Source organism: Carassius carassius, chromosome 12 (genome assembly GCF_963082965.1).
Source record: "Carassius carassius chromosome 12, fCarCar2.1, whole genome shotgun sequence".
NCBI lineage: Eukaryota > Metazoa > Chordata > Actinopteri > Cypriniformes > Cyprinidae > Carassius > Carassius carassius.
This window is the reverse complement of record NC_081766.1, coordinates 18,454,373-18,526,461: the sequence shown is the minus strand read 5'-3', so window position 1 is coordinate 18,526,461 and position 72,089 is coordinate 18,454,373. Positions and strand designations below refer to the sequence as shown.

Here is a 72,089-nt window from a genome sequence, read left to right as displayed (position 1 = left end):
AGCCTCACCTCGGCTAGACCTTCTGATATGTGCCGCTGGCTCAGATGTCTCTTTAGTGGTTAAACATAAAATATAATTCGTTTTGGGTAAATCTAACATGTTATCTTTGGTCTGTATTCAATATATCTATATGTTAAAATGAAAATAAAAAAAGCAAATGTGTATAATATTTTGTTTCATTGTAATGGCTGTATATATATATAAATACACATATCCCTGAACTAAGTACATTTCTGCAGCTGTTATTGTTTAAATGAAAACGAAAGGAGGCAGTGGTATTTGATATCCTATTTCGTTTTATTGTAAATATACAGAGAGGAAAATTGCAATAGCCATGGTCAGCTGACTGAAGTTATCAAGTACGCTACTGTTGGCAGATTTACCGGATTTGCGTCGTCGCGGACATCACACTCCCGAGTCGAATGAGTCTGAACTACCGAGGATGCATGTCCAAAATCAGCGTACTTTGTATTGAGAGACGCGCGCAGACCTACGTCACCAGTCTACCCAGTACTTTACACCGTGGTGGAAACGCAGAAAAGCAACAGGTCTGGGGGGAAAAAGTTCCTGGGAAAAAAAGTTCCTGGTACTAATGTTCCGGGTAATTTCGGTGGAAACGCGGCATTAGTCAAATAATGAGAAAGAACCAAATTGCCTATCACCGCTGTGCTGATGGTACCCAGATTTAGCCTTATCTCCAAAGCCCCTTTCACACTGCACGTCGGACCCGGCATATTGCCGGAACATTGCCGGGTCGCCTTCTGTGTGAAAGCAAACGCGTCCCGGGATAGATTCCGGCATTGAACCTGGGTCGGGGACCTAGTAACATTGCCGGGTTCAATCCCGGGACGAGCGCTGTGTGAACAAAAGCCAGATCTAATGCCGTGTCAAAGTGATGATGCACGTTATCACGCGACTCTTTTACCGGCTGTTTTGAAGGAAGATGAACGTTCGTGACAAAAAAATATGGGCAAACTGTAATGAAGCAGAGATCAGTTTGTTCCTCACTTTCCACGCTGACGCCGAGATTGTTCAGTGAAAGTATAACGTGCCTAACTTTTTTGACTCGTACATTACACATCAACGCCCTGATGTCACGTGTCATTACGGAATCTTTATGGCAGGGGTGTGATTCTTCTGGAAAAATCCGGAAATCCGGCTTTTCCGACCTGAAAATGATGCTCTCGTAAATCATGCAAAAAAAAAAAGTGTTGGGGGGGGGGGGGGTATGGGGTTCGGGTATTGGTAAACATAATGACCGCTCACCGCTGTTAGGGCTGTGACTGTTGCCGTGACAACCGCGTCACCGCGGTGGTCAGTTGCTACCGCGGTTGTCTAATGCCACCGGCGGTAGTGCACGTGACATCACAAACATAATACAAAGTTTTGTATATAAGTGTAATAACTGTAATAGTTGCAAATTCTAAGTCTATGGTAATTAACAAATTACCTCAAACACAGCGTTTCCTTTAGATTGGCAGATTTGAGCACGGGAAAATCTAGTTTATACATTCAGCAAATTAATTTAGTGTTGGGCGATGGATCTTGTTGGGAAAGCAAATACCACATCGCCGATCTGGAGTCATCTGCATTCATGTCACCCATCAGCGTTTGCACAAGTTCTCGTGATCGCAAACGCTGGCTGGTCAGGTTTGGTGAGGCTTTCTCCAAACTGGCCAAATACAAACGAGACAGCGATGAATAAACGATGGTAACAAGAAATATGGCAACGATTCCTATTTCAAAGAGAGCGCGGACAGATGAGGAGTTACTGAGCTTGCTTGGTGGCGGAAAAGTTAACCGGATGCAACACAACCGCGTTGCGACAGGTTTAGTCTGTCTAGTATCTATACAGGACATTTGAACTGTGTCAGTAGCCTACATCAAAGACCGCACAGGGATTTATCATGTTGTGCTGCATCCAGTGTAGCATCACTGATTATAATGAGTATTTTGTTGCGCTGCATTGCTCGCGTCCGTTAGACAGGGTGTATTTAACTTTCTTATTTAGGCTACTTTCTTGTAGCCTAAATAAACATTATTTCTTTTTATTTTAGTGTTTTGCAGGCGGCGTTCACTGACAGAAGTGCTCAAATAAACACGAACTGACGAGTTAAATAGGATGTGTTAGATGAGTGAGACAGTGCTGGGCTGATTTCTAGACGTGCATACATATAAATATATCCTGTATATAATATATATAAAATATATTACATGCATGCACAGTTTAAGTCAGCTTTAATCACCTTTTTTGGTAATTCTATGAATTAACTGACCACGAAACTGCTTGCATATAGTTTATTTCGCAGTTTGATATGAAAGGATGTACACAAAGGAAGCACGCACCGCCTTTGAGCACAGGACCGTCCACGCTCGCTTAACTTGCACCCGATAATAAAGTGAAGTGGAGCGCGTGTCTGAAACGTTTCCTGTTCAGTCATTCTGCGAGTCTGCGACTGAATAAATTCACTTCTTGTCATGAGAAAAAGTGACAGAAGCAGCAGTTGTGAGTGGGTGGCCATCCCCGCCCCTACGTAAAATAATTTGAATACACTAAACTGGGAAAAAATTATCGCCTTGGTTAATGAGCAAATTTTGACACTAATATATATATATATATAATTTTTTTTTTTTTTTTTTCTCCCCAAACACCGCGCCACCGGCGGTTGTTGGTCCATGACTACCGCGGTGTTAAAAATCAACCACCGTCACAGCCCTAACCGCTGTCAATGTTTTTTGTGTGTCTGATTCATGTCGTCATGTCACTCCGCAAGTAGTCCAATCATTTGTCACAATTGAAGTTCAAAGTGTACGCGCACCATTATGAATGTGCACACACCCAACCATCTACTCACGTGAACAGCTTCAGTTGACTGACGAAGACAGTGAACACGGATGATTCATGTAAGCAAATCCAATAGTCTTTCATTTTTATATGCAGGTCTAGTAAAATTTAACCAATCTATTGATCACTTTTGTCATGCTACATTAATGTTAAACGATTCTGGGCTAACTTAGCAAAGTAACACCATGTTGGTTATTGCTTACTTCTAACTAGAAAGTTTAGCAGCTTCTACAAGGCTCGAAATTGCCAACATTTTTGTCGCATATGCTCCTGAAATTTAATCTGTGTGACCTAAAAATATATTTGGGAGTAACGTTATATGCGCGGAGCATATGAACATATCTGTCCACTAATGACACGTCCGATTTGCGAACTAATGACTACTTTGAACCGATTCACTTTAATGAATGCTTAAATCTGATCTGGGTCGAGTTTCCTGATAACGATGTATCTTCGCTCTGAAGAGCGCTCTCTACGTGCAAGGTTATAAACGCTCTCCGCAAATCCACGCGCTTTTCCCAAAAACTTTACTTGACATGAACACGTTCTACGTGCTACTAAAGAGTCGCTGTTCATTCGCGAAATTCGTGTTGAAATATAACCTATGGAATCGTATTCTGAATGTTCAACCTAATAATCTTCATCTGTTGTGGATTAGCAATCATAGAAGTCTATAATAAAGCACTGATAAAATGGCTGAACAAAAACACAAGAAAAGAAACCTTTCAAAAATATATAGGGAAATAAAGATGTTATGTTTAATAGATGTAAAGGACACCATAGAAATGAGGACAAGAAATGCCCAATAAATGGCTAGTTTTCGTGCATGTCAGCAGCAAATCATTGACAGATTTTTTGGAATTCATCCCTATTTTGCCCAGTCTTTGAAGCATATGTACCATTACTCCATTTATGATGTGTTTTTTGTTCAATCATTTAATTTAGATGTGCATTTAATTTTTTCTTCCCTTTTTAAATAATTTATAAATTCATTTAAACAAAAAACAAGTACAATATTTTTAATTTATTATACTATATAAATTGTCACTATAGGTGTGTGTGGTTTGGGGGGGGGGGTAGGTTGGGGCTCTAACGATTAATTTTTTCAGACCGATTCGATTTCGATTATCTCCCCATTAATTGACTACTAACAATTTATACATGTTGATTTACATATCTGAATGAAAATATAACATTGCAATATATGTTTATTGCTCTTAAAATTACAAAATAAAAGACTGACTAAGAATGCATTACTTTGCACTTATAGAGATAGAGATGGCATTCAATAAAACCTTGAAGCCTTGAAAACACATAGCTTACTGAATAAAACAAGCTTACTGAACACATAGGGCCTAGCTTACTGAAAAAAAGTTCTTCTTTCAGATGAAAATAACAACAACTTGATGTCTAGCATTCAATAAAAAAGTTCACCCAAAATACGTGTTTAGAGCAATTGAAAGAATACAGTAACCAATGTAAACTTTAGGGCTTTAAGCTAATACAGAGAGTGCTTTTCCAAAAAATAAAAATTAACAGTGGGAGCCAGCAGCCTGTCATGTAGAAAAAAAATCTCTGAATGCTCCACGTAAAACTTTGGCGTTCCGCCCTTTTTCTATCGTGTCTAATGATTTTGGTTAATATGCACGAGGGATAGAGAGAGAGCGAGCGAGAGAGAGAGAGCAAGACAGCGCTCGTGTAGTTTGAAGACTGTGAGTGCGCGAGTGCGCGTGAAACTTTGGTGTTTTTCTATCGTGTTTAATGATTTTGATTAATATGCACGAGGGAGAGAGAGAGCAAGAAGCGCTAGTGTAGTTTTGAAGACTGTAAGTGCACGCGCGCAGCCGGGGCTCTCTCTCGTACGCGCCCTGTCAGGCGCAGCAGTCATTCTATTCTACATCACTCACTGATCAAATAAGTCTTTGACAGCCGCCAAAAAAAAAGATCAATGCAGAAAAACCCCTGGATTGGTTATATAACGTTGGACAGAATGTTGATCCGGCCATCGCGTATATTCAGCGCACATAAGGTTAACGTTTTGCAAGCGTTTTTTAGAGAAATATAAACAGGTCGACGAATCGATGCGCATATTTTGCGTCGGCGTATTTTTTGCATCGAAGTCATCGATGACCTCGACGCGTTGTCCCAGCCCTAGTGCTAAAACATTAGCCACTTTTAAATCTAGACTCAAAACTCATCTGTTTAGCTGTGCATTTATTGAATGAGCACTGTGTGATGTCTGAACTGATTGCACTGTATTTTATGCAACCTGAAATAATTGCACGGTCTTAAATTAATTTTAAATACATTATTTAATCATTTTCAAAGTTTTTAAATTCCTTGTTTGATTTTCTTGATTATTTTATTCTTTTATTTAAAGTACTTTGAATGTGCTATATAAATAAACTTGCCTTGTCTTACTACTACTAATAAATATGAATAAATCTTTATTTTTAAAGGGAGAAAAATTCATTTTTCTTTTTTAATTTTAACAGTAAACCTCTGTTGTGCTGCACTTTGTTAAAAAGTGTTTTTCATTTGATTAGGATAAATAATTTTTATGTCTATCTTCTATCTGATTACCAGCAAAATTAAGAATATTTTATATGGCCCTATTATTGTTTAAAAAAGGACCTTATACAAAAAAAGAAAAGGTTTAAAATTGAGGCCTGTGGCTCTTTTTATAAATTCACCATTTGTAAAATATTTACTGTATCTTTTAGGAATATCAATAGCATTTGTATTAAAACTATACTCACTGAACATAATAAAATTATTTTCTTTTTTTTTTTTTTATCAAGAATTGAGCTTGTGAATCGAAATCAAGTAGAGACATCTGAATCGATACCCAGCCCTACTAGTAAAGCTTCCCCCGTACTATACTGGTGTCATGGTTGTGATGATTGTGCTATAAAGCATTTAACTGTTTTCTTCTAGAGGAACAGTGAAGTTTCATAACTTCTTGCCCCAGCTGACCCTCCTGCAGGTCCTCAGCTGGCACGCAGACAAGTGCCGGAGGCAGACTGTGTGACAGCAGGTCTGGAAGTGAAGGTCAAAGTTCTCTTCCTTTTTTTTCTTTCTTTTTTTTTCTTTCCTCCACTCTCTTCCAAATCTGCCTTCTCTGACTGTCTGTTACTTTTAGCACACACAAGCTCTTGCTTTCATCTGTGCACTAAAATGCTGCCATTGAACCAGTCCTTCTAACGGTAACCACTTTTAATTTGGGGTGAAATGAGTGAGAGCACACAGCTCTCCCCAAGCAACAGTTTTTTAACCCCGTATGGGTGAGCTTGCACGATTAAGCAAGCAAGAAAGAAAAAAATTTATCCACTTATTACATTAGCATTGTGGAAAGAAAAAAAACAGGTCACACAAATGGAACAGCTTTATGAAAGGGCTCGAAATAACTTTTTTTACTTGGTAGCTCTGGTTCTCCCAACTTCAAAAATTTAGGAGCACACACCAAAAATTTTGGAGCATTGCAACTACAAATGATAAATTAACATATTTTATACTTTGTTAACTTTTAATGCAGATTTGCTGAAAGGGCTGAATAAAAGAGAAAATGAAAAGAACACTGACAGATTTCTTTTGTAAACAGCCTAAAGTTAAGCTCTTCTTTGGCAAGGGTTAGAAGATGGTGTATAAATCCTACATTCAGCCAATTGCACTGAACAGCTGGCAGCTAGGGGTGCGCGATATTGATAAAAAATGATCTCTATATTCTGGGATTTTATCGATAACAGTAATTTGAGTGTTACTGTGCTGATATCTTGATGGCTACAGTGGACTGCTGACTCCTAAAGTTTTTTTTTTATATTCATATTCTGTGTGGTGGTCAGTTCACAGCAATGACAGAAATTAATCTTTTCCAATAAGTTTAAATAGATTTTTACCTTGTATGGTCATTCTTGCATTAAAGCCATTTTTTCTAAAAGTGTGCATTATCATTTAAGCCAAATTCTTATATTTAATCATCAATAATACGTCATTTGGGATGTTGATTAAGCAAATGAAAATATCAGTCAACAAATTTCCTCTTTGCAATGCAGAGGAAACACAGAAGCTGCATCTGAAATGGTATTTGGATGCATTTACACACTGATTAATGCAGTAAATGAATGCATTTAACCTGCAGTTCCACATGCATAAATATTTTAATATTGTAAGCCTAAAATGTTGAATACTGATATCTGAAATATTTGAAACTTTAAATGTGAAATGAAAACCACCAGCAGGTGGCAGCAAGTCACTGTTAATAAGTGAGTAATTTCGATTATACCAAATCATTTAACGAATGATTCATTCAGGAACGAAACAGCCTCATGTTGCTCAGAAAGGCAAAACAGTGCTGTGACTGTGTTTGGAAATATTTTTGTTGGCGAAATAGAGCAAAAACAGGCAATATGGTGTCTAAAATGTAAGACTCTTAATATTAACAACTTGTTTATTGAACGGTTGTATAAAATGTCACATTTGTAATCATGCTGATTTTTGGAGGATAAATCGGCACTCTTCTTGTGATTATTAACTATATGAAATTATATAAAGGCCCTTATAAGGAATTATAAAATTCTGCCTATAAAAACTGACCAGCTATTTCACTTAAAAGCTTCGTTACAAAGTTTCAATCCACAAACAGATGTACATCATCCTCAGATATAAGGTATATCATTTCACTTTAACAAGTAATCTGAATGGCCTATATACCCGTATTTTTTGGACTATAAGTCGCACCTGAGTATAAGTCGCATCAGTCCAAAACCACGCCATGGCGAGGGAAAAAACATATATAAGTCGCACTAGACTATAAGTCGCATTTATTTAGAACCAAAAACCAAGAGAAAACATTACCGTCTACAGCCGCGAGAGGGCGCTCTATGCTGCTCAGTGTAGGCTACAGGAGCAATGAGCAGCATAGAGTGCCCTCTCGTGGCTGTAGACGGTAATGTTTTCTCTTGGTTCATGTCTCTTAGTTCATTTCAGGTCAAATTAATTTTGATAAGTCGCACCTGACTATAAGTCCCAGGACCAGCCAAACTATGAAAAAGTCCGGAAAATACGGTATGTGCACTATATTAAACGAGCCCTCACTAACGGAGTTTAATGCCACAGTTGTGTTAGAATGCATCTCATTCTTGTTTCTGTGGCGTTGCGTCGGACTCATCATGAGGCGCATGGTCCGGAGCGCTGTATGACTGATGCAGCTGTTCAATTCAACTTAACTCCAAATATATGAACTTAACTGTTTTGAATACTTTTATATTTAGCATGTTTGATTATGTCCAATATTAGTGTTAAACTGTTGGACTTTAAATCTACTATTGATTTTCACCATTGACAAATTTTACAGAACATTTATAGACCTATTACCTCAGTGCGTATGCGGCATATTTGTCACAGGATGCGCGATATGACAGTTGCGTCCAACTATATATGAACTAGCTGTTTTAAATACAATATCTTTATATTTAACGTTAGTTAAATCAGTCAGTATGTTTTAAAGTATATTTTTTTTATTTGTTGATTCCATAGGCTCTCTCTCATGCACATGCACGATTTAAAGCACCAAATAGTTATGCTATGACAAGAACAAAGAGTCTCTCTCTTGCTCCTCACATGCACGATATCGTGTATCGTCGGTCTCACCGGCTGACGATATGACGATTTGAAAAATGACCATATCACCCAACACTAGTATGCGTGCACTCTTTAGGTGTGTTTTGTTTGGATTTTACAATATATATGATTGTCAAACCGCACACCGTAAAACAACAATAACTGCATCCCACAGGCTTTACAGTGAATGCAGTGCATAGAACAATTTTTATAGCGGAGCCACTCTTAGTCCTTCAACCACACTCTCCGAAAACTGTGCGTCGCCTTATTTGGCTGGTGGAACAACATTCATCACATGATCGCTGTCACCAGCACCATTATTTGTAACTTTGGGTGGTTCACATAAGAAATCTGTCAGTGTTGTTTTTTTTTTTTTCAGCCCTTCCCATTCCCCGCGGTAGTTTGCTCCCTGTCACCTGACAGCGGAAAGCAGTGACTGGGTGATTGACTGCTAATATTAACCAATCTAAAATCTACATTAAAGTTAATGTAAAGATGAAGTTTAATCGGTTATGTAGCCTAACGCTTGATAGAACCGCAGACAGGTCACCGTATCAACACTCAGAAGGCACATACTCTGAATGTTTTTAGAGAATTTAAAATGGGTCACACAACAACAATTATATGCACTTGCACAAATGCTCTCAAATATATTTTGAGGTGGCACAGATTAATTTTTCGGGAACATGTGCAACCAAATTGGTCGCAATTTCGAGCCTTGTTCATGGCCCTAACCCCCACTCACTCTCCAGCTACCCACCCATCGGATCCTGTGTCACCCTCACAGTGTCTTTGTGCTCAGTTGCTTGCCACAGATACATCCTCTCCAGACCCCCGCCCATGCATATAATGTGGAGGAGCACTGATATAAATTATGCCAAGCTCCAATAAGAGTCTCTAGTGGGGGTTGTTGAAGAGGGGTATGAATAAAAGGAATGCTGCTGGAGAGCATTTGTGCAAGGAGCTTGTTTTGAGTGCAGCTACTCCTTTTCGCTATGATGCACACCTCATGTATGTTAAGCTTAAATCCAAGAGACAAACCACAGGTGGCCGTAGACCTGCCTTCTCTAAAAAGGGTTTTAAAGTTCCCTGTGAAATGGGAAAATTGGGGAGGTAGGATTGGTTAATCAGTGACTTGCTTGCCGAGTGCATTAAAGAGACTTTCGGTGTTAATGACTACAATCATGTACACTTGGTGGGCCTTTTTTTCTGTGCTAGTATCACTGTGCATTGCTCTTTTGGCAAGGCCACCTTGGTTGATTTGGTTTCAGGAAAAAAACCAATGCGGGTTGTGCTCTGACACAGATGGCTGAAAACCGGCTCTGACTGCTTTTATGTTTATCGCTCTCATCAAAAGAAGATTGTTGAGCGATGAATGAAAGAGTGCGAACTTGGTCACCTTTATAAACATAAGCTTTAATTGTTGGCATCGTTTGTTTTGTGACACCTGTTACAAGGTAGTAAACTACCTTTTTTGTTTCTTTCAGTTAAGCAGATCTCCAATATATGATTCTACATTAAGACTCCAGTGACCTTTAATGTAACATTCATGCAAGATGCAAAGGATGTCAGTGGGACCTATAATGTTCATCAAATATGTATTCATAGTATAAGGTTTTATCAAACATTAATGCCAGTTTTGTTTATTCCATGAATACCACATGCTGCTCTATATTTTTTTGAGGAGCATCGACAAACTCAGTGAGCAACTCATGTAGCCGATGTGACATCAGTTAGTAGTGTGACTGATTGGCTTTCTCACATATTGTGTAACTTAACTGTTATGAAAGTGATTTTGAAAAAAGATAGTGAGTTGCATTAATCCTTCCAGTCGCACATAGCCGGCAAAAGACGACTACGTCTACACTATACTAGTTAGAAGCATTTTCATCTTGTGTATCTCTTGCAGGGCAATTTGATCATGAATGAGACCTTTCTCATGTAGTCATGGTCTCAGTTATTACATCTGCATGCACTTTAAAGTTTTCAAAGTAAAGCAGAATTTTGTTTCATTAAAAAGTAGTGCTGGGTTATATACCGGTTCAAATAGTAAACCTGTTTGAATTGTGCACATGGTATGAATATTTCAAAAACTAGCATACCGTTACAAGTAGCAAAGCAACGAATTGAGAGGGGATCCCTGTTATCTGCATACACTTCTGACTAATGGTTGGAAAACTTTTATTAACACACAACAAATTTTTTAACTAGGAAAATGAACCAACTGTAAATGGGTATTAACAGAAGCCAGAGATGCTGAAGACTGACATAAAGAGGAAAAATTAAGGTAATTCAAAATGAATGAAGATGTAACATCAGTAGACTTATGAATAGGGGTGTAACGGTTCACAAAATTCACGGTTCGGTTCGATACAATACACTGGTGTCACGGTTCGGTACGGTTCAGTACGTTTTAGATACAGCAAAAAGAAAAAATTGGCAGATAAATTTTCTTGATTGTTAGTTTTAATAAATAAAACATTTTTTAAAAAAGTATGTTTTTTTTTTTTTATACATTGAACAATGATGGAGCTATTCTTTACCCATCTTCTATGGTGTTTTCTTAGCAGCATACTGTATAAAACAAAAACAGCTCCTTATAAAAAAAAATGAAAATGTTATATTAGTTATGAACAAATACAAAGATGTAACTTTTTATATGGAAATCTATAACTCTTTATATTGAGTGTTTTTACTCAATTGGTTCTCTATAGGGCTTATGTTTTTTGGAACAAAGCAGGAATTACGGTCTGTCTGAAATGGGCTCGTGAAGGAATATTGTAACGGGGCTCAATTACATTAAGCATGTTCTTAAAACCTACGTCTTCCACTACAGAGTAAAGGCCCTTTCACACCGGATGCGTAACGAAAAAGCGAAACGAAAAAGCGAATAGTTCGCGTGCGAATAGTTCGCGTCAAAACCATTCACAACAGCCGCGACGCGAATTTGCGATGTCTGTGACGTTCAGAGAGCTTCAACATTCCAAAACTTTCGCGCCGACAGTTGAGAAAATGGACACTTCAACATCATCATCCAGTGAAGACGAGCTTTTCATTTTCTTCAAAAGACAGAAAAGAAGGTTTTGGGTGCACCCAGTCCTAAAGAACAGAGAGTCTGAAGGGGAGTATGCCAATCTTGTACAGGAGCTAAAACTTTATCATGGCCGGTTCCGCACTTACTTTCGGATGTCTGTGGGACAATTCGAGGAGCTCCTTCAGATAGTGGCACCGCATCTTACGAGACAAACCACAAACTTCAGGGAACCAATTGATCCGGAGCAGCGTCTGGCAGTCTGCTTAAGGTGAGCTGTCCTCTTAAAAACATCAGCCCACAGAACACACACACAAGTAATCAGAAGATCCGTCATTTTTGCTGTGACGTCACCTTTGTTTCCTTGTATGTGATTGGCTGAAGCCTTTTTGTCGCCTCAAAAGTAAAAAAAAATCGACATCGAAGCGAAAAAAATAAGTCGTTTTTTTCGCCTCAGCACATTCGCGTTCGGTGTGAAAGCACTCATTACACAAACAGCTGATCAAAAAATAAAACCATCGCGCGAATTATTCGCGCGTTAAAATCGCGTCCAGTGTGAAAGGACCTTAAGGCGCTCGCTCACTCAGTAGGGCTGTGACGGTTGCCGTGACAACCGCGGTTGTCTACTGCCACCGGCGGTAGTGCACGTGACGTCACAAACATAATACAAAGTTTTGTATATAAGTGTAATAACTGTAATAGTTGCAAATTCTAAGTCTATGGTAATTAACAAATTACCTCAAACACAGCGTTTCCTTTAGATTGGCAGATTTGAGCGCAGGAAAATACAGTTTATACATTCAGCAAATTAATTTAGTGTTGGGCGATGGATCTTGTTGGGAAAGCAAATACCACATCGCCGATCTGGAGTCATCTGCATTCATGTCACCCATCAGTGTTTGCACAAGTTCTCGTGATCGCAAACGCTTGCTGGTCAGGTTTGGTGAGGCTTTCTCCAAACTGGCCAAATACAAACGAGACCGCAATAAATAAAAGATGGTAACAAGAAATATGGCAAAAAATTCTCGCCTTGGTTAATGAGCAAATTGACACTAATATATATATATATATATATATTAGTGTCAATTTGCTCATTAACCGAGGCGAAATTTTTTTCCAGTTTAACGTATTCAAATTATTTTACGTAGGGGCGGGGATGGCCACCCACTCACAACTGCTGCTTCTGTCACTTTTTCTCATAACGTAACGTAGCCCTATCACTCAGTACGCGCTGAAGGCTCGTTGCAAAATGGCTAATGCGTTTAACAGACCAGAAATAGAAGATCCTCCAATAACCAACAGGTCTGGTGTTTGGGTGCACTTTGGATTCCCTGTAAGCTATAATGGTGATGATAGAATGAATGGTAAATAGTAAGGTCTCATATCCGCGGCTATAACGTAAATGTAGCCTACCAAACGCCGTGGTGATGTCTTTTGCCCTGTTTGAATCCGTTGGAAATGTCTGTCTAAATGCTGCGGGGATAGTTTTCATGCGTGTATGTTTCTCCTTTTTTCCGTCTTTTCCCAGATACTGACACGCTAAGGTGATGTCGGCGTAAATGAGTTGACATGTTTCAAGTATTCCCGCTGGAGTTTTTTTTTTTTTTTTTTTTCTTCTCGCTGGTGTAGGCTACCCTAGATACGACAAGGGCTGCAACTAACGACTATTTTAATAGTCGACTAGTCACAGACTATTGAAACGATTAGTTGACTAATCGAATAATTATAAGTTTTTTCTAAAATTTAGCATGAGATTGCTTTAATTCTGTGGAAAATGATAGTAAACACAAGAAAGAAGGGGGTACTTCAATGAAAAATGCATATTTTATTGAACTTTGCTGCTGATAGGCCGATTCATACTAAAAGTAAATAAAAATGCCCTGTCTAAAACCAATTAGGCACAGCGCTCGGTCAGTATAGACATAAATGCATAAATAAAGAAAGAAAGAAAGAAACATTTTTATAAAGGACAGGCACTTTTGTTTTATAAAAAAAAAAAAATTAAAATCAAGTAAACATTTTCTTCCTGTAAACCAGGGGCAGGCACATTAGCAGCAATAAAACAGTAAACAAAAATATTAAGTGCATTTTGTGAGATACATTCAGTGGTCATTCTGTTGCAAAAGAACTTTACAACTCGTCTCAACATTATGAAATCTAACGGTTTTAAAATAAGCTTTCAGAGTCGTCTGAATTTAAGTTGTAAACATGGACTGTGTGATACTACCTGGACACAAACCTGTCATGGTGGACAGACCAAGTTTAAAATCAACATGAGGCTCAGGCTATGTCGTTCAGTTTATTCATATTAAGGAAAGTCAGCATATCCACATGGTCTCGTGTGAGACTTGCGCTCTTTTGGGAGCAGATATTATCCTATCATAACAAACAATATATCAATGGAAAGATTATGTATTCCGCTTTCAGATGATGTATAAATCTCAATTTTAAAAAAATTACACAAGACTGGTTTTGTGATCCAGGGTCACAAATGTACAATGTACATCCAAAACAAAACGTATTGGCTTCCATGTTATTTAAATCTGACCGAGGCGAGTCAAATTTTTATTTTCCAAATATAATGAATTAGTCCAACGAACCGTTCGGTCCATAATGCGTACCGCGTACCGAACCGAAAGCCCCGTACCGAACGGTTCAATACGAATACGCGTATCATTACACCACTACTTATGAACTATAAATGTTCTGTAAAAACAATCAACAGCAGCTTTCAGCCTGTCATCATGATGCAAATGACATTTCAGACATACAGTAGTAGTTCTTTACAGGTTTTTGTTCGATTACTCTGCTTTTCCATTGTTTTTTCTATTAACATGGACGCTTTTGCCTGTTGCGCTCGCATTTCTTGCAGCATTTCATGCATGAAACGGCATTTTCTTTTTGATTTTTTTTTTGTGTATGTTTATTTTATTTTATTTTTTTTATATATATATCCTCATTCCAAATGATCAGGAAAGGAAAACCAACAATAAAACAGGAGAAAGTAGTAAATTATTATTAAATTACTGTGCCATAGTAAAATGCATGTACCTATTTTTTAATCAATTGACCAGCTATCTGCCCGATCAGGTATCTAGGTGACAGAGTTTATAGTTATTGAGTATGGTACCTCTGATTTCATGGTACAGTGCTGTACTTTGTCTGCAGGCTTTTTATTAATTTGTCTTTTTATTAGCCATTTGGTGATTTTTCTCTCACAAATCTCACCATTTACTTGCACGCAATGAACTGAACTGCTTCCGCATCAATGACACAATAGCTCACTTGCTCTGCCATTTCCTTGAACACTTTGAATGGGAACAAGACAAAATTTTGGTCTAGAATCGAAGTACTACATGTCTGCCATCTAGTGGTGGGGAATACAAATGAGATATTACAAATTTACTATGCTGTATCGATTTTTTTTTCCCCCCTGCCCCAGTAAACTGACAATTTGTAGGGATAAGGCTCTTTCACAACAAACCTGTCCAATTGCTACTCAAAACTACCCCAGTTCCCCGGTAAAAGTCGCATTCCAGAAGGTAGAATACACATTTTCTGGTGGAGTTCCTCCAGTGCAATTCGCATCCCAGGGGCAAAATATCACGTTATTGGGGGTTCTTCGACCTGCGGACATTAGACAACCCACGGCAACAGTGTTTACTTATGAGATGCACATGAAAATCGCATAAAAATTTTTTTGCACAGCCCTAGATACACTATATATCGGCCACCATATCGGTATCAGCCGATAAATGCAATTTTTTCTGTTGTCTGAATCGGGACGATAAGAAGATTGGCCGATATCTTAAAGCTGATGAATAGTGCATTATTTCCTTCAAAGACACTTCAGATGTGCACTGTTCACCATGTTTTGAAATGCTTGAACTATGACTGGAATCAATTAAAAAAGGACAATATATTTATGTGCAACATGCACAGGGCAAGTCTGTCATAAAAGATACATCACCCTTTACAGATAGCAAGATAGACATTGCAAGATAGCGCTGGCATACCACAACTAGGGCCCTATGATTTCCGCGATGCAGAAAATGCGGAGGGGATCACGGAATCCAGTCATAAAAACGGAATTTACAGTTTAACGCGGAATGGCACGGAATTTGCCAAATTTTGAATGAATTAATCAAAAATAGGTCATTGCACTTACATCAAATCACGATATGGTCTAATATCTGTAAATATTAAGCCGGAACAGCCTATTTAAATATGAATCCTGCATGTTCTGCGTGTCTCTGTCAATGAATGGCGCAGAAGTGTGTCTCCGTTTATTTACACACACTGAAGCGCGCGTGGCGCTCGCGGTGATTTCAGCGTCTGCTGTCTCACTAAATAAGGATGTGAACACATGAAGAACATCTCCTGAACTGCTCTGACAGTCTCTTCATGAGCATTTGACCGTTTGATTTGAGTAAAATCGATTTGTCCATTGATTTCGGATGCAGCGCTTGTCTCCTTCCGCTTTGTGGGTGACGTAAACGCGTTGCGTCACATTAAAAAAATCATTGTGAAAGAACCTGACGTGAGATTTAAAATTAAATTAAGAGGCTTCGAGGCATCTTGATTTGCCTCGATCATTTTTTGTAATCCAGTTACTCGAGGAATCGTTTCAGCCCTATTAATATATGAATCTCATAGGATGCATTTGAGTTAACACGAATATAAACTTGGACTGTCATATAAATGACATTTATAAAGAGAAAACCACCATTATAAAAAGTTGTGAATTCTTTGGGGTTATTTGTCGTTTTTCAGTAGTGATGCACCGAAATGAAAATTCTTGGCCGAAACCGAAAACCGAAAAAGAGAAAACCAAGGCCGAAAACCGAAACCGAAACACCGAAAGAAATTATGCCAATTATTCCATTGCATTTATTGCTATGACCATGTACTAACTTTACTAAAATTAAGACATTGCAATTGCATAAATTAATATTAAAGTTTCAAAGATAATTACAATTACATAAATTATAAAAAACATAAAAATACATAATTACAAATTATGCAATATTTATTAAGCACATTGCAACAATGCACAGTATAAAATAAAATTCAAACTAAAAATGTATCCCACTCATGTGAATATTAAATAATAATGTACAGGCCTACTGGCCTGCAGAAAGGTTTTAAAATGAACTGTTCTCTCATAAAAACAAAGTGCATTTAGGTCAAGTGCATTTGAAATTGTTCTCTGTAGGACTAGAAAGTGCATTACTTCTCCAGTAGGCAAGACTGTTATCACTTCTGGGGATGGGGACTTCAGACAGATAACCATCTAGCTGTTGAGCAGTTGAGCTTGTCATCTGCCTGACATTTGAGAAATATTTGAGAGAGTGTATTTAAATAGGGGCAGGGCATAAATAATTTGTTTTATCAAATTAAAGCAGAAATCTAGCAGAAAATCTAGCAGAAATATGGCTACAATCTGATATTATGTATGTATATATATATATGTGTGTGTGTGTGTATATATATATATATATATATAGGCTACTGTAAATAAAATGTCACATATATAGTAGCCTAAGAACTAGAACAATAGCCAATGTATTATTATTTGAGGCACTTTCTTGCAGAATTTCACTGAAAATATCAGACAACGAGGGTGAATGCCAAGAGACGAGTCTTTTTTCCGCGCTCTGATCTGTCTCCTGCGCTTGGCGCTTCTCCGTCTCCACGCGGGTTCTCCGCATCCAGCGCGGCCTGTATCATTTCTCGTGCGCGCTGCCTTATTTCCGCATCCAAGTAATGATCTTTATAACGCGGATCAAGCACATTCGCGATGAAGTGCAGAGGATCCGAAAAGATCTCAGTGAGACGTGTGCTAACAGACTCTATAAGACTGTACCTTTCTTTGTTCTCACTTCGTGGTCCGTCTCAATCTCTTTGTTAGGAGACGCTTTAGTGCTGCGAATAAAGGAATAAGAAGAGAGAGAATGTTCTCACTGGTGTGAAGTGAATGTCGCGGGGAGCTCGTGGTCTGCGCTATGCAGGTGCACGTTCAGGTCGCGGTTTCTGTTTGCGTCATCATCACAACATTTCGGCCGTGTTGTTTCGGTGATAAAAGTCTTTCGGCCAAAAACCGAAAGTGCTCTTTTGGGCCATTTTCGGCCGAAAATCTTCGGTGGCCGAATATTCGGTGCATCCCTATTTTTCAGTGTGTTACTAGAAGAGCATCAGCATAAGACTACCACATAACTTAGTTCAGGATAACTTGTGCATTTTCGTCTTTTTTGTGCATATATAAGTTAATATTATGTTTATGGTCTATAAATATCTGATTCTCATATAGCCTAATTAACCCGCTATAACAAGTGCTTCAGTTTACTGGTACTGCGTTCATTCAGCTCTTTAGTTACAGCACACACAGCTCAAACAGCAGTGCTGCTATTTGAAACCGTGGTATTAATTTACTTTTGCAAAATCATTGACGCATTATTAACCAACATTTAAATTTCTTATTTTCACCAACAATATGGTTTAGTAATTAATCATTTCCTACTGGTGGTTTTAACTTGGTTTTATTTTAAATAAGTTTTTAAAATGATTGTAAATATCATTATTTCATAGGGCTTTTTTCAAATAATCATTTTTTAAATGACGTTGATTTGATAGATTCTCAAAAGCTGTGAATCGATCTTTTCCGATATTTATTTCTGCAAACATTTAAAAGAATTGATTAATGTGAATCTTTTCATTGGTCTTCTCCACTAAATGTCACCCTCTTATGCCCCTTTCACACTGCCATTCCTGCAAATACACGGGAAAAGTGTTCTGGCAATTGTTCCGGGTCGCTTGATTTTGCACGTTCACACTGCCAGTGATTACCCGGGATTAGGGATGGGACGGTATGAAAATTTAATATCACGATTATAGTGACTAAAATTATCACGATTATCAATATTATCACGGTTTTGTTGAAACGAGATGAAAGTGTTCAAAAATAGTTGATGCTCACACTGAAAACATTTCAGCAAGTTTTATATTTAATAATCAACAAACGACTAATAAAACAAGCAACTCTATGCACTTAATTTAAAGAGATTCAATTCTGTGGCATTTCCTTCCTTACAATGAAAAGTGTAGAAGCATAGAAAAGCATAGAAAAGTCACTGACTTTCGCCATTCCTTCTCAAAAAAAAAACAAAAAAAACATTGTGCGCTGCGCTTGCGTCAGACTGTTGCTGGCTGGACATGATTTAATAGTGAGTTATTAAAACCGCCATAATCAAACACGGTTTTAATGATAATTCATTTTTAAACGATATTACTAACCTTCAGCACATTTTATCACGGTTCTCAATAAAACCGGTTATCGTCCCATCCCTACCCGGGATATGTGCGTGCTTTCACACACAACCCGTAAAGATCCCGTAACGACACGTGACAGGGCGTGACGTGTAATGTACGAGTTGAAAACGTTAGGCACGTTATACTTTCACTGAAGCAAGCGAACGCTCTCGGCGTCAGCACGGAAAGTGAGGAACTAACTGATCTCTGCTTCATTGTAGTTTGCACATTTTTTCGTCGCGAACGTTGATCTTCCTTCAAAACAGCCGGTAAAAGAGTCGCGCGTCATCACTTCGACACGGCATTAGATCTGTCTTTTGTTCACACAGCGCTCGTCCTGGGATTGAACCCGGCAATGTTACTAGGTCCCCGACCCGGGTTCAATGCCGGAATCAATCCTGCAACGGCGAATAGTGCAACACACTGTTTTGTTTACACAAGTGAAGATGACGCTCGCGATGTTTTCAGCCTCTTTCGTCTCACTATGATGATATGAATACACAAATTTCATCCCCAGCTGCTCTGAGTCACTTCATTAGCATTTTGTTTAATTTGACGCAACTTCTGTCATATCACATACACAGCGGCTGCAAGTTCCTCACGGCAAACCGTCAAAATAAAAGTTTAAACGTGAAGAAACTGTCAGAAATATATTACTATTTAGCAGTCTTAAGACTCAATGTTATAACAATGCTACTACTACAAATATATATTAATACTAATTTTTTAAAGGAATAATCACATTTGTTTCCTTTTTAATTTTAACTGTAAACCTCTGTTGTGCAGCACTTTGTTTGCCAAAAAATAAAAGGGTTTTTCATTTGATTAGGATAAATTAAATTGTTTAATGCCTTCATCTGATAACCAGAAAAATTAAGAACATCATTTCATATTATTTTTAAAACAAGACCCCATTCAAACAAAAGGCTCAAAATACAGGCCTGTGGCTCTAAATTTATTTTTATAAATTCACCATTTGTAAACTGTTTACTTTTCATTTTTGAGAAATTTCAATAGCGTTTGTATAAAAACTATTATATATATATATATGAGAGAGAGAGAGAGAGAGAGAGAGAGAGAATTGAAGCTTGTGAATAGAAATCGAATTGAATCAGGACATCTGAATCGATACCCAGCCCTAGTATTCAATGTTTTATATTTTTAAAAAAACTAAATATTATGTATGCTTTTGTTACTGCAGGTTAAATCCATTCTTGTCTCTCTGAGCTGAAATACATGGTGTGTAACCAGGCCTACATCTAAATGCCTCTTCAAATGCAGCTTCTGTGTTTCCTTTGCATTGCAGAGATGAATTTTGATACTGCTATTGTTTGGTAGCAGCCCAAATGTCTTGTTCTAACTGATTGATTAAATATAAGAATTTGACTCAAAAGATGAAGCACACTTTTAGAAAAAAAAAGGCTTTACAAAGGTAAAAATATCCATAAAATGTAATGATCAGTTTAAACTTTTTGGAACGTATTAATTTCTCTCACTGCTGTGAACTGCACACAGAATATGAAGTATATCAAAAACAAGTTTCACACACAAGACCCAAAGCCTTCCAAGAAAAAAGATTTTTCTTGAATAATGTTTGCTGCCGAATTATCCACTAACCTAGTTTGATATATTTTTGACAGATTGTTTATACATATATTTTTCATATTTATTGTTTATTTTTCTTTATAATGAAGTAGTCTGTATTTAGTCTGTTGTGAAAGAATGGTTATCAGTTCCACACACAGAGATATAAATTCTACTTTTTTTTTTTTCTACTTCACTGGTAACAGATCTTAAGTATGCAGCAGTAAGCCTCACATACGGACTTAAAACCGTTAATTTTGCAGTGAAAACTATTTGAACTTTATTAACTATTTGCACTAATTTATTGTGTGGGTTACATTTTGTTCCTTTGTGCAGTGGTTCAGGAGACTTTGTGTTTGTAGAAACCTCAACAACCTGAAAAAATAGTTTTATGTATAGATATTTTATATGTAGTCTTGTTAAAATGGATTTCATAAAATTGGTATTGGGGAAAAAAAGTATTGTTCAGGAACCAGGTATCTATTGAACATTTTTAAACTATACCCAGCCCTAGAGAAAACTAAACTAGTCTAAACTGACCAGCAGATCACATGATCAGCATGGTGTCTCTTGAGAATACTCTAGTTTTTCTTGCCAGCATGAGTTATTCTCAATGAAGGGTTGGGAATTGTGGCAATAACTTGCCCCAGAGTGGACCTTTATTGAGATTTATTTTGCAGCACAGTGGTCGCACAGTAAACCACACTTTTCACATGCTCTAGGCTTTTTACCCTATATAACTTGGGCTATGAATCACTGCAATCACAGGCGGATGTTGTAATGTTGCCAGAGTTTTTGTTGTTCACCCAGAACCGTCCTGAGGGGTGTGGTGCTCCAGAAGGAGCCACTCTGGCACTTCACCACATCTGTCACTCTCCAAAGAGAATTGGGTGAACGGTCAGCCTGCCGGCTTAGACACCAAATCTGATCATAGGGATTCAAATTTGCGGATTTTTGCATGGCTCTGTAGGATCTCCCACCCTCCCCTGCTGATGCAGCAAGAGTAGCATAGCACTTTGGTGAATAGGGACTGATTTATGGCTGCGTTTTTGAGACTCCTCTTCCTGCTCTTAACTACAGCTGTGAAGAGATTAAAGCTGTGGTGCTGTCACCCACAGGCAGAGATCTCCTCCCAGTCACTCCTCCTATTAAGATTAGCTGTGGTTGGGATGATCAGCCTGTGTCACCACCTTTAGGGCTTCAGGACAAATTTTTTTTTAACAATGGTTAAGTTCACCTCAAAGGGGGATGTCTGCTGCTTTTATTTAAAAAGAAAAAAATCTATGGTCTTTTTCATTACCTGTGGAATGAATGTTTATTTTGTGTAGTTTTTAGCAGTGACTATATACTTTTGTATTGCCTTACAGTAGGGCTGTCACTTTTGTGAAAAAATCATTTTCGATTTTTAAGACAAGTCATTGAATCGATTTTAAAATCGATTTTCCATGTCTAAAAAAAGACGTTTCCTTTTTCAACGTCAAATAACGGATGAACGTAAAGAGAGCGCTGGAAACGCACAAGTCCGCACTGATGTCCCAGGGACACTCCGGTACAGCTGCGCAAGGTGGGGGTATTACTGACAATTTTCCATCACAAAAGCAGGTCGCTGTCAGCTTGCAATGATCATTTTCATAAGTCAGAATCTCCTGTAACTAGATGTGCAAATGAGGTGAATTCGCGTCTACCGTGCGCGAGACCTCCAGACGCACGTAAATGCGTCTTTACATTGACTTAACATTGAAATCATTCGTGCCAGACGCTCTATTCGCGTTTGGTGTGAACGCAGCATAAGAGGTCGCTTTCGATGTCACTGAGTCTTATAGGCGCGTAAAATTGCTGGTATTTTCTGTCTAGCTTTCGCAATGCATACTGCACTTTTGGAATTCTTTATTTTATTTTTCTGCTTGTTTGTGAGTTTTGTTACATCTATATTTTTTAATTGTTTAATTCTTTTAAAATTAATAGTGTACATATTTGGTTAAAATCGATTCCCTATTTTCATTTTCGAAACTTTTTTTGGTTGGTCCGATCGATTTGTGCAATCGATTTTCGAACTAAAAGTGACAGCCCTACCTTACAGGAAGCATTGACACCTTCTGCAATGGTACATGACTACTAGTTTTAATAGTTAGACTAATAGTTTTAGCAGGCATGTGGAGAGGCCTAGGGAAAGAGGAAAATTGGGGGTTGGGTGAATGAGAAGCCAAACAGGAGGAGCTTAAGATGAGGGTGGAAATTTTATCTTGTGGGGTAGTTGATGTTGAGGCGGCACATTCCTCGCCCACCTCCCTCTCATACATATGTAACACCACCTACATGTGCATGTTAACTCACTAATTCATATACACACATGGAGATAGTTGTGGTTGAGTAAGACATCTTAGCAGGCCGCATTTTTCCCCACCCTTGCCGGGTTTAATTCACATCTACACAATTCCCCCTGCTCATCTGATTACCTCGTAATTGGGATGAGCAGGTTGGGAATTCAAATTGTATATGAATTTACACCTTACTCGTACTCCTCTAAAATGCATCAGAAACACAAAAATGCAGCTGGCAACAGGGCTGGTTTTAAGACTTGACTTGCTTGTGTTCCTACATCTGCCTGCCTAGTATGGCAGCTGCTGTTGTTTAACTACCACTGCTGCTTCTGCTGCCTTACTCTAAACTCCTTTGTTCTTTCCCCACCATCAACAAATTGTAAAGAATGAATTAATTTAGGCTTGGTGCCTGTGTGTGATGGCCCTTTTGTTTGGAAACAGAAGGAACAGAGGGTGGGGGCTGGGATCAAAGGTTGGCACAGAGTCCGTTACAACTGATTTAACTGCAAAAATAAATAAACCGATAACACTGTCTCACCACCATTCAACTGTTCTTGTATCTCTCAACAGCTGTGACTCACTGGCTAAAAATTTTGCAGGGTGGTTAAAGTTAACAAAATGGAAGAGGCTTTCTCTCACCTAGAGCTATTGTGTTAATACTCCCTCTCTCTCTCCCTTCCTCTCCAGGTCCTGTAACCTGACTTTGCCTGAAGCTGCATTCTCTGAGAGAATTAAGGAAATATGGAGTGACATGCTGCAGATTAGTTAGCAGATTAGCGGCTTTGAGGACATCCACCTCTGTGTGAGCACACATTCCCTGTCCTGCTTCTGAAGCTCGGCTGCCAAGGCTGACCCAGGCATGATGAGCCTCTTCGGAGACGATGGGAATCTGTTCTCTGATGAGTTGGAGGGCCTGGGGGACTGTGGCTACCCCCAAGGTCAGGCAAATCCCATGAGTCAACAGATGCCTCATGAGCGCCAAGGCTACGGGCAGCTCCCCTCTTCTATTCACCTCTCCTTACCTGCTGTACCTGGACAGGCCAAGCTTGGCCACCATTTTGATCATTTCAGTCAGTATGAGCAGCCCAAGATGCATCCAATGGACCAGCAGGGGAGCCGGATGATGGGGAATGGGCCAGTAAATGGCATGTCCTCCCCTCAATCTCGCTATCATGGTCCTCCGCCTGGTGCAGGAGGGTCTGCAGGGCATCATGTCTACCCAGGAGCACAAGGAGATGGACGGAGCCAGTCATTCTCAGATGGTGGAAATGCATGGGGCGCTCAAGCTATGCAGGTGTCCGATCAAGTTAGACCCACTTTCCAGCAGCAACCACCACAAGCCTCGTCTCATCAGCACAGCCCTGTTGGACCACAAGGACATGCCCACCAAATGGGCCCTTTTATCGGCAGTGGTGACTATGGCATGCAGGGCCGCAACCAGACCCAAACACCTCCCAGAATGAACCACTTTCCCCAAGGCCTCCCTCAGGAAGTCAATCATTTCATGGGTCAAGTTGGGATGACTCAGAATCCTGGGATGTCGGGACCCCCCATGCGTCACCCGGCACAGCCTCCTCCGCAGCATCAGCTACCCAATCAGCAATTTCTCCACAGGCCTGGCCAGGGTCCTGTTCATCCAGAGACTGTGCCCAGCCACAACCCCCAGTTCCCACAAAGCCCTTCACGACAGCAGCAGCAACAACAGCAGCAGCAGGTGGTCATGGGCGGAAGACCCCACCAAAACATGGGATATAACATGCACAACCAGCAAGTCCCTTCTAACACTGTAAACAGCTCAGGGCAGTACCCTCCCTATCCTTCATATGGCAACCTTAATCAGGGATTAGCCAACACTTCAGGGATGAGTCCCAACTTGAGCCTTACCACCAACAGCAACCCTAATGCTCCCGTGACCCAGGTACAGCGCTACCCTGTCCCGACAGGGCCCCAGTGCTATCCATCACCTGGGGCTCAACAGGGACCAATGCACCAGCAGCCTATTCATGTGAACCAAATCACCACCCAGCCTGTGAATCCAGCTCAAAACCAGGCTACAGCCCAGCAGAAACTGCAGCAACAGCATTTACAGCCCCCACCTCAGGTATCATATGCCCCGCCTCCTTCCATGTCGCCCATGAGGAACCTGGCTACCCCTGCAGGCACCCCTCCTCCCCAGCAGGGCCGCCCACCCAGTGCAGGTTTGGGAACTGATGTGGGTGGCTACCCCGTCATTCCGCATCAATCTCAAGGCCCAATGGCTCATGCCCAGAGAGGAGCCTGCCCGATGAATGCAGCTCAGCAGCATCCCCACCAACAGCTGGCATCACATCCATCACACCCACATCCTCCACCAACCCAAATATACGCTGCTTTGTCACCCAATCACAGGGCCACTGGTGCTCAAGGAAGACCTCCAGCAGGACCAGGTGCGAACCACACAGAGCCGCAGGATCAGAGGCTGCTTGCCCAACAAGCTCCGCACCAGCAGCTGCAGACACCCCCATTGCCTTTCCAGCAGCAACAGCTGCAGCAGGTGCACACCCCTCCCTCAATTCCCCCGTCACAAGCACACCTGGCTGTGCACTACCAGAGCTCCCCTCCGTCACAGCATGCATGGGCACCTCCTCACCAGTCGCCTCCACCCATGCAGAAAGTGCCTCACATGCAGGTGAGTTGTGCAAATGAAGCATGCCTTCCATTGCCATTAAAAGTCTTTTGGAAAGTCAATGTTGTGCACGTGGGTGGCAGAAGGCCCATTTGAGGGTTACTCTTACCGGCTATGGTGCTGTCTGTACCCCACAAGTGTGAAAAGTGATTTTTGCAGTTGTTTGTTTCCTCCTCGCTGCATTACTGGGCCCTCCCCAAGACACAGACGCCACAGTGCTAATCTCCTAAACCCCACCCCTCCCCCCTTCCCACTCTGAAGGGTAAATGCTGCCTTCCTGCTCGCAGTAAGCATCACTCTCCTCCCCCGTCTGCACTCCTTCCGTTCCCCGCTCGCTCTTGCTCCCTCTCTGTCTGCATCATTTCTGTCTTTTTCGCTCTGTTCTTTCTGTTTGCTTTGCCTGTCTCAGAGGACTCATGCGTGAGTTAATGGCGTACAGCAGGATGCGTCCTGTTGGGAGGGTGGAGGAGGGAGCCAGTGGGAAAGGAAGGTTAGCAGCTCTCAATAGCTGCGTGTGTCACGTGCTTCTGATGCCATTAGCTTGTTTTGCTCTGAAAGCCTCTCTCTCTGGTGACCCATTCACACACAATGGCTGCTGTTATTTAAACATGCTCATTCTGCTCATAGCATTGTGTCTCTTTATCTCACTCATACCACCGTTAACAACCATGGCTCAATGTCAGTGGTGGTGTCTGGCTGATTGTGTGATGATATCAAAGTTTTGTGGTTGACTTTTAAGGTCAGTCAATATTAATTCATAAACCTCACTTGTGACCTAGATGCAGCACATAGACTTGAGTGGAATACTTTCACTATAGCTAATAAGACATCTTGTTTTTGTCCTAATCATGAATTGCCTAAAGACATTTAATCCTAACATATTTTATATCTACTATGGTGTGATTTGACTTGAATTTGGCTAATGTTGCTGATCTTATTGAATCTTATATAATCTGTGAATACTATAGATTAAAAAACAATTTATTAAAAAAATGAACTAATTTTAACTAAGCTTTTTCTGAAATTAATCATGATAAATCTCAATGAAATGGCCGTCTCAACACCCCCCCCCCCCCAATATAACACCATTTACTATAGCCATTCAACATTACAGTATAATTGAGAGCTATCAATTGTAACTTTTTTTTAGACTTAAAAAAATATAAACTTCTAATTTAAGTTAACTTAAAGGGTCATGAAACCCAGGACTACTTTTTCTGAGATTTTAGCAGAGGTTGTATGTGTTGCACATCATAGAAGACAATATTAGCATCCGATAATTTTAACTGTTGGAGAAAACTGGTTAATTTTAACCTTTTTTTGCGCTGTTTTCATCTTCCAGGTTTAAAATCTACCTTGTATTGACGTCACAATTTGTGATGTAGCAATGGGCTATAGTACATTGATGATGCGTCTTATTAAATTATTCATGAGACTGCATGTTCTTATCCTATGATAAGAAGAGGCTTCACTTATTCACAACAGCATGTGTTGATTTGCTATGACAGGTCGTATCACACTGTGAGATGACATTACATGAGAGAAACATTCATGGATCAAAGAAGAGTGTTTGTTTTTGCTTTGTAATAAGAGTTTGGCACAAACGCAACTCATTTACTTGGTGAGCATAACCATTTTTACAGCTCTGTGACACAGCCTGTAATGTCGTCTTTATAATGTTATGTACATGACATTCACAGTTATAGTAATTAAATGTTGTGCATTGCTGTTCTAAAAGCGTGCACTGAAGCTGAAGAGCTGAATGAAAACCCGTGAACTGAAATGCTTTGCTTAGGGGTGCACCGAAATTTCGGCTGCCGAAAATTTTCGGCCGAAATGGCATTATCGGTTTCGGGCCGAAATAAAAAAAACAGCCGAAAACGTGTCACGCGTCTGCCTATCAAAGATTAAGCATGTCAAAGGGCTGTCACAATCAAAAAAAGCTTGTCACAAAAGCTGCCCAATCGATCGGACAGACCAACACAAGTTTCGAAAACGAAAACAGGGAATTGATTTTAACGGCCTTCTCTCGGAGCGCGTCCAGCTCGTCACTATGCGCTCGCAGCGAATGCGCGTCACATAGCAACTGCAGGTTCTGACACACACACACACACACACACACAGAGCCTATTAGTGCATAATATCAATGTAGCCTTCAGTAATGTTTTTCATTGATGTTATGGCAGTCCACATTGCTGACTTGTGCGCGTCTCAAGCGCCCTCTTTACGTTCGCCCTAATGCCTGTTTAGTTGTCGGTGGATTTGCCTATATTTGGCGTTGAAAAAACGGATCAACGCCAAATATAGGCAATTTACTAACGATTCAATGAACACTTTGCCTATGTCTCAAAAATCGAACAGGATTTTTTTTTCACAAAAGTGACAGCCCTATACGAGAGGACACCAAAGTTGCAATATGTAACATTTGTTCTGCAAAAATCTCCAAAATTGTGGATTTTTTTTGCACAATTTTTAAAAAACTATTTTATTTGATGGAACATAAAACTTGAAGAATAATTATTATTTATATTTATTGTAAAAAATATTTTGTTTTGTTATGTAACTGTTAATAAAAGTTTGATTATTATATTGTGATTTTTCAATTCAGATCCATTAAATCCAAGCTATATATATATACGTTTTTTTAAAAAAAGCCATTTTCGGCTTCAGTTTCGGTTTTCGGCCAAGTGCATCCTAAATTTTCGGTTTCGGTGCAGAATTTTCATTTCGGTGCATCACTAGCTTTGCTAGCAGCTTATTTAACTCAAGGAAGCACATCCTATATGAGATAAATCTGATATTTATTTAAAAAAATATTACAACTTATGTATAAAAAATGCAAATGCACAAGTGAACTTGAACTAAGTAACATGCTAATCAGAATGTGTAACTTCTGTTGTGTATGTAATCGTCTCGTAACAATGCGCTTAAACATGAAAACTAAACCGAAATAATTCACAAAGTTTTATTTTAATAGTGTTCGTTTTATAGTGTTATATATGACAGTCGAAATCATACTTATTAATGTTATGCGCTGAAGTTTGTGCTGCATGTGCTAAGCTAAAGATGATCACTGGTAAACTGAAGTGCTCTTAACCAAACAAATTCTATAGGAGATAAATCCAATATATGTCCATAAATAAACACTATTATAATATACAATTGCACAAAAGGCTGCAAATGCACAAGCTAACTTAACTTTGCTCAGTCTAGCTCCGTTGTGAATGTGCTCTTCCCATAACAACGCACTGAAACACAGACGCACAAAGTTTCCACAACATTATTTTACAGTACGTTCTCATAATTTTATGTAGCCTACATGACAGACTTCCCCTGCACTTGTTTCACTTGAACTGTCTTTTCCTTCTCAAAGTTATTCCAATATTTCAAGCAATTCAAATCCATTATTAATCTATTATTAAATCCATAATAGACATCTCCAATCATTGAGTCTTAACACTGATAATTTCTTACAAATGACTGCAAGCTCAATATCAGATCTGTCTCCAGTTCACAACCGAGGTTCCGGTCCTTACATTTTTTTTTTTTTAACATTCTGTTTTACTCAAAAGTATGTCACAATATGAAATAGCCTAATTAATTTGTCAGTTCCTTTACATCATGACTTCATTTACTCTGTTTTAGACCAGCTGAGACAACATTTATTGATATCAGGTTATCTCGTCAAATTTCTGAAACCCGCAATGGTTATAGAAAACTATTTGGGCGGGAACAAATAGTTCAAGTTCTCTTTTGTTATTCATATAAACCCCTATACTTGAAGTTGGCAGGAGGTTAGTCAAATGTGGTACACTTCTCAGTGTGGACTTCTCAAGTTATCAAAGAAGCATAGCCCCACTGATCTATAATAAAGAACTGGATGGCTCATGACGTCATGAATGTGAAGCCACCGTCATCATATTGGTAATCCCTAGTATTCCCATACATTCCATTTGAATTAATAGGAAATCTTACGAATTTAATGAGAAAAAAAATCACACACACAACGCATATTTCGCGCATCTCATGTTTTTAAATTAAAAAATGTATCCTATGTGACTGGTTTTCCGCACTTTTTATTTATTTAACAATGCATGCATACATGATGCTGTTTTGTTTATAGTTCTTTAAGCAACTTAATAATTGGTTCATAAACATTATTTTAAATATGTTTTTTTCACAGTCATGTATTCTGATGCTTTGAATAAACATGCAGTAATATTTTGCTCGATGCGCTATCTTGAGCCTCAGAAGAAGCAAAAAGCTTTTCTTCACCCTAACTGAAATTATGCATTTAAAATTCGAATACAATTCGAATTTTGATCATATTTAAGTAAAAAATTTGAATTTAGTTTTTTCAGCTATTTTGACAGCCCTAGGCGATTCAAGCCCGAAACTGTATGAGACTGAATACCGGCTGAATTCACATTTCTGTTGTAAAAAGAGAAACATTGTGCAGAAGTATTATTTGCTGTTATGCGTGTTTGCCCGAAGCTGCAGTTGCTGTGTGACGCCTGTTCAAAAAAAAAAAACCTGGACGCGCTCCGAGAAGGTCGTTAAAATCATTTTCTTATTTTCGTTTTCGAAACTTGTGTTGGTTGATTCGTGCTTGATTCGTGCAATAGATTTTCGAACATAAAGTGACAGTCGACACAGTCACAGTTTTAGACTAGAGAGGAGAAGGGATGGGAAAAGATCTGGGCACATTTTTTCCAGAACTTCGTGCCAAGTTAAAGCGGTGTCGAGCTGTTTTAATGAATTTTTTTGGATGTATTATGGTGCCCGAACCCGTATGACTTTGAACAGTGACCGCAAACATTTAGTTTACTGCAGCCCCAGCCATCATTACCAAGCGTGAACCGTTGACTCTGACAGTGAGTGAGAGTATGAGACGAAGCAAACTCACAGGCCACAGTGTGACATCCGTGTAAACATAGATGACGTCAAGGGTTTTTTTTTATTAAAGAAGATAGCCTTCATTTGTATGTAGGCCAAGGCAATTTATACATTTACAATACTTAAATATAATTAATAGTATTTTATTGCGTTTGTATTAGTCGTTTGAAGAGTAAAAAAATAATTGGTCGGTCTTAATGCAAATTTACAATTGGCAAGTCGGTCGGACTAAAAGCAAAAAAAAAAAAAAATTGAGTCGGTGCTAAATTGACAGGGGTCGGTCGGGTTACGGCAAACAAGAATATTTTTAAGGATGGCCTCAATGGTGCTCTCTGCTGTTAGGGATTAGTAAGATGGCGGATAGAAAACTTCCGGTAGCTTCACTGCCTTGTGGCAGTTTAGAACGCGATGAGCGATTCATATATAGATCAGTGCATAGCCCCCATTTACACAGTTTAGAATGTACAGCACTCGACTCTCGCACTATTAAACAGCAGAACTGTGTCACTCATGGAATATTGAGAGGTTTGATGAGAAATGAATGTGACCTTTAAGTAGAGCAGTGCTTCATCCGATGGAACATACTCTTCATTGTGGCTCCAGTCAAACTGGTACGAAGCGCAAGTGTTCACAGCATCACACTGGGGTTTAAGAACTAAAATAAAAGTGCATATGGGAATCCATGAATGTATACCATGTTTATGATTCCTTTATTTCTTGTTAAGCAGTTAATGCAAGGTGCCAGCCTCCTGAGACTCTGTGCTGACAGCAACTGCATGTCGTCGTAGTTGTCACACACTCTTCAGATGCTAGCAGAACAGTACTTTACTAAATATTCCTCAGCAGGGTATGGTCTTATGCTTGCACTTGCTGCTCTTTAATTTGCGCAAACAAAATGTTGTAAAAGGAAGTTGCAACACAGAATGGGTAAAATGGCAAGGGCATAAATGTTCTAGTAACTGTCTGACTTATTGATATTTGTTAAACTCTAACTTTGCATCTTTTCATTGTCCAATTAAAGGTTGTTATTAAATAAATTAATGTGACACAGAGGTTGAGAAGCCTTTGCTATACTTTGGCAACCTCAAGTTTTTATTCTGTGGGAGTTTTATTTGGAGTAGTTAGCTTGCTAGTAAGTATGTTACAGTATCTAGGTGTTTCAGTGCCATAAATTTGTAGCTAATTTAGATTTGCTCTCAGTCAGAAGCAGACTGCAAGTTCAGCAGCAGTGAGCAATGAATCTTGAAGATAAAGTTTAGCAAGGGTTAGGCTCTGTGTCTGGGAGCTGGCTTTTCATCAGATGAATTGGGTGTTAACTCATGGGTTCGCCTTGCAAAAAGCCTGCCATGCTGAGCTGAAGTGCAGTGCTCCTTTGGGGAGTATTTAGCTCACCGAGTGAGCACTTTGCCTGGTAGATTAACTGACACGTCAGTCTCTCTCTCCGAGAGATGAAATCCTATATTGAACATATTGTATTCAGGACTGCTGCTGTCAAATTAGAAATGCAGAGAGCATCTACGGTAGGCCTATTGTCATTTATGCAATTGATTATTGGGGAGGCTTGGCAAGAGGGGAGACATTTATCCGTTAAAGTGGCGGCTGAACACTCGCTGTTCCAGCTGCTCTAACGATCACCTTTGGACTGGGTGTTGGGCCTTTTCTGTGACCTTGCCACTGTTTGGCATGCATGGTGCACCCTTATTTCTCATGCTGTTGTTTACAGGAAATATGCATTTCATCACCACAATGATGTGGTTTACAAAGTCTTTTGTTTTAAAACCAAAGTGCATGGTGTGCAATACAACTCCAGACTAGAATCAACACATGGCTTATAGAGAATACACAATATTCTCCCTGATTTGCCAGGATGGAAACTGATTTCACCAGGCCAGGGTTTTTTCTCTTTTTTGTGTGTGTATGCCTTTTGAAAGCTTTAGCATATTGCATTCAGTTTGCTGGTGTCTAAAAATGAGGCATTTATGAAGTATAGATATCATTTAATAGTGTCATAATGCCACAGGCCCATCTGCTGCAGTGACTCTGGGAAGCTGGACACTTAGCACAGCTGCCAAAATGTTTCCTGTCAGTCTGTCTTTGCCATGAATGGAGAGGGGAACAGAGATAACTGCAAAGAGAGAAGCAAAACCGTTGCTGCGTTAATTCTGCCGAGCTACAGCTAACACTGGTACTAATGGGAGCAAAAGGGAATCAAACAGAGTAATGTGGAATGCCAACAGCAGCAGAGACAGCTGTTTGAGTACATTAAAGTGTGATTGTGTTTATTCACTTTTCCCCCACTTATCCTAGCATTTCTGGGGGGGATAAAAAAAATTGCTACTTGATATATGTGGTTTTGATCGATGAAATGAAGCAGTGATGCCATGAGCTTTGTTTGGCTTCTCTGTGGCTGTGAGATATGCAAAAATGCAAGAAGGAAATCCTCTAATTCTGTTTCCTGCCTTGCTTTTATTTCTTCATTCTTTGTTCTAACACATCTTCCTGTCTCTCCTTATCATCAGCATTCTCCATCAGACCCTTCCCTGGAGATGATAACATCCAGTAAGACACCTGCCTCGGGCCCAAACCTCCAACCAGCCAACTGTGACATACAGCAGACGGAGAGCGAGCTCAAGCCAAAAAAGAAGAAAAAGAAGAAAGCCAAGGCGAGCGAAGGCCAGGAGATTAAGGACCTCAGTGATGAGGCTTCTCTGATGAACGAGGGAGACTCCCTTTTGCCTCCCGTGGAACAGTCTGTTGTTGAAAAGAAGAGCAAAAAGAAACCAAAGGAGAGGGAGCCCAAGGAACCGAAAGAGCCCAAGACTCCTAAAACCCCGAAGACTCCCAAGACACCCAAAGAACCAAAGGAACCTAAGGAGAAAAAAGTGAAGACTGTCACCCCGAAGCCTAAGAGCTCCAAAAAGTCCAGGTATGTGAAATTGAGCTTCCTGTAGCCTTTAAAATCATGTCTCATCTACGGCATTTTATGTGTTAGTAGTAGGGGTGTTACGGTACACACGTGACTGTTGGTATGTACCTCAGTTTTGATGTCACAGTTCGGTACAGTTACAGTACAGCAGGGGGAAAACTAAAGGTTTTTTTTTTTTTTTTAAACAGTGGTTTACTGGACAAATTGTTCTTTCCTTTGAATAAATTCAGTTATAATTCAAAGCTTATGTTCTAAACTATAGACCAATTTGGAGTAGATGTCACGGTTATGTCACATGCAGCTGTGTGCGTAATGTGTTGGCAGAGATACACTAAGAATAAGTGGAAAAATCCACTAGAAAAAGAATCCATAGAATAAGATTTTTTTTTTTAATTTTTTTTTTTTATTGTTGTACCTTCGGCTTGTCAGAATCGGAATGCAAATAGTTTTTATAGAATACTGTCTTAAAAGACACCATTTGAAGCTAAACGCAGATGTTTAAATGGGCAGACTATGGATGAAACTTGCTATGATTACTTTTAAAGCATACATTTGGTTTAAACAATAGGCCTACATAATATTCTCACATGCTGTTCATAGGGGACTTATTGTATTAACTTGGCCCTACAGTTACAGCATGAAATATTTAAATGTTTAAACCTAACACTATTAAAATTTTACATAACATTTATTAATCTCACAATTCTGACTTTTTTTTCTGCTAAATGCAAGTTTATATCTCCTAATTCGGACATTATAACTTGTTTTAACTCAGAAAAAAAAGTTAGTTTGTCAATTCTGAGGGGAAAAACAGCCAGAAGTGTGGGATATGTATTCTGAAGCGAGAGAATAAGAGAGTGGCTTTTCCTTATCAGTATTGTGGGAGAGAATCTCAGTATTGTGAGAATAAAGCCAGATATTTGTAATATAATATTAAATCAGAATTACCTTTCTTTTTTTTTTTCTTTTTTTATTCCTCTCCTGGGTTTCCAGAGCCCCAACTTAAATTAAATTACTATTTATTTTTTAAAAATAACAAGCAGCAATCAGCAAAAAAAAAAACATAAATTGAACATAATGCAGTTTTTAAATTAACTTCTAAATTCTAAATAAGAATTCTATTTGCTGTTGAAATGTATTAATTTACACAGTGCCTCTCATAACTCGTCTTATAACAGATTTATTTAAATGCTAAATAAGGCATCACTAACAGGGAAAGTGAACTATGATTACATGGGGTATGCGATATGACTGGCACACTCAATACAACCTATAACTGCACGGATCCAATATACTGATACATATCTGGTTTTCACCCAACTGTTTATTAACCGTTTATTTAACACATAACTGACTCTGTCACCCCACACAACGGACATTTTGAGAATTGTGTGCGTGTTTGACCACTCAAGCACAATAAAACACGAAAGAGATCGGTTTTCACAATCAAATGCTGTGGGAGGGGCTTTCAGTGCGCACGCTTTGGCTGTGTGCCAGTCAGCGCGAACAGCTGATTGAGTATTTTCAATGCATTTTCATTGCACTGCACATAACTATATCAAGCGTGTCCCTCTTTTAATTTTCTCATTCATGCATGTTTCCTTATCATTCACAGGTGTATATAACTTAAGTATAGTACTGTTATGCAGATATATTTGCATACTGGGAATACGCAATATAGCAAAATCTCTAACTATATAGACACTTTATTCTGCAGTAAAGATATATACCTTCATACTGCCCAGCCCTATTAGTATGTAGTATATTATTTTGCTAAATGCTCTTCTTTAAAATGTATTATGAGCTGTGGACACTGATGACTTGCTTTAGGTAAATGAAATGCTAAGTGACATTTTGTTAACAAGCTGTTTCAATGCAGTCTTTCCACAGTTGAAATGCTGATTGAGTGATTACATGAGGTGTGAGATGTTGATTCGTGTTTTTCACATTAAAACTAGTAGCAAAGAGGAAGAGATCAGTACAGCGATCTGTTGCCATGTCAACATTTACTGTTAAAATTTCCTGAAAAAAGGACATAATTTGAAAGATGAGACTTTGTTTCTTATCAAAAGTAACCAAATATAAATCTGAAGGTTTCTGGTGAAGTTCCGCTTGTGTAGTGGTTAAAACAATGTTGTATTTGTTTGGTTCACATGCATACCGAACCAAAAGCCCCATACCAAAAATTCAGTATGAATACGTTTACTGTTACACCCCTAGTTAGAGAGTTTAAATGTTGCAGATGTGCCCCATATTTACTTGAGCTTCCAAACGTGAGCTCTTCATCTTTATTGTTTGTACCTCCTCGTGAACGTGTGGCTGGAGACGCAAAGCCTCATGTGATCATCTAGTTCACTGAACTGTAGATATGTTTAGAATGTGTTGTTTTCTACATCTGGTACAAGCCGATGGTGCTGTATCAGAGTTCAGTCAGTTCAGAGGTGTCATGGGTGGTGTTCTGTTTAATTACGCTTTTGAGACTCAAGGAATTTGATCATGTCTAAGACTTGCTTCAGCTTTATTTTGCTTTGAATTGCAAGTGCTTAACCACAAACTTGACACCTTTTTGATTAGACCTTCGCTAGTTACCTAAACTTCATTCTGGAGGCCTGTGAAAAGATACTTGCATCTCATCTTTGCTGGTCTTTTGTTCTGTGGAGTCATTAGTCAGTCCCGTTGTTAATACTGCTTAAAACAATATATTATCATATGCCATCTCTCTTCTGGATACAGTTCACAATAATGGTGCTTATCACATTTAAATGCCTTTTTTCCTTTGACCCCCCTTCCCCCTCAAATAAGAAAAATGAAAATGCATCCATTCTGAATATGCGGAATAAGGTTAGATGGCCGTTTTTTTTTTCTCTAGCGGAGGTAGTAACATGATCTGGCTGAGGAATGTGTCAGCCTTCCCCCTTAACCTCCTCCTTCCCTTCCCCCACCCCTTCGAAGCCCTGTCACTCCACCGCCACTTTCATCCAGAGGAAAAAATGCCGGGCCGAGCAAGCGCATCTGCAGCACAGTGCCAGAGCAGTAGGTCATCTGAAGGGGGAGGAGGGACGTGTGCGTGTGTGTTTGTGAAAAAGGGGAAGAGGATGTTTCCATTCAAAATGGCACCCAATGCTAGTTAGTCCACAATGCTGTCTCATTAATCATGCCGGCCTGAATTTGACCAAATCTGCTACAGAGCTGGATGTGTGGCGTTGGCATTCCCCTGTGGATAGTTTTTAAACTGTGTGGCCCCATTTCTCAAAAAGTGGGCTGCATATAGCACATCTCACATTTGATGTATGCCATTCAAACACCCCCTCCCCCCCATCTCAGTTTGTTTGTCTTATTGGCTCTTTTCCTTGTTTAGTTACTCTTCATGCAAGTGCAGTATGGGAAACTAGGTTGGACGTTAAGTCTTGTCCTTGTGTCTGTTGGAATTCTTATCTGACAAAGTACAACTATAAATAGTCCTTCTCAGACCACACCCAGGGTAAAATGAGTGTCTGTGTGCCAAGGTTTGTTTTACATATACACACACAAATACTTTAAAAAGATTCCTCCTTAGTGCTGTATTGCATGTGGCTCTTTCCCCCATGAGAAGACTGTTTTGCATTGCTAATACACACCTCTTACCTTCCATTTATTGGCAGGTTCCCAAGCAGCTATAGCAAAGCCCCCCATTTTATTTGCTGGGGTTGTTTTCTAACTGCATAACCACCTGACCTGGGTGGGCATTTCTGTTGGCCCTTTGATTTCCATCTCATGTCAAAGCTGAGTCTCTTTCTCTTTCGCAGATTATCTTAGCTACATCCTGTGCACTCCGATACGAAAACCACAACAGTCGCGGTTGCATAGGAAGTGCTGCAATGTGTGTGTACTGAAAGCTCTTCGCTCACAGGACCAGCGTGCCTGTTTGCTCACAAGTCTAACTACAGCACCTTTATGCCAGACTGCTTGCTTATTTGTCCTCAAACAAATAAGGGCTCCAGTGAAAAAAAAAAAAATTGAATTCTGTGTGACATTAAACCCTCAAAGACAAAGTGCAGAGAGGTGGATGGCACAACAGAAGGAAAGGGCCAGGCAATTCAACTTTGTCTTCTGTTTATTGTATCTTTCTAAGACAAGCAGGCCTGTACCACCAGGGCTTGGGAGTTTTCAGTTCCTGTGAAGCCTTGTGTTGCTGCTTTTTGGTGATCAGACAGGCCATTGGTTCAAAAGAGTGAGCAAGGGGGATGGTGCTGTGAATGGATTCTAGAAGTGTGCTGAACGCTGAGTGCGCAGCCATTGGGGGACAAGCAAGAGTAAAGACGCACATTGCCATCCATCAAAGCCTCCCTCGTTTAAAACAATGTACCCCCCCCCCACACTATGCACATGAAAGATCAAATTTGACTAAGTAATGACCTTGAAATTAAGGAAATTACAGGTTGTTCTCTAATTTTGATCTCCACTATATGCTGCTTTGTTTTTGCATAAGAACATTGAAAGACAAGTCATGTTTGACACAATGCGTTTGTCTCTGTAATAAACCTGCCGCCTCAGTGATGCTGGGTAGGGAGGAAAAATTCAAAAATATTGGTCATTCTACAGAAATATGTAATTTTTTAATATAGCAGCATTGGCCGATATCCGTGTTTAGTAGCACCGATTTAAAGTCAGGCATGTCGGCAGGCAGCCCCATGTTATTGGTGCGGTGGAAAGTGCTGCTGCCGCATGTGAAGGACCCCAATTCAAAACTTTTGGAAGATTCAACAACAGTCCTGGGAGATAAAGGGTAGTCAGAGAATTTCACTCTGTAAATGGGGTGGAGAAGTTGGCAGCTCTCACAAACATTGCAGCATGATTGAGGGCTACGTTACTCTGACCCGCTCACAGACAGCACCGTGCTCGGAGAGACAGCTGTCCTGGAGCTGCCCAGAATGGTGAATGACATTTGTTCGGAAGCATAGTTTGATGCAGACAATAACCAGGTTTCCAACCAAATCATTTGCATTTAGGGATGTCAATATTCGATAATTTCCATGATCGATCGTTGTTTAAATTAACGATCTATTAATAACCTTATTGCTGCAAAATGCATCTGCAGCGGTATTATGTACAAAAGGCACTTGGAAAAAAAGCTTTCTCAACCGAATTAATAGTAATAGAAATTAGTAATAAATGCTAGTAGCAGGACTGTAAAATGAGCATCCCTAATGCTGGGTAATTGAAAGGCTCCACAGCATGGATGACCTTGTTCTGAGAGCACAAGACCCAATGCCACTGCTTTCACTCACTCTTGCATGCCTACACTGTCCTTTTCCACCTTTTATCACACACTTGCCGTCCTTCTGCGGATTCTCTTTCTAGCCCTTCCTTCCATTCCACGCCACAGTTTGTGTTCCTTCTCTCACATATCTCAACTCACCCACTCACATCCTCTTTCCACACATTCTCCCTCACAGTGCCACACTTCTCCCCTCCTCTAATTCAGGCAGGTTTTAGTGTGATTTTAATTGCACCACCTCCTTTTAATTCCACTCACTAGCACTTTCTGTGACTAACAGGGTGTATTCGGGTACTGTCCTCCTTTTTTGTCTGGTGGTTCCTAATTAGCTTGCTAATTTTGAAAGGTACAAACTCGTGTTTTTGTTTGCATTTGTTAACTTGCCTTAGCATGTTTGTTCTCAGCAGTTTTATGCCTTTGTTTACGCATGTGTGTTTACGTTTGCGCCTGTGCTATGCTGCAGAAGAGCTGTTGAGGGTAAACAGTTGTGTGTGTGTGTGTGTGTGAGCAGCTGCTGTTAGAGTGAGGACCGTGGAGGGGTCCAGCTGAAGATGAGTCATCTCACTGGCGACAGCAGGTGTCCCATTAACCCCCTGGCCCCTCTCCTTCTCCTGAGTGTCAGCACTGGAGCGGTGTGGCTCATACAAACCTACAGCAGGTCCTGCGCCCTCCCCCTTCTAATGTCAATTAGCCTCTCTCTCTCTCTCTCTCTCTCTCTCTTTGCCCAATCATTTCAAAGACTACACATGCCACAGACCACCCTGCTGGCCTGTTCAACTGGATCTTCAGTGTCCTGCATCCTATAGTAACTCTTTGCCTTTTATGATTCATAAAGGTCAGCCATCCAAAGGAAGCCTGTCATCCCTCCCCCAAACTGAATGTTCTTCCTGCCCTCGTGGCTTTTTTTTCCTCTTATCCCTTTTTTCTTCCTTTTGTGTTTTTTTTTATCCTTACTTCTGGCTGTGTTTGCTGAGCAGTGACAGTATGAAACCCAAATCCACAGAGCAGTGCGGCTGCAGGTGCTTGAGTGTTGGAGAGAGAGACTCTGACTGAGGCAAGCAGATGGCTTTAGCCAGTGGCGTCCAGCCAGAGGAACAGGTGCAGGTCATGTGACCGCCGGTTACCAGGGCGATTTGATTGCTCTTGGCGTGCGAATGAAAAGAGAGGGGGGCCCAGAGCGAGTCAGCGCGAGAGCCTCCAGGGCATTGTGTAATCTGTGGCAGGGAGAGAGAGCATGACTCTGAACTGGAAGTGGAGTTAACTAGTTATAGTCTTCCCTCTCATTCCCTCATTTATGTGTCTTAGTGTTGTCACGGTACCAAAATTTCAGTATTCGGTACCGATACCAGTGAAAATCCACGGTTCTCGGTACCAACTTCGGTACCAAAGCAAAACACAAAAATATGCTAATTACACACTTTTTATCACTAAAAATAAAACCAATGCCATTCTTTATACTTATTTACAATTGTGTTTAAAGTTTTTCTACAAGTAATATAATTATGAAAAACAGTAAACAAGTTTCACCCTAATTTAATTTGTCTTTTAATTACTGAAATTTAAACATTTTATTTTTTGGTAAATAAAGGGGATTTGCTATTAAAATTAAAACATGGAAGAAATATTGTGTGATTTAATAAAAAAGTTTTATTAATTTTTTCAACAGTAGTAGCTGTATCACATACATTTTATTAATAATAGTAATATTTCTAGCACAATGCCTTTATGTAAAAATTAACTTTTATTTTGCACACCTTGGCAATATAATCGCCAGTGGCCAGACTGATATTTTACACACACACATATGATTCCAATCAGCTTATCTTTGTAAAATGGCACAGCTTCTTAAATCTTAGCTTCTTAATCAGTCAGTCAAGCATTATATTATGGTATTAAGCTCTATTTAATGATAGAACTTTAGTGATTATAACTAAAACTTGATAACCATGTATGAATGCATATTTGTCATTTTAACTGAACGTAAGACTGGTGGTGAGGTATAAAATATTTTGGTCATTGAGGGCTTCTGTAAAAAAAAAAAATAGTAATAGATCATATTAATTATTATTAAAAGATAATACTAATTCTACTACCATACTAACAATATACAATGCACTATGGATTGATGAGCTGCTGGGTTCATGAATATTAATTACGTTGTCTGCATTCGGTGGAATGGATTTGCTGAAATCAAAACAGGGATTGTAATAGATGAGCGCCAGCCAATGAAATTGCCCTTTGCGCATTAGCTCCGCCCACTACCGGAGAAACCGGCTTACTGCTTGTTCCAAATAGCTGAATAATTCTGTTATCTCCATTATTTTGATAGGAGAAGACAACAAATAATATAGTTTACAAGTAGCGTGCCGATTCAGCGTGGTAAGACTCTCGCTCTCTCTTTGCATGTGTGAGAAACCGCGCTATCAGCAAAGTGACTGTGAGTCTTGCGCCTCCACACAGAGTTTACAGAGCGCCAAATACAGGTGCGCTGGCTGTCCATTGAGATGAATCGAAAAAGTACAGATCGCTTGGTGGAGAGAGAACTCTGAAGCGCTCAGTCAGTGTTCAGCGAGTGAACATGTGACATAATTTAATCGCCCAGAGTAAAATTTAGTCGCATATGCGAGTGATTTACTCGCAATGTAGAGGGTTGTTTTGACGGGTTGACGTGAATACCTTTAAATTGACACTGGTTTTACTCAAATGAAACTGTAAAATGATTGTGAAGTGACTCAGAACAGTTCTGGTGATTTTTTTTTATTTTTATGTATTTATGTCCTCATTACTGCAAGCGTCACGCACTTCAGTCTATGTAGTAAACAAACCATTCATTCATTCACACAGAGATGCACAGAACATGCAGGATTCAGATTTCAACCAAATTTTGCGGCTTAACATTTACAGATACTGGTCCATATGTAGATTTGATTTGATACATTTATGCTTACTTTGACAAATTCCGTGACTGTCCATATTAAAATGTAAGTTTAATTTTCATGACTGTATTTTGCGATTCCTGTCCGTTTAATCCCTAAAGACATAACTGGCTGTTCATGCAAATTGTGCATCATAAAACCTTTTTGAGATGCATGTGCATTAAACCATACAGAGTCACTCGCACAAGCAGTCTTCATAAAGCACGCGTCAACATTTACGGCCTTCTGTTAGTTGTGTTCATATTTTAAATATATAATTCCACTGCATTCCAAACCACATAAATGACTTCGTAGAGCATTTGTAAGGGAAAATACTGACTGGCGAGAACACACACTTCAAGTGTAACATCAAACAAAGGTTGCGTCTCTCAGCGCATGCTGTGCAATGAAGTCCTCGAATGTCCTTGTAATTCGCTTCAACCTTTCTGAAAGATTCGAGTGATTTATGTGTGTGAGGAATTGGAAACAAGCAGAATATGGGTGTTTCTTAAACTCAGCATCATTGCGCATCTGGTTAAAAACTAAACTCCGTATTGATTCTGAAATTCTCAAAATCGATCCAGAATCGTTGGACAGAGAATCGCGATGGATCAATTTTTTTTTCTCCCACCCCTAATTACAACAGCAGTGTCCTGTGATGATATACCCCTCATATTCTAGACGTTTCGGCAGCAAGCCTTCTTCAGTGAGTCATATATACTTAAATGTTTTTCCATTCTTGTACAATTACGTTTTTGTCAACAAATGTCCTTATCGATTAGTCATGTCTGCCCACCGCGCACAGAAAACTTCTGACAGTCGCATCAAATTACAGCAGTAAATAATGTATTTCTATGGACAAAATGCATCTAAAAATAGTGGGCTAATAGTGAGCTGCTGCAGAAAAGAATCATGATCCAAGCTGCCCGAAACATGAGAAATGCTTTATTTTAAAACTTCAAGCTAATGCATTAGCGTAATGGTTAACACCGCTTGTCCTGTCAGACGCTTTGACGGATGCATGTGCTATTTAATGTATGTGATGTGCTTTCTCAGCACATAAACTGCATTTTACGGTAATATCCTTTTCTGTAAATGGTACATTCATGTGAATGTTTCTATTTTGCATGAAGTCTGTCCTGACAGTCTACGTTAAACTTCAGATTTCATTGAGTGAGCACCAGTGTGCACATGTGAGCCAAACAGACGGAATGCAGTAAAGATGGAGAAAACTTATATTGAGCACAATAATATTAATTTTGAAGATGTATCTGTTATTGAATATTAAATTTAGGTTTAAAAGTCAACATGTAATTCAAATATTTTATGATGGTAACCGAAATGACAGTAACCGGTTGCTGTGTTCAGTGTGAATGTGTGTTCCTGCAGAACATTCCTCATATCTGTTAACATAGAGTTTGAGTTTTTCTTTACTATTTTCATCATTATTATTCCCATTTTAAATATAGGGAATTAAAGTGTGCTTTGTCCATTTAAACTGTGCTTGATAACTTTTCCACAATGTATAGCATTGAGATATATTCACCATACACTGTTTTAATAGCATTGGGCAGGATGTGGAATACTGTGTTTTGTCATTTTGAAAGTCTTTTTATCAAATAATTGATTATCACAAACGTTACGCCTGTTTCACACCGTTTCCATTCTTGAGCGTACATCGTCACTGCAGCTTCAGATGCGCCAGAGTATTCACACTGGAAGCGTTTGTACAGTGTCACAGCAGCAGCTCCAAAGTTATAAATTTCTTTTTGGGCGCTAAAACAGTATCGATATTTATTGACCACACACCTTCGATAACAGTATTAAAAATGTTTGATATAGTTCATATGCTATGAGTGACGCAGACAGCACACACAAACACAAGTGATAATTTGCTAATGGCAATTAAAAATTTAAAAACCAGTTAAAATGGGTAAATCTTCTATACATTTTTTTGAATCTTCATTTTCTTACCTGACATACTCCAGTTCATGTTAAAACACACTAGACATGCTTATTCTGTGCATTTTTAGCATGTTTTGTGTGAAATCAAGTTTCTTTTGTCTATCAAAAGTGTGTGGTCACTTTTTAATTGGGCGTCAGCAATGCAGCAAAAATAGAAACCCCTGCTTCACTGGTGCTCACGCGCTGCTCCTGCTGCTGGTGTGAACTCTGATTAACATGCACACCGGAAAAAATATACCCCGCTCACGTTTGCAGTGTGAAACTGGCGTTAGTTGCAGCCCTACTAACATGTTTATTTTTTTAATCATAAAAATAAAACTGACCAGAAAAAATTCTCATAGAAATTATATTGTCTGCATTGAAGAAAAGTTTTCGGACTGGTTGTTTGCAATTCCGTTCTTTATTAAAACTAGACGGTGTAATGTTTGACATTTGACCTAGACAAATCTGTGGTTTATTGGTGTGACCATTACATTAACCAAACCTCCCTGTTTACCCACAGTGCTAAAAAGGCTGACTCCGAGTCCAATGACAGCACCAAGAAAGATGCAAAGCGCAAGAGAGAGCCCTCAGTCACCTCTGATGTGGAGAAAACACCGCCACATTCACCAGAGGAAGAGGAAGATGTTGGTGTTCAGGTAGACAAGTTTTCACTTGGCTTTTATCTAATAACGTTCTTATTGTTTCTATAAAAAAGTTTTAATAGTTTTTTTTCTGGTGGTCAACCGACTGATAAGTTTCTTTCAGTGGTTAAAACCGATACCTAAAGATTGACTAGATAATGCTGTTCAAGTGTCATCTTTATCCTATTTAATACAAATGATGGCGCATGAGATGTGATTTGATTTGTACATGCAAAAAAAAAAAAGTTATGGTCAGTTATTTGTATACGTTTTTCCATTATATTCTCTTTTTTTGTGCATGCATGTTGACTGCAGAAGAGGCGATCTAGCCGCCAGGTGAAAAGGAAACGCTATACTGAGGAGCTGGAGTTCAGAATTTCTGATGATGACGATGGAGATGATTCTCCTGGACCAAAGTCTCCTTCAGCCATGTCTGAGCTGCAGGTCATTGTCTTGTGAACTTAGGGATGTGCTATGTGTGTTAAATTTATGATTATGCTGATGGCTAATTAACAGTCTCCACAGTAGAGTTGGAAAACTGCTGATGTAACCTGCTGTTTGTTATGCATGATGGATGTTCTCACACTGACTCCGTGTCCTTCATTCCTGCGTGTGCTGTAGGAGTTGCCGGATGTGGAGGGCCCTGTGGTGGAGAAAATCATGGGGATGCGCATAGGGAAGAAAGAGGTGAGCGGAGCAGTCGAAAGCCTATCACATGAGCTTTAACCGCTGTTGTCTACTGGATCAGGGCAGATTGCACCTAACCGCTGTCTCAAATCCTGCCCCAGACCCTGTGATTGCCAGGAAGATGCCTGAGTGGGCTGATATCTACTGTAGTAGTAGTAATCCAGTAAAGGCCATGCCAGTTCAGAGCAAAGCCGGTGCAAGGTCTTTAGAGGAAGCCATGTAAGAATAAACTGTCTCTCAGCGTGATTCATCTCAGGCCGTTAAGACGCAGGCAATGGCAGCGTGCAACGTTACTCCTTTGAAACCATTCCACAAAACAAAGCCTGGCCAAAAATAATACGCAGTGCATGGCTCTTAGTAGCGCAGCTGCAAATGGGCTCCCGCCTGAGGAAATGGTAGGTTTGGCGTCTGCCGTAGCTCTGTGGTTTTGGCAGGAAGCCAGGCCTCGGGTCAGCTCCCTGTGAATGGGACTGTGTGTGGTAGAAGAGCTGAAGTGATTCATGACTCTGCTGCACAGCTTACTACTAGATGGAGAAAAAGAATAGGAGGATTGCTCTTATTTTATTTTATTTATTTATTTTTATCTTCTACTTTTGTCCTGGGGCATTACAGTTGAGAGCAATGCCAAAATGCAAAGTTGTTTGTCGCAGAAAGTGGGTTGCCCTTGTAATGTGTGGAAATTATGCACACTGGTGATTTGAAGGATCCAAACATGTTATAAACACACTTTTCCGCAAATAATGTTCCTGTTCCTTATTTTACAGTTGGGATCTGGTGAAGATGTTGAAGTTGAGGAGTTTTATGTCAAGTTCAAAGGCTTGTGAGTATCCATTTTGGAATGCCTTCCATCCAATATCACTTTGTTGTATAATGTAGGAAATTTTATAATTGCTAGATTTAAAGAGTAAAACATTAATGGAATTTGATCAAAATAGTGCAGGCAAGCTACTAAACTGAGTAAAACGTCAGAATTTTTTAGTTTAAAACTACTCATGCAGATGAATCATGGCCTCTTTAACACTCCTGTTAATTTAGAACATGATTCCTTACTGTGCTCTTAAATAAACATCCCGTCTTGTTTATCTGACATGCTAATTTCTGAGCTATAATTTCGCTGAGGTCACCCAGGAAGTGACACTTTATGGTTTTGTTTTTCAGCTCTTACCTGCACTGTCGCTGGGCAGACATTGAAGAGCTGGAAAAGGATAAGAGAATCCAGCAGAAGGTCAAGAGGTTTAAGGCCAAGCAGGCCTTTGGTAACTTCCTGAGTGAGGTTAGCATCAGCCCTCCATTTTCCATGTCATCCACCATTTTGTCTTTTTTTTTTCTCTCTCTCTTCCATTCCGTTTTTTTCCCCTCTCGTTTTATGGCCCTCATTGATAATGGTGGCAGTATGTATGCTCAACAGTGGTGTGTTGTGTTTGTAATATGATGGCTTTTTGAACACTATCATCCATGCTAAGGCAATAAAACGGCTTGCTTCAAGCCCTTATCTATGTTTCATGCAATCTCTCGGCACATGCTGCCTAATTCAGTTAAAGTAATTCAGGCAGATGCATTGAAATGTATGTAAGACTTTCATTTCTGGTTTGCAACTCCACACTACATTTGAAAGGGCTTTTCAATGAAACCTGGTGGGGTTTTCCCGGAGAGATTTATGCTACCCACATCAGAAAGCTCTGAAAATATTCCACCTGATAGATTCTCATTTAGAGGCTCGTAGTAGTTGCGGCTCAAGCAGCAATGAAACCGCCATTCTGCAATTCTCCATCTAACCAATCAATCACACTCTTATTGACAGATGGATGATGAGCCCTTCAACCCAGATTATGTGGAGGTGGACAGGGTTCTGGATGTGTCTGAAAGCACAGATGAAAATGGAGAGGTATGACTTCTCTCTCTCACCCATCCACTTCAATCATTCTCAATCCATCTCTCTCTCAAAACGACAGATTAGTTCTGATTAAATCTCTTAGTAGATATTTTGTGGTTGTGAAAATGTCAGTCAGACCGCCCCCAGAAAATTTAGAAAAATGTGAGAACCCTCTTTTGGATAACCTTTGTGTTGCCGTGTGTTCCAGCCTTTAACTTTGTACCTAGTGAAGTGGTGCTCCTTGGCCTATGAGGACAGCACGTGGGAGTTAAAAGCTGACATTGACCAAGGGAAGATTGAGGAGTTCGAGAGACTGATGGAGCGGGAGCCGCAGCTGAAGCGCACGGTAAGAGCTGGCACTCCTCTAGCCCTCTTTATTTTCTCTTTGGAGTGCTGAGCAAGTGAGGGGAGAGGGCCACGTTCTTGCGGTTGCAGGAAACCACTAACGGGAATTGTTTTATTTGAAACAGGAGCGACCTCCCGCCAGTGACTGGCAGAAATCCGAGAGTTCCAGAGAGTATAAAAACGACAATGCGCTCAGGGAATACCAGCTGGAGGGACTCAACTGGCTGCTCTTCAACTGGTACAACACGTATGTATGCAATTACCCTGCCGTCCAGCTGCACTGCTCACTCATGCACAGACTGAAGTGCATTTTTGACACCATTTAAATGTGGGGATGTCATGCCTCTGTATGAGAATTCATATTCTTACTGGTGCAATTGTACCCTTTTTTTTCTCTCTCAGGAGAAACTGCATTTTAGCTGATGAAATGGGCCTTGGCAAAACAATCCAGTCCATCACATTCCTCTATGAGATAAACCTGAAGGGAATCCACGGTCCTTTTCTGGTGATTGCACCTCTTTCCACCATTCCCAACTGGGAGAGGGAGTTCAGGACATGGACCGAGCTAAACGTGGTGGTCTATCATGGTAGCCAGGCCAGCCGAAAGACTATTCAGGCTTATGAGATGTACTACAGAGACACACAGGTACATAATGCTACTTTTGTCATTTGATATGCATTTTATAATATTGGTGTTACTGGAGCTAATGTTTCACAAGATTTCTGCAGAAAATACAGAATGTTCTATACATACGGTTGTGTTCTCGAGGGCCATTCATGGCAACCAATACCTCTCTTCCTGCAGGGTCGTGTAATAAAGGGGGCCTACAAATTCCATGCAATCATCACCACATTTGAGATGATCCTGACGGACTGCCCCGAGCTACGCAGCGTGCCTTGGCGCTGTGTGATCATTGATGAGGCTCATAGGCTCAAGAACAGGAATTGCAAGCTGCTTGAGGGCTTAAAGATGATGGACATGGTTAGTGTTTCCCCTTCCACCAATTCAGTCTGAATTAGAATGTAAAAAAATTACCATAATCACATATGACTGGAAAAGTAATAGAAATGTGTCGTAACAATGGTTGAAAAAGAGTCACTTAATGAGATTCTTCTATAGGAACACAAAGTCCTGCTGACTGGAACCCCACTGCAAAACACAGTGGAGGAGCTTTTCAGTCTCCTTAATTTCCTGGAGCCTGACAGGTTCCCCTCTGAGTCAACCTTCATGCAGGAGTTTGGAGATCTTAAGACAGAAGAACAGGTATGGAATATTGGCACTTATTAAATAACTGCCATTTGTAAATGTGTGATACATTTCAGAGATGCCTGGATGTTTTCTAATGGTTGTCACTTTCTGGTTTCAGGTGCAAAAACTGCAGGGCATTCTGAAGCCTATGATGCTGCGCCGACTGAAGGAAGATGTGGAGAAGAATCTTGCACCGAAAGAAGAGACCATCATTGAAGTGGAGCTGACCAATGTGCAAAAGAAGTACTACCGTGCCATCTTGGAGAAGAACTTTGCCTTCCTGTCCAAGAGTGGAGGCAGCGGAGGTGGAGGAGGAGGAGGAGGATCCAATGTTCCCAACCTGCTGAACACCATGATGGAGCTGAGAAAATGCTGTAATCACCCCTACCTCATCAATGGTGAGAAGTAGACTCTGATGTAAAACTGTGTGAACTGAAAACTGTTATTTGTTAACAGTGTATGCTTAAAGTATATGATGATGTTTTCAGTCAGCGAGACTGAAGTTTCACTCCTTTCTCTGTCTGTAGGAGCTGAGGAGAAGATAATGGAGGAGTTCAGGGAGAGTCACCCCTTAAACCACCCAGAGTTCCACCTCCAGGCCATGATCCAGGCTGCAGGAAAACTGGTGCTGATCGACAAGCTGCTCCCCAAACTGAAGGCTGGGGGTCACCGTGTGCTCATCTTTTCCCAGATGGTGCGCTGTCTGGACATCCTGGAGGACTACCTCATCCAGAGACGGTAGGATGCATGAGCCCATAGCACTGCCAACAAATTAAGAGAATCACTTTTTAATGTGATTAGAGGTGCAATCTCATATATTGGGTAGAAACTGAAATAACAGTATTTTTAACCGAAAATCCTTAATAAAAATGCATTATTTTATGAATAAAATGGCATTATTAGGTATTTGTAGTTAATACTCCATTTACTGTTCTCTAGGTATCCATATGAGCGTATAGATGGCAGAGTTCGAGGAAACCTTCGCCAGGCAGCTATTGACCGCTTTTCACGACCAGACTCTGACCGCTTTGTGTTCCTGCTGTGCACCAGGGCTGGAGGCCTGGGTATTAACTTAACTGCAGCTGATACTTGCATTATATTTGACTCTGACTGGAACCCTCAGAATGACTTGCAGGTAAGCATGGAAGTGTTCTACCGTATATGATCCCATATGTGTTGGAAGCCATTTTATTTCACGTGTGACTGTTTTGTGCTGTTGCCTTCAGGCACAAGCTCGATGCCACAGGATAGGACAGAGCAAGGCTGTGAAGATTTACCGCCTGGTCACCAGAAACTCCTATGAAAGAGAGATGTTTGACAAGGCCAGTCTGAAGTTAGGATTGGACAAGGCTGTGCTTCAGTCCATGAGTGGGAGGGAGAATGCCGCCAACGGGGTATGAGCTGCACACAGCACCACCATTTTATGGTGTATCACTGAAACCGTGTTCCAGATGGTTCATTAATCAAACATACTTTGCACATACTTTGACAGTTGGTGGAAACACCTCTAATTCTTTTGCACTGTACCTTATTCTCCTTTTTACCATTTTTCCTTAATTCGTCCACTCCATAAAATCTTCAAGAAAACACTAAATTTGAGATTTGTATTATATGAAGTTCATTAATTGCACAACCCCTCCTCCCCCCACCACCGTCACACCCCACCTTGTTTTTAGGTTCAGCAGCTCTCTAAAAAGGAGATTGAGGACCTTCTGAGGAAAGGAGCATATGGTGCTCTAATGGATGAGGAGGATGAGGGATCTAAGTTTTGTGAAGAAGACATTGATCAGATTTTGCAGAGGCGAACACAGACCATTACCATTGAATCAGAAGGCAAAGGTTCAACATTTGCTAAGGTGATGACATTAAAAAACTTTTTGCATGATGAAATTGACCCACCTATCAATGTTATTGCATAATTACCTTTAATATAACCAATACTTCCCATTTAATCTTGCTCTTAAAATAGTGCAACCTAAAGGGTAAGTGTCTCTAATCTCACTATTTAAATAAAAAAATTTCCTTACCAGGCAAGTTTCGTGGCCTCTGGGAACAGAAGCGACATTTCTCTGGAGGACCCAGATTTCTGGCAGAAATGGGCAAAGAAAGCAGAGCTGGACCTGGATGTGATCAACGGCAGGGTAAGCTGCAACTTAACGGTGAAAAGGAGCTTTCTTGTACTGTGAAATGCCTCAAAGGAGATGCTGCATGAAGTGACGCACTAATCTGTAGCACATCTCTCTTGTGTAATCGTGTGTGGAGCACTTACAGCTGACTGTTATTCATTTTCATTTAATGCCGGGGTCATGCATTAGCAGCTTTTGACAGCTATCATATTCATAATTCTGCCTGACAATTGTTAACAAAAGATGGTGTAAAACCAAATCTGGATAGTTTCCACCACACTCTGTGTTGTCTAGGGTTGGGAATTGTTAGAAATTTTCCGGTTCCGGTTCCACCTAACTGTTCCGGTTCTGATTCCGGTTCCATTAAAATAATTAAACAATTATTAAGAAATAGTGGTAAGGAAAAATGCACAATACTCAACTGCTCAATACTGTTTATTACTTACTGTCAACTTAATTTAAAGGTTGGCAATGTCAAAATGCAACATATATTACAGTGTAAAGATCTTCATAAGTAGGGTGGGGTATTTTTAGAAATTTTCTGGTTCGGCTCCTGGTTTCATTTAAATGAACTAGGGATGTGCACGGATAGTCGAACATTCGAATATTCGTTCTGCTCTAATTATTCGATAAATAAAAATTATATTCGAATTTCGCAAAAAAAAAAAAAAAAGTTCACAATAAAACCTAATTTGGTCACTTTCTGTGATTCTCCACGGCATATTTCAAGATGTATGCAAGCACAAAATTATTAATGAATGAATAAGGGGCCATTCACATATCGCGCCTAAAAACGCGTAGAAAACGCTAGGCGTGCCGCTTTCTCCTTCTTTCCAAAGCGCTCGGGCAGAAGCGCTCCATGAGGCGTCTGTCGTTGCTAAGCAACAATGACGCGCTTTATCCATGAAGACGTAGAAATTTCAGCAAAGGATAAATGGATTTGCAGCTCTGCTACTAAATTTATTTCAAATGGCAATCCGTATACAGCTATGATCAGCTGTTCCTTCATCTTGGCTGAGCTTTCAACGTTGTTACGGAAAAGGTTGAAGCTGAATGTTTAGTTCTTGTCACATGACCCGCGGTGCGCTTGCGGCATTCTGAAAAGTTGAGATGTTTTTAACTCGATGCTGTGTGGACGCGCCTGGGAAAAACGGGACCGCGTCGCACCTCGTGCGCATCGCGGCCGCGTCGCTTCCATTATGAGCGTGCATACCGCGCGCCTACATTGGAAATAACGAACTTGAGCGCGCAAAAGACGGGATATGTGAAAGTCCCCTAAGAACTGCGGTCTTCTACAGCACTTCAAATATGCCGTGGAGAATCACAGAAAGTGACCGAATTCAAGAACTTTGTTGCGGCGTCTCTCAAGCAACGAATAAACACTGCTAACTTGGAGAATGCAGTGAAAACTCCTCTTCTCGCGTCTGCCCTAGACCCTCGGCACAAACATCTCAGACAAGACAAAAAGGCAAAAAAAACTTTTTTTGAACATTATCAGAACATTTTCCTTGATGTGAGTGGTGCGTCACCAACGATGAAGAGGATGCAATGCCCACTCGTCGGAAGAGGCTGAGCCAGTTCTTCAGTGATGATTATACAGACAGTCCAGCCGAGACGAGTGGGAACACTTCTTGCTGGAGCCATGTATTCCACCAGATGAGGATCCCATTCAGTGGTGAAACGAAAACTCGAAGCACTTCACAAAACTTATTCGCTTAGCACACCGTTATTTGTGAGTCCCGCCAACGTCTGTGCCGTCAGAGCACGTTTTCTCCGCGGCCGGCCTTATTGTTAACAGACTAAGGAGCCGACTTTCCCCCGATCATGTTTACATGCCCGTGTTTCTTAACAAAAACATGTACAACAATGGAAAAAAAAGCAAAAAAGATTTACTGACAGTTTCAAAGTTAAGTGTAGGCTACGTTTCCAATAGTCTAATTGCTGCAGGCTGCTTTACTTTTTTTCTTTGTTCACTTTTTTTTTTTGGTTTTAATCTGTACTTTTGTTTGTTTGCACACATTGTTAAAGGTTGTCAGCTACAAAACACGATGTGTAATGTTCAAGCTTATTGTGTGTAAGCTTGTTCAAAATGACGGAGACAATAAATGTTGCTGAAAAATAACGTCTGTCTCATTAAACTTAATTTAAATAAACAAATATTCGAATATTTGTTTTTTGTGAGCTCAAATATTCGAATGTGATATTTGCAGAAAACGCCCATCCCTAAAATGAACTGTTTTTTACTATTTTACCTTCACTGAATGTAGCATTGCTGGAAGGTAGTAAGTAATGCTGAGTAAAGCTAGTCCATCAATCAGCATGTGTTTCAAAGTTGATGTTTTTTACACTATCAATAACGTTTTGCTTTTCAAGCAGGAATAAGCTTGTTGGCCAAATAGTCCTTTGAGGGCTGAGACACTTGTTAATTTCCCTTAATTAATGAAATATTACGGTTCACACTCTCCATAAAGTCCCTATTTTACAAATAATAATAATAATGCAGTCATGAGATGGTGTGATGCAATGAGTGGTTTCCACATTTTTAAACATTTAAAAAGAAAATATTTATTTTAATGCAATCACTTTATCACTCTTGAAATGACCTGTACACTAAATAATCTAACCCTCATACTTGCATAACAATAGCAGTCTATTTATTTAGTGGTCCAAATTGAAGCCAGTATGTATATTAAGGACAATATGGGACAAATATAATGCAATTTAGTGGCGGCAGGTGCAGCGCGCTGCCGTTAGATGTACAGTCAGACAAATCGATGTGCAGTTATCGAAGGCGTGAGTGCACATACAGTCGTGGGAAACAATGTGTTCGGCAATTAAAGACGGGACAGCGCAACGAGTTTGTGGATGCGCCGCGCATCATTGGAATCAATGTGCTCAGTAAATAAAGAGGCAAGGAGGCGTCTGTTATTCGGTTTGTGACATCCTTTACGGCAGCGGTTCTCAATTCCAGTCCTCGCGCCCGACTGCTCTGCATATTTTCATTGTTCCCTGAGCAGGGGAAATCTGTTGAAGTTTACCTCACATCGAAACATGCATTCACTGATTTGTGCTGTGCAGCGTCTTTAAACATGGACAACTGTGACATCATATACCTCTGTAAATCAATACAATTTAAATTCACGTCTTGCGCACTTCAATGCGCTTTGATTGGAACATATAGCTACGTTCGCTTCGAACTGGAATCATGGCTGAATATCCTGTGATGTCCACTTCGCAAGGGACTTATGTTCGAATAGAACAAATGTCTGAAGCGCTAAGAGAAACGTTCAAAATGTGCAGAGCAGTGGGGTGCGAGGACTGCAATTGAGAACCGCTGCTTTATGGGAAACGCTGAATATTAGGAACACTGGCGCAAGGCTGCTCACAGCGCTCGGTCACGTGTTGCACCAGAACCGTTTTCGGAACCGAAACTTAGAAATTGCTCATGGTTCCGGTTCTTTTCAAAGAACAAAACCGGTTCTGAATAAGAACCGGTTTTCGGTTCCCATCCCTAGTTTTGTCACTCCTCATAAATATGCTATCTGAGCATAATTAATGAGGCTGATTTCCCCAAGCTAACAGTGCGTGGAATCTAGCCGTAATTGAGTAAAGGCGAAATTGTTTAAACTTGGCCATGGGAAGCATTTTCTGTAATTACCATTGTTCTTTGCACTCAGGAGAATTGGAATTTCTAAGCAGCTTATATCTGCTTGAAGGGAAAAGCCATGTTATGTTGAAATAAAATGCTTTACCATAGTGTTTTCTACATGTGTCCTTGAGCAGAGGTCTTCCATCTTTGCAGTCTAACAGCTACATTTATCTACGGATGGGTACCGAAACCCGGTATTAAATGGGCCTGGGGCTAAATTATGACAGTTCAGTTTATCGGTCAGCTCTGATGTTAAGAGTTCTGCTGTCAGTACTGGAGAGATTAAGAAAACACACAGAGACTAAATTTTTTATTGCTACATAGAAGTTATCTTGCAATTTCTATCTCCCCAGAGTTGCCAGCTGTTTTAAATGCAATAATATTCAGACATTTTTCTATTATGTATGTTTTTCTATTCACAATTCAAAATTTTTTATCACACACATGGAAGAGCTTAAGCGCATGCAACATGAAAGCCCTGTTTTATCCTCATGATAAAGGAGGGAACTAAACTTTCAAACATTTGCTTACACTTTAGGCCTGTGGCTGTGATATTAAGCTATTTTATAATTTTGATTTTGGCTTTAATAAAAAAGATGAGGAAAAATGTATTTTAAAAAAATAGCTGTATTTCGTCTAACGCAACTTCCTTCCCTGAACAGTGATGTGCATTCATTCCTCCCTAAAACCCGAACTTAACGTCAGAATCGCCAAAATGGGTGATTGTTGTAAAATCTTTACTTTAATCTTTGTCTTTACTGTTGCTAAATTGCGGGACATGTTTGATAAAATGTTGAAAGCACAATAATCTGTGCAAGAGACGCTGTTCCCAATTCTTAAATGTGTGCAAAATATACATGGGCTTCGGGTGCACGTCTAAGCAATCAAATACACACAAAATATGTCAAAATGGCCGACTTCGAGAGTGTTCTCTTAAACACAGTTTGGATGTGCAAAGTTGGTAGAACATCTGACGTGTGTCAATATATATTGTCTTAAAGTGACAGCAGTGACTGGTGCTTGGGCCATCAGTGTCAATCAAAATGCAAAGAGAAAATTAAATGGCTCAATCTGAATAATGTTAGCTTTAATAAGCATTAATCTTAATTCACAGTGAAAGTGCAGTATTCATTTACATTTGATTACTGTTCAGGTAAATAATATAGCCTACAAAAGAGATCTAATAATGTTAGTAGACCTTCATGGAAAAATTAAAGTACTGTTTATTTCATTCATATCTTTGTTTTATTGTATTTGTTGTTGTTTTTTTACTTTGTTTCTTTGTTCTTACTGTATCTTATACAAAATGCTAAAAATGCCTGCACACTGGTGCATTTACAAATTGATGTTTTATTCAATTCATAATGTTAATTCAGTTCTCAGTTTGTTTTTTAAATGTATACACACACACAAAAATGTACCTATAAGAATACAGTTATAGTACCGGTTCGATAAGTAGTATTGGTAATAGTAATACCATTAAAACCTTAATGATACCCATCCCTGCCTATATCATGGTGCTACCATAGTATAGTACTAAAAGTGCCAATCACGCTGAATCCTTTTCTGGGGTCTTAAACTCTTGAGGTAGCATTCTAACCACAGATTGTATCTCTTGTCAGAATAATCTGGTGATTGACACTCCTCGGGTCCGGAAGCAGACTCGACACTACAGTTCTATGAAGGAGGATGAATTGATGGAGTACTCAGAGCTTGAGAGTGACTCAGAGGACAAACCCATTCAGAAACCACGGAGGCCCCAGGACCGAACCCAGGGGTATCCCCGCAGTGAGTGCTTCAGAGTGGAGAAGAACCTGCTCGTGTATGGGTGAGTGCAGTCTGGAAATGGTCACTTTATAATGTTGTTGGTTTTAACGGCTTTGTACTCCCTTTTTAGTTGGCTGCTCTAGCCTGAAAATTTACTGAGATTGTGATAAATCACCATCTTGCACTTGAAGAGTCCCTGGGGCCTATCCCTATAATTAGTTGCCATTTAGCAGATGCGTTTTGTTTTTTCTTCTCGAAAGTTGCTTTGTGTGTACCAACTAATACATGAGCCTATGCATTTCACACATAGAAACATACAAGTTACATTTATTGCTGTCAACTAATTTTATCTATAAGACTATTTTCCCATCCATATGCCTCAATATCAATAGATCTCCATTTCCTTCAATTGCAGCTTGCCATGGAAAACCGCTTTAGCAGGAAGTCCATCCCAATGCCACAATACAGGATATTCAGCTTCCTGCTTTGTTTTATCGCCATCCAAATTCCCCTTGTCTTGTCTTGTTTTCCATTTGGAAGGAGAATATCTGGTAGCTCACAGTCCACCAGTGCAGTGGCCGAGTTTGACATGCTTGCTTGTCCCGGGGCTGTGGCAGACATAGCGCTATCTAATGCACACAGTTAATTAAGCGCCAGGCCTCAGTGCACTCAACAATGATCATGGCTGGCTGCATGCACGATGTCTGACCAGTATTTATTTTTTTTTCAGTCAGACGCATCTAGACCCCTGGGCTATACGGCAAATTAGATCCATCAAGTCTGAGGGCTTTGTCTCTTCTGAATTTATTTTTGTTTTTGTTTTTTGTGGAGAAAAAAAGTGTAGGGCTGTGAAATCAGAGCAGACCTTCCCCCCTCTCTCTTCCAAAAAGCCCCTTTAGGCCTGTGCTTAGAGAGTGCTTGTACTTCATAGCATAACAAAGGGCATTGGGTCTCCTCATGATCATGCACAATGCCAGCAATACAGTTGTGCCACGCCAGCTCCTTCAGTTTGTGTGAAATGGCACAATCATAGAGTAATACTATGCTTGAACAATCCTGTGCTAGTTTTTTTTCCCCAGACAGTATAAATGTACTTTTTGAATTAGTTTAACTAGTCTTGTCATCGACGTTTTTCCATGCTGCTTTACAAAACGGAACAAAAAAAAAAAAAAGCTTGAATTGAAGTAACTGCAAGGACACAAACTGAATTTTTCACATGCTATATTTGCTCTGGCTAACTTTTCTTCCTTTTGTGCGTAGCTGGGGCCGCTGGGGTGACATCCTGTCCCATGGACGCTTTAAGCGCCCGCTGAGGGAGCGAGACGTAGAGACCATCTGCCGTGCACTCCTGGCCTACTGCCTACTCCACTACCGTGGAGATGAGAACATCAAGAGCTTCATTTGGGACCTCATAACCCCTACTGAGGATGGCCAGAGCCGCACACTGACCAACCACTCCGGTAGGACACTCATCTGAAACCAAACTGAAAACATAGCCTGATTTCTTTTCTCTGTCAGCATCTACCTCTTCACTTGCTAAAGGGTGGCATTTCTGTGGTTTCAGGACTGTCTGCCCCAGTGCCCCGGGGGCGTAAAGGGAAGAAGGGGAAGCCGCAGGCTGTTCAAACTCGCATGCCACAGGCTGCCTGGCTTGCTGACTGTAATCCTGACATCCTCCTTCAAGAGGACAGTTACAAGAGACACCTGAAACACCACTGCAACAAGTATGTACCATTTCAAACACTGCCCTTTCCCACCTTTATGGACCATTATTTTCCCTCTTGTTTTCCACCTTTTTAAATGTTTAATTGGCAATATGTTGCACATTGTTACTACTTGAGTAAAAAGTGTAGCTAATGTGATATATTTTTCAAGACATTGGTACACTAGTATAATCTAAATCTGTTCAAAACATTTGTGCTTGACATATGAATGGAAATCAGTACAGGAATTTTTCTATGACGCTTAAAAAATCCTTGTCCAGTGATTAGAAAGGTCATTGAAATTGGTTTAAAATTCCACACAAAGACTGTTCACTTTTTCTGCTGCTGTCTTGTTCAAAAATAACCTTTTGACTTCCAAGCCTGATATCCTCTGAAGCAGGTGCATTTGAAAACCTGAGGAGCTTTTGAAGTTAAATTAATTGAAGCAAACTTTTGTGAGTTTAGCTGAATATGTCCAACAGCAAGTTAGCGCTGTTAGCTTGTGATGCAGATGTTTCATTAAGTGGCTTGGCTTCTCCATAGTTTAGCTTTGACTAATAAATGTCAGTTAAAAAATGGCCAGCTGTAGAGAATCTGGCAAAAGAAAGAATCCCATCGTTCTGGAAAAGGCTTCTGCCAAGTTCCTGAAATAATGAATGACAGGCCATGAGGAATCTTTTTCATCACTGAAATTAAAGATTTTAAGAGCACTCAATAATTCAGAGTCCAGCTCATCAGGCAGCACATGATGATTTCGCCTCTTGGCCCACACGTCAATTAAGCCTTGTGTGCCACCGGCTTGCGTCTTTTGTTTTTTCGATGCCTCTCTGGTTTCATTTGATAAATAATTTCTCTTGCCAGGCCGGCATTGTTGTGTCCTGCCTAACCCTAGGCAGTGACAGAGAGAAAGCAAAACACGGTTTGCACTGCTGGCTCTGATGTGCATCCAGAGAAGGGAAACAGAGCAACAGCTGAAGAAACGTTACGAGACGACAAATGCGAGGTGCTTAGACCGCCAACCATCTGCTCGCCGCACTGCAAACTTCTGCTTCTGTACTTTGGAGGCATCCCGTTAGCTCCTAACAGCTTTAGGAAGGAAATGAAAATGAGAGGATGAAGGTGCTGGAGAGTGCATATGGGCGGCTCCCCCAAGCGCAGCAGCACGTTGCTAGGCCAGGCGCCAGGCAGACCTGTTGGAAGCGGGTGAAAGGCGGCACACACAGAGGTGATTATGTGCAGCCATCTGTCAGGCGTGAAGGCTGCCGCACAGCGTGGCTAATCAGCCCTGGCAGCATGATGGATGAGCCATGGCACATGCCAAAGAGCTGCTGCTGCCGCTGCTACTGCTGCTGGCACAGCTCAGAGCTGGCCAAATTTACTCACTTTTGTTTTGTGCCTTCTCTCCTTCCCTTTGTCCTTTTTTCCTTCCTCTCAATCTGTGTGTCACTCCATTAACCCCAACTCATCTTTGTTTTTGTTTTTTCGCTCTATCTCTGACAGAGTGCTGCTGCGAGTCCGCATGCTCTACTATCTGCGACAAGAAGTCATCGGAGACCATGCAGACAGAATCCTGGAGGGAACCGATTCAAGGTTGGCATCTCTCTCCATTCCCTTCCACCGAATCCTGCCTGCTGTTATCTCTCCTCTTCCTCCATCACCTTCTCCTCCTCCTCCTCCTCCTCCTCCTCCTCCTCCTCCCCCTTTCTGACTGCACCCCCACCCAGATGTGCATCCATTTATAATGTGTAAACGTGCTCGCCATGTTGATGCTCTCAAGGACTCGACTGAAGATCTAATGACTGTGAGGGGCTCGTGTGTGCACACAAGTGCACAGGGTGAGATAACCAAGTGGCTCAGATCTCTGGCCATAATCAGGTTGTCCCTGAATAAACAAGATGAGAAATGGACCTAAATGAGATGTGGCTTGTTAATGCTCGCGTTTCCTACCAGATGTCTGCAGATAGTCATTAATGCCGCGCTCATTCGATTATGTGAAGCTGTGGCCATCTCCTGGTTTTAATCACTCTTTCCTCTGTTTTTCTTTCGCTAATAGCGAGTTGGATATCTGGATCCCACAACCCTTTCATGCTGACGTCCCCACTGATTGGTGGGATCTCGATGCGGACAAGTCCCTCCTAATCGGTGTCTTTAAGCATGGTAAGCTCCGCCTCCTCACAGCTGACACTCTCTGATTGGTGCCTTTGGGGTGACAGGCGACAATAATTGCTAATGTTGACCGATTGTAATATTGCCTAGAGATTGATATTTTCCGAATGGCTGATCCTGTGCTATATGGAGGGTGGCTGGGAAAATGGATGGGGGAAAGAGTCGAGCTCTAATCCATCAACAGGCAACAGGCACCTCTCAGCACATTTTATTAACATTGACCTGCAGTGTTAAGAAGTGTTTTGGGAGAACCTGCTAAATTCCCAGTTTGGGACATGATTGTTTTCTTTTGTGAAGCTGCAAATCTGTCCCAATTTATCTTTTGGGGAAAACGGGGCCAAAAGCAGTATTAAACAAAGAGATTGAAAGGGGTTTCCCAGCTGCTGACTTTTAATTGTATTAAGTATAGTAATAGCCGTTTTATTAAATAATGTCTGCTGCTCTTGCCACCGATATAAATCTTGGCGAGGGGCTTTTATGCTTCTCTCAGATTGGTCTTTTTCATGAATGTGTGTACAGAGAGCTCTCTCTCTCTCTGGTCTCTCCCGGTGTGCTGTGCTGCCTCGTTAACTCAGCTGGCCTCCATACATGCGCACACACACACAGGAGCATGTGTGTATAACACAGGCAGCCTGTTCTTAATCATAATCCCAATTCAGTAGGGAGGTCTGGGGAGGAAACGAGGAGAGGGGAGGTGGCAGGCCTGGACTGTAGAGGAAAGAGTGATGGCCTATAAACCCCCTCATGATTACAGTTTGGCTCGGGGCGCGGCAGCAGTTAGGAACAATGTGTCACCGCATAAATCCTAATTGAAATGTGATGTTCTAGTGGTTAAGGGGTGCTCGAGTCTCGTCTGATCAGCGGCTCAGCTGAAGTGGGTCCAGCCTGTCAATCGCCTCCCCTGTTGTGCTCTGTGGGGGTCCGCAGGCTCAAATCTGTTCTGCTTGGACAGTTCAACAGGCTTTTTTTTTTCTTTTTCTTTTTTCTTTGGTTTGATTTAGTCTTCTGGTAGTTTTTGAAAGAATTTCACTTTGTATTAAGATGTTGATTTAGTGGGGTTTTTTTTTCTTCAGTGTTAAGGATCTTTTTTTTCTTTTGGTAGCTTTTTAAAGGGTTTTGATTACATGTTTATTGTGGCGCATGCAAGTTTTTAGCACCTCTCACAACTGACATTTTTATTTTTTCTGTTTCATTTTAAGCTACATTTGACACACCAGTAATACTGCTTTGTGCTTTCACAACACCAGGGGAAATAATAGCTTGCCAGCCCACAGCCCAGCCTGTAATTATGCATATTTTATGTTCACCGCTGCTCTCTTTTCTTCCGCTAGGCTATGAGAAGTATAACTCTATGTGTGCTGACCCCACCCTGTGTTTCCTGGAGAGGGTGGGCATGCCTGATGCCAAGGCCATCGCTGCCGAGCAGAGGGGAGCGGACATGATGGCAGATGGTGTCGAGGGGTAAGTTTGGCCCAAAATCATAGCCCCAGCAAGAGGGACTCCTCCTGCTCTTTCTCTGGCTCTCTCCCTCTTTCTTTATGCCTCACCCCACTTTTCTTTTGGTTCTTTTACTTATTCTCTCCCACACTAAAAGCCCTTCTCTTTTTCCCAATAGAGAGGATGAGGACCCAGAGTACAAGCCATTAAGGATGCCGTTCAAAGACGATCTGGATGTGAGTTTTGAAATATATTTGTCTATTAGTAGACTATCTAAAATCAGCATTGGTAATAGATTGGCTTATGTAACATTTTCTTTGTTTGCAGGATTTTACAAACTCTCCTCTGGATGATAAAGATGAAGGGATGGATGGTGAGACTGGAGAAGGTATTTATTTCCCCAGCACACAGGAGTTAGGGTTAGGGTTACTTCACTGCTCACCATTGCTGTCTGTTTGTCCACTCTTAGTGCCTAAGCCTGGTGAGAATGGGAAAGCAGGCAATCTATACTGGCCGCCAGCCTCTGCCCTTACAGCCCGATTGCGCCGCCTCATCACGGCCTATCAGCGCACTCACAAGCGTGAGCAGCTAAGGCAGGAGGCCATGACCAAACCTGATCGGCGCCGAGGCCGCCCGCGTGATGACATCCTTGCAATGGTAACAGAGGCAGGAGCTTATGCTCCAGATGGAGCCATGGCTTTCATGGTTGAAGGAGGGCCCTTTATGGCCAAGGGATCACCTTTCATCCCCGACAGCGCCACCTTGCTGGCTGATGGAGCGGCTTATTTTAAAGAGCGTCGGCAGAGGTGAGTTGCATCTAGATCTTCCATTAAAAAAAAACCTTTCTCATGTAGTCACACATCACCTCATTTCCATTTACCAACATCTGTTTGCCAGATGGACAAGGCGTGAAGAGGCCGATTTCTACCGTGTGGTGTCCACATTCGGTGTGGTTTATGACTTGCACAGACAGTGCTTTGACTGGTCCCAGTTCCGTGCTTTTGCTCGTCTAGACAAGAAGACGGATGAAAGCCTGGAAAAATATTACTACTCTTTTGTGGCCATGTGCAAGCGGGTGTGTCGGATGCAGGTCAAACCTGCAGCAGAAACAGGTAAACTTCATTCTTTTTGCAATGGGAGAAAGAAAGAGCAGAAGCAGCATGCAAAATATATTAGAACTTATATTAGCTTAGATATCGATTCTTAATACTGGACATTGTAATATTGTGAAGCTTAAATAGATTTGTAATTAGCATAAAAAAATATTTTATTCATAGACGGATAGTATAAACAATTTTTACTTATTGATGTTGCTTTTTAATTAAATCTTCTCATTTTGGATTATGCAACTGCCCATCATCTATCTTCTTACAGAACTGCCAGACCCCACCCTCATCATTGACCCCATTACAGAAGAGCGGGCTTCACGGACGCTCTATCGTATCAAGCTGCTGCGGCAGATCAGGGAGCAGGTGTTGCCGCACCCTCTGCTGGATGAGAGGTTGAGTCTGTGCCAACCAAGCCCCGACCTCCCAGCCTGGTGGGAGCCTGGTCGCCATGACAGAGACCTCTTACGGGGAGCCGCAAAGCATGGTGTCAGCCGCACTGACTACCACATCCTCAATGACCCTGAGTTGAGCTTCTTGGAGTCCCATCGGAAGTTCACACAAAACAAGGGTGCAGAACTGTCCATCGTGTCTGATCCTCTTACACCTCTGAACCTGCTTAAAGATGAGGAGGTGAAAGAAGAGCAAGCAGATGTGTTGGTGCCCAAAGTGGAGAATGGTGACATAGAGGAGGTCAAAGAAGAAAAATCTCAAGCCCTCTCTCCTAAATATGAAGTGAAGAAAGAAGAGGAAGCAAATGATTTGGGTCTTAATTGCGACCCTAAAGAGGAAATGATGGTAGTTGAGGAGAAAGATGATGTAATAGAGGTTAAGCCCAAAGTAGAGGATGGTTGTCCTGTGGATTGTATGGCTGATGAGAAGCCCATGAATCAGGAGCCCACTACCTGTGAGGAGAAAAAAGCACAGGATGAAGAAGAGCCACCCTCAACCACTGAGACTGATCTTTTTACTGGCAAAACCTCTAAAGACGATGAGGAAGAAAAGATGGACGAGGATGACAAATCAGAAAAATCTTCACAAGCTGAAGGTGAATATTAGGCAATGTTTGATATTAGGGTTGGGCGATGTCTACAGTGAAACATTGCAATGGTCTCCATCAGAAACATGGGCAAAACTTTTTTTCGTGATCCAAAAACAAATCAAAACCGTTTTTCTCCAAGCTTTTTTTTACTTTAAATTGCTACTTAATCTAGGATTAGACTAAATCCACTCCATCCTCTTTCATTTTATTTTGCTGGAACACCTTAAATTAGCTTCAAATTCCCAATAAAATTTCTAAAAATGGTTGCCACCAAATATAACTGCAGAAATTGTTTTCATACGTTTCCTCTCGTATACACGTATACACACTCCTTATATATATTGCATTGGTTGTACAGATTATCCTGCCCCAAATTTACTCGTTTCGTTGAGCCAGTGTCACTTTGTTGGCTGGTCAGAATGCTCAAAATGTAATATTTTGAAAGTATTTATTTATTTATTTTGGAGGGGGAAATCAACTAATTTTTTTTTTAGCTTTTCTATTGATATTATGCTGGAATATAAAGAAATTACACACTTGACATTTTCAAGATACTGTATTTGGCAAAACAACCCTGCATATTTTGAGCTGAGAAACATTATTTCAGTCTAGCCTGTATTAAAAGATCATTTTTATTTGCAGGAGCAGCCTCTGAGAGAAAGAATTTCGATGAGGAGAGTAACGCCTCCTTGAGCACAGCCCGGGATGAGACCAGGGACTGTTTCAGCGTTGATGACGTTGAGCCTTCAGCCTCTCAGATGTTCGGTGAACGCTCACTGTTCTCCTTCTGGCCTAAGGTTAGTTAAATCATTTTTCCCACTTAATTCACAATTGCCTTTCCTTTTTTGTCAAATCAATTTACATTTTACAGATTAACTTTCAGATTCTATATCCATTTTCCCCCTCTTCTAGCAAGTAGTAATCTAGCTTGCCACAAAAGTGATTTAAAGATAAATGAAGCCAAGCACAATGCTTTGAGGGAAACATGTTGATGTAATGCAGAGTGAAAAGACTGTACTTGTAGTTTCAGAGCTTCCTCCTTTAATCGAGCAAAAATGCACTATAAGATCCTTGGGACATAAAAACAGAGCTGAATTGGAGAAAATGAGATGCCCTTTGTGTACCCTCTAGTTCATTATGTATGCATCCACGCGCACACACTCACTCACACTTGTGCTGCCCTTCTGTGTTTGTACTTTAGGACAGGGTAATGATCAATCGTATGGACAACATCTGCGAAGCGGTCATGAAGGGCAAGTGGCCTTCCAACAAGAGGCATTTCTTTGACTTGCCAGGCCTGTTGCCTGGCTACGGCTCCATGGCAACGGACAGCCCCCTGCAGAGGCGGAGTCTTGGTGATCTCTCAGTGGTGGGTCAAACCAGCTATAGTGGCAGTGAGGACCTCACCATGTCACCACAGGTCAACAAGGCAAGTCCCGCCTCTAACCCAGCCTGCTTCACTCCCTGCGACTCGCCATGGGTCCTAATGCACCTGTTGTCTTTTAAGTAGTTTGACATTATAAAATGGATTTTAATAGTTATGTTTATTAAACACCCATCTCATTGTTCTTGTCCAGGACGATGCTTTGAGTCTGTCAGTACCTCGGCAGCGTAGACGCAGGAGGAGGAAGGTGGAGATTGAGGCTGAGCGTGCTGCTAAGCGCAGGAACCTGATGGAGATGGTTGCTCACTTACGAGAGTCCCATGCTGCAGAAGGCCAACCACAGGCCGTAGACCTAACCAAGGCCCTGCATGGCGTGTCCACCTCTTCCTCTGCCTTCCCTGGAGCAATGGCCTCCTCTGTAGCCCTAAAAGCACAGATGGAGCTGCTGCAAGGTGCAGGTGCTTCCTCTAGACCAAGAACCAATGGCTCTCTACTTGACACTGAACTCCCCAACCGGAGAAAGAGAGGTCGCAGGAAAAATGTGGAGGGGTTGGAACTCCTCTTTATGGGGAACAAGAGAGGACCGCTCAATACGGTATGTATCCTGTCAGGATGTGATGTCATTTTCATCTGGCTCATTGCCATGATTTATTTATTTACACTTTAAGCACATAAACTCTTACTTTTTCTCATTTTCTGTTTGTTTGCATCCACAGGAAAATTCAGATGGGACCAAAGCTTTTGTGGATGGGCGGGCACATAGACCCATGTCATCTCTTGCACATAAGGCCCCTGTTGAGGGCCTAGAAGAGGGAAGCCATCTTACAGGAGAAGATGGACCCAGCACTAAAGACCTACGGGAGTGGCTGAGACAGCACCCCACTTACACTATGGATATGCCTGGATACGAACCAGTGAGTGCAGTTCTTTGTGCCTACCCTGTTGGCTGATGTGGGAATGTCCTGTGCATTTTATCTTATGGAGTTCTCTTGTTTTTGTTCTTAGAAGAATGAGGACCCTCTCTCTCAGTTTGCCAAGCCCAAACAGAAAAGACACAGATGCCGCAATCCAAACAAGATCGACATTAATACGCTGACTGGAGAGGAGAGAGTCCCTGTTGTTAACATTAGGAATGGAAGAAAGGCAAGTATTAATGTTTATGAATGGAATCCGTTTATTCCCCACAAAATAATCTTTACACTTGCTGTAACGTTTGTAATTTGTATAACTACAGATGGGAGGAGCCATGGCCCCTCCGATGAAGGATTTACCCCGCTGGCTGGTTGAAAATCCAGAATTTGCCATCGCCCCTGACTGGACAGATATTGTGAAGCATTCGGTGCGTCTTTTATTTGAAGTTTGAGTGAATTTAAGATAAATTGAGCCACTATTTGGTCATTTAAACTCTTTGTAATTGCCATGTATCAAAGTGGTTATTGCGTTGTTTTTAAAATGTTTATAACATCCCTCTACAGAAACCTTGGCAATTGAATCGCTATTGGCTAGTACATTTTTTTTGTCTACTCGCCACAGACTGCTGAAAAAAAAAAATTTTTTGCATGACAAGTGAATTTTGAATTATATTAAGCCTTAAAGTTCTGCATAATTAAGGGCATGGCCACTGGAGTAACAGGTTGATTGCTGCTGACTGCTGTCATCGCTGTCGACCTAGGTGGACGTGGTTTCAGCAACCAGCTCCCACCTTTTTGCCCATTTTCGATTATCCAGTGACGCTTGGTGATGCGCTGCTAAGATGGCGACGGCCGCCTCAGTCAACTTTTGGCTTCAAAAACGCTCTATGCAAGCTTATGAGTGACATCAGTCACTATGTCCATGATATAGATATAGTCTATGATATAGATTTAATTTCAAAAACCTTGCAAACTTCGTTGAATCCAGCTCTGAGATCTTGTGAAGTGTGCATTTTTATCTAGCATGATCGTGTGTTCTCTGCATAATGGTTGGTCTGTGTGAATTTAGTTCTTTAAACTCATGATTTTAAATTATGCTGAGATTTTAAACATTTGCCCACTGTTATATTCATATAATTTTCCCTGTGTGCTGTATTTAAAATGAGTGTTACCCTGGCTTTATCTGAAAAATGGTTCCCAATGCACACAAACTTCCCAGAATACTGAGTGCCCTTTTGGTTATGGTTTTTACTTCCTTTTTAATTATAATTTTATTAAATATTTATTTATTTGAGAAAAATACTTTGTCATCTAAAGTGTAAGTATATTTATTTGACACTTTTTAATCAATTGTCAAATGATTTCAAATTTCTTAAATATATATATAAAAAAATATATATATATATATATTATATTATATTATATTATATCGGCTTTATAACAGCTCTCCTGCTTTCCAAGATATCGCAATCGGCTGTACAAAAAACAATATCAGTCGACCACTAACATTGAGGAGCATAACCATTTTAAACTTTCAATAAAAAACATTTTGAGCAGCAAGTCCGCGTATTTATTTCTGAAAGATAATGGGACTCAATACTGACAGAAGATTTCTCATCACAGGAATAAATTAGATTTTGAAATTTTTTTAATAAAATTAATTTTAAATTGTAGCATTTAACGATTGCTATTTTTATTGTACCCTTGATAAAATAAATGGAGCCTAATAGACTTCATTCAAAACATGAGAGAACTATTACTAACTCCTGACTTTTTATTGTTATTGTTGATATACTTAAATAGTAGGGGTGTAACGGTTCACAAAATTCACGGTTCGGTTCGATACGAAACACTTGTCACGGTTCGGTTCGGTTCGGTACGTTTTAGATACAGCAAAAAGAAAAAATGGCAGATAAATTTCCTTGATTTTTAAAAAATGTTTTATTTATTAAAACTAACAAAGTATTTTTTATTTTTTTTTTACATTGAACAATGATGGAGCTATTCTTTACCCATCTTCTATGGTGTTTTCTTAGCAGCATACTGTATAAAACAAAAACAGCTCCTTATAAAAAAAATGAAAATGTTATATTATTGTAGTAGTTATGAACAAATACAAAGATGTAACTTTTTATATGGAACTCTATAACTCTTTATATTGAGTGTGTTTTTACTCAATTGGTTCTCTAAAGGGCTTATGTTTTTTGGAACAAAGCAGGAATTACGGTCTGTCTGAAATGGGCTCGTGAAGGAATATTGTAACGGGGCTCAATTACATTAAGCATGTTCTTAAAACCTACGTTTTCCACTACAAAGGCGCTCGCTCATTCAGTACGCGCTGAAGGCTCATTGCAAAATGGCTAATGCGTTTAACAGACCAGAAATAGAAGATCCTCCAATAACCAACAGGTCTGGTGTTTGGGTGCACTTTGGATTCCCTGTAAGCTATAATGGTGATGATAGAATGAATGGTAAATAGTAAGGTCTCATATCCGCGGCTATAACGTAAATGTAGCCTACCAAACGCCGTGGTGATGTCTTTTGCCCTGTTTGAATCCGTTGGAAATGTCTGTCTAAATGCTGCGGGGATAGTTTGTTGCGTGTATGTTTCGCCTTTTGTTTCGTCTTTTCCCAGATACTGACACACTAAGGTGATGTCGGCGTAAATGAGTTGACATGTTTCAAGTATTCCCGCTGGTATTTTTTTTTTTTTTTTTGGTATTCCCGCTGGTGTACCCTAGATGCGACATATCGTTGTTTTTTTTTATCCACCACTCTCTTGCCATCACCATTATAGCTTACAGGGAATCCAAGTGCACCCAAACACCAGACCTGTTGGTTATTGGAGGATCTTCTATTTTTGGTCTGTTAAACGCATTGGCCATTTTGCAATGAGCCTTCAGCGCGTACTGAGTGAGCGAGCACCTGCCGCCTGACTGAGTAGCCTAACATAAACATATAAGTTGGTGTTTTTTTCTTCCTCGGGGGTGTCAGGGGCATTGCCTGTTACGTCGTTTGGGTTATTGGGCTACCTTGTTGAACGCATATCATTATATTTCACAATTTTTTTTTTTTTTCCAAATATAATTAATTAGTCCAACGAACCCTTCGGTCCATAATGCGTACCGAACCGAAAGGCTCGTACCGAACGGTTCAATATGAATACGCGTATCGTTACACCACTATTAAATAGTTTTCTTTTTGTTTCCAGGGCTTTCTCCCAGAGTCCATGTTTGACCGTCTTCTGACTGGGCCAGTAGTCAGAGAGGAGGGTGTGCGCCGTAGAGGCAGGCGACCCAAATCTGACATGGCCAAGGCGACAGCAGCAGCCTCAGCAGCGGCTTCCACGTCCGGTGTTAATCCTTTGCTGATGAGTGGGCTGTTTGGCAGTATGGACCTGACCAGTCTGCAGGGCCTGCAGAACCTCCAGAGCCTCCAGCTGGCTGCTGGCCTCATGGGCTTTCCCCCTGCTCTCGGAGGGGGAGCAGACGCCAAACACGCTGCAACTATGCTGCCTCTTATGCTTCCTGGCATGGGTGGCCTCCCCAGCATGTTCAGCCTGGGGAGTCTGTTTGGAGGAAGCCTGGCTGCTGCTGCAACGGCCAGCAGTGGTGCATCTGGCACAGAACAGGCTGAATCTGAGGAGGCTCCCAAGCCGAAGACTGATGAGGAAACCAAGGATGAAGGAGATGAGAAAGAGGAGAAGGAAGCAGAGAAATCGAATGAGACTGAGTCTACTGAGGCAACTGGTGATGCTGCTGCCGCCACCGCTGGCATGTCCACCAACCCGCTGGCCTTCAACCCTTTCCTGCTGTCCACCATGGCCCCAGGCCTCTTCTACCCATCCATGTTCTTACCCCCCAGCCTTAGTGGTCTGGGCATTCCAGGCTTCCCCCAAGCTTATCTAGCTGACCTCCAGAGTGCTGTGTCTGGGGACTTGGGGGCCACAGGTGAGGATAAGGATTCCGGTAAGGGGCCCCGCACAAATCAGGACCAGAACGCCTCCACGGCTGACATGGAAACTGCTGACAACACGCTTGAAGACAGTGACTCAGAGGAGAGCCAGAACAAGACTGCTGATTCATCGGTACTAGATGATGACCTGGCAGGGGCGACCGAGGAAGTGGACTCCATGGAGGGTGGAATGGATGATGAAGACGATGATGATGAGGAGGAGGAGGATGATGACCCTGCTGATGAGGATGACAAGAGTGACTAAAAAACTGAATCGGGCCTTCTAACATTTCCCCAGTGCTGAGGAGACAGACTGAACTCTGACAGAATGGTCAGTCCAGTTGTTTACATGGCAACTCTATATCCAAAACACTTTGTTCGTTTGGTTTTTGTTGACTGGTAACGTTAAGAGGAAATCAAATGAGCTCCCTCTGTAACCATTAGCATAGCCAGGGATGACGTGAACAGTTTTGCGGATGTCAAAAGGGTGTTATTTTTTCCTCCCTGTATTTTCCCTCTTTTTTTCTTTTTTTTTTAAGTCTTCGGCACTGTGTGAGTGCCTTCTAGAAGAGATGGAAATTTCATGAAATATTATAGGAATTAATCGTTCCGATAGTGCTATGCTGCTCTCTACTTATTGTAATATTATTGTTTTTTTTTTTTTACTTTTTTTTTTCCTCTCTCTCTCTCTCTACTGTTGATATTGTAACAATGAGTAGCATCTTGTAAAATTCAGTAATGTACAAATGAACGGCATTAAGACACTCTCCGCTGCTGAAGAATCGTGGTGTTGGTTGTACTGTTCTGCTGAGAGGAGCAGGCGAAGTTCTCACATATCATAGCCTACACTCGGACTGTTCCCAGTCTCTCACACTGACAATCCAAACGGGTGAGGAGACCTCTCGACCTGTGGAGACAGCAATAACGAAGGCAGCTTTTGAATGTTCAGTTTTACTCTTTTGACTAAACACCAGAAAGTGTGAAAAAGCAACATGAAATTACTGCAGTCAAATTGTCTCGTTGTATCCATGTTAATGCACTGGTGTATGAATAAAATCAGGTACCTTTATCTATTTGAATGGACTTTTGTTACTTTAGCCACAAAGCTGAACAGCATTACCTCAATTCTAACTAGCCTTGAAGTTTACGGACATAAATGTTGTAAATGTATTTTCTTTTATGTGTATTTTTTTTTTTTAGAAACCATCATGTATGATGAACTGTACATTTCTGCCAACTGTAGTAATGATGCTTTTAATAAAAGTGACTCACAATATTCGCCTAGGAAGCCAAAACCGTGTTTGTGTAGCTCTGTGGGGATGTCAAACAGCATCCTCTGACGACGACAAAGCCTTTATACCATCTAACAGAATAAATCGTTCATTTAAGTTCACTTCAAGTTGTATCTCTTTGATCGGTCAAATTAGATTTATTTGAAATAGAGGATTTTTAATCGTTAGCACCAAATATGTGTAGTTAGAGAGCAATGCTGAATTTAGGTGCAAGGTATTTGCATTTAATGGTTTCAAGTGTGGAAATCAATTTAAAATATTAAATATTTACTTTTTTATTTTAATTTGTAAATGCTTCATTCTGTAGCACTACATGACCTGGTTGCCAGGGAAAGAGGCTCTCCGACAGGCCTGTTTACTCTAGCCATCATAAACGCCATCAGTCCTGTGGAGCGACTGACATAACTCGCTTCGACAGGACGAGAGGACATGGCAGGGGCTCTCTGTACGCTCCAGTAGCCAGCCATTATGATCCTAACGCCTGGAACAAAGCTTTTCTTTCCCCTCTCTCGACAGACATCTTTCATAATTGCACTTTCCGATGAAGTGGCTCATGAAATCCATAGGTCTCGTGTGCACCCAGCATGCTGCTCTTGGCAGGAGTTAGAGTCTGAGAGTTGGAAAGGAAGTTCTTGTGCACGGAGTTGTCAAAATGATGCCTTTTATTGTTGCAGTGGAAGTGTTAATGTACGTTAATTGAGTTCTTGGATGTGGAAAATGTTTCTTTTTCCTTAAGCAAACAACGGTGAACTGCTGTTGTGCTTTTCTCCATTTTCTGTATTTAATGAAGAGCGAGTTCTCGTGTTAGCGTGGTTTTTGTGGCAGTGAAAATCTTCTGTGGTTCATAGTCATTATGTGCCATCTTGACACATGGCGCAGTCACTGTGCCTCCTTCACAAACCACTGACTGCTGGGTGTGAAGTCTGTCATTGGCGAGGAGGCAGGTTGTGGTTAGCCACTGAGCGTCAAACATGGCAACACGGCACAGTTCACTAACGCTGGGCCACTGGGATTAGAGCTGGCAGCTTCCCCTCAGGAGAGGCCCTTTCTCGAGAAGGCCAGACTGAATGCTTCCCTCATGAGCTGCTGTGCTGTTGTAGTAGTGTGTAAAAGAGGACCACTGGCTGCTGCACTGCCAAAACATAACAGGGTGATTGATATCAGAAAATCTACCCTGGTGTATTGGTGTAACAATTTCCAATGCAATACTCAATATATCAGCAACTCCTTTGGTTACATCTTATGTTGTTACAATCGGTGCCTCAGAGTAAAATGAAAACATTTTGCAATGCATTTCCAAAATCCCTTAAAGGAATACTCCACCATAAAATGAAAATGTTGTTATTAATCACGTACCCCCATGTCGTTCCAAACCCATAAAAGCTCCGTTTGTCTTCGGAGCACAATTTAAAATCTTTTGAATGAAAACCTGGAGGCTTGAGA

General features: G+C 40.6%; 2 protein-coding genes across 2 annotated transcripts in view; one reads left to right on the top strand and one right to left on the bottom strand.

Moving 5' to 3' along the window:
* Nucleotides 1-16,873, bottom strand: part of LOC132155024 (serine/threonine-protein kinase N2-like) — a 328,421-nt gene extending 311,548 nt beyond the window's left edge. Inside the window, exon 1 of the mRNA XM_059563788.1 lies at nt 16,729-16,873. Coding sequence (XP_059419771.1) covers nt 16,729-16,788 — 60 coding nt within the window. The 5' untranslated portion in view covers nt 16,789-16,873. The remainder of the gene's footprint in view (nt 1-16,728) is intronic.
* A 6,576-nt stretch (nt 16,874-23,449) lies between these two features.
* LOC132155438 (chromodomain-helicase-DNA-binding protein 7-like) lies at nt 23,450-70,649 on the top strand. The gene is made up of 38 exons (XM_059564279.1): nt 23,450-23,454; nt 23,543-25,376; nt 32,789-33,195; nt 43,835-43,970; nt 44,271-44,399; nt 44,577-44,642; nt 45,407-45,462; nt 45,801-45,915; nt 46,444-46,527; nt 46,724-46,861; nt 46,986-47,107; nt 47,263-47,506; nt 47,666-47,842; nt 47,981-48,124; nt 48,228-48,507; nt 48,637-48,847; nt 49,049-49,244; nt 49,336-49,503; nt 49,786-49,965; nt 50,140-50,250; nt 55,507-55,712; nt 56,912-57,111; nt 57,216-57,375; nt 58,855-58,944; nt 59,408-59,511; nt 60,852-60,981; nt 61,136-61,193; nt 61,285-61,345; nt 61,427-61,763; nt 61,855-62,069; nt 62,332-63,111; nt 63,748-63,902; nt 64,307-64,534; nt 64,683-65,084; nt 65,206-65,403; nt 65,495-65,632; nt 65,724-65,828; nt 68,612-70,649. The coding sequence occupies exons 1-38, from the start codon at nt 23,450-23,452 to the stop codon at nt 69,617-69,619; spliced, it is 9,378 nt and encodes a 3,125-aa protein (XP_059420262.1). The 3' UTR covers nt 69,620-70,649.
* The last annotated feature ends 1,440 nt before the right edge of the window (nt 70,650-72,089 follow it).

Bases quoted from the DNA above. Each gene is read 5' to 3' on its own strand.
- LOC132155438 (XM_059564279.1), top strand. The intron at 61,194-61,284 runs GTGAGTTTTGAA...CTTTGTTTGCAG, and splicing joins CGTTCAAAGACGATCTGGAT to GATTTTACAAACTCTCCTCT. The intron at 65,633-65,723 runs GCAAGTATTAAT...GTATAACTACAG, and splicing joins ACATTAGGAATGGAAGAAAG to ATGGGAGGAGCCATGGCCCC.